Source organism: Arachis hypogaea, chromosome 18, assembly GCF_003086295.3.
Source record: "Arachis hypogaea cultivar Tifrunner chromosome 18, arahy.Tifrunner.gnm2.J5K5, whole genome shotgun sequence".
NCBI classification, from domain to species: Eukaryota; Viridiplantae; Streptophyta; class Magnoliopsida; order Fabales; family Fabaceae; genus Arachis; species Arachis hypogaea.
This window is the reverse complement of record NC_092053.1, coordinates 132,983,258-133,055,346: the sequence shown is the minus strand read 5'-3', so window position 1 is coordinate 133,055,346 and position 72,089 is coordinate 132,983,258. Positions and strand designations below refer to the sequence as shown.

Here is a 72,089-nt window from a genome sequence, read left to right as displayed (position 1 = left end):
CACTGTTATAGCCTGCATCCTCATCCCCAAATCCTCCCACAATTTTTTCCTTACCAACAGTTGTTGCAGCTGGCTGTGAAGATTGACCCTGGGACTGACTAGGTATAGACTCTTTTTGCCCCTCTTCCGTGATGTTCACATCAACTAATCCTTCAGCTCCCTCCCTATCATCATCACTGTCACCAAAGCCAAGGCTTTCATCTGATGCATTCCCAGCAGTTGACTCCGAGCTCCATGAACTTTCACTCCCCCTAGGTTCATAGTCATCATCATCAGTAGTCTCACTCCCGTCATCCTCTTCTTCAACAGCATCATTGGGCCCAACCTCATCCTTTTCAGTGGGCCCATCAGTAGCTGGTATTGACCCAAGCCCAACACCAGGGCCTTCATACACAACAATTGGGCCAGGCCCAGCCTGAACACTTCCTTCAGCAGGAGCAGGAGCAGTAATTTGCCCAGGTTGCACATCTTCTCCCACTTCACTTGTCTTGTGAACAACGTAAACCTCAACCATATCATCTCTCACCCTAATTCTTGCCATATCCATGGCATCTTTATCATTTTTTAGCATGGTCAATCCGTTCTCTAACCCAGCATTCACAGCTTTATACCACATCGCAGCGATATCCTTCTTCAAATATCCCTGTCTACTAACTATCTCATACACCTCAATCAAACTCCATTCATCGTCGTTACAGAAGTCTACAATGGATGTCTCCCCACCCAAATACCTAACAGCACCTCCTTCAAGCCGAAACCTCCCCTGGTGATAAATTTTTACACTAAAGTCACTCATATCTTCCGCTACGTTTCCTATTACAAGTTTCAAACATCATAAAACCAGGGTGATCAGTGTGAAGGCCAGAAAGTCTAAATCATAATATTGCCCTTACATCAAAAACCCCAAACCCTAACAGCAACAACATAACAATGACAGAACCCTATGCATACTCATCTTTACTTGCATGTCCTATTCCCATCAAACGAAAATCAAACATAGATTGAACGTACCTTTTCACTCTGTCTCGTTTCCGAGTTCCTGGTACCACCAACACGGGGCAATGCTGTTCTCTGTAGGGAATGTAGACCACACCAGCACGCTTCAATCGGTCTACTTCCTTAGTAATCAAGGGCGAAGAACATGAGATCACAAGTCGATAGGGTTTACAGAGTGTGGGTGGAATGCGAAGTGTTATGTTTTTTTTGCTCTCCTCTGTTTGCAAGCGTTTCGTATGCTAAAAGGAAACATTTCGCGCGAATGAAAGCACGTGTCAATACACACGAGTGGGGTTAACAACGTCTCTTAGCCACGTAAGCATCTCCGTTAGCGTTCCGTCAGTCAATTTAACGGGAGGGTAACATTGAATCAGTTTTCAAACGTTGGGGACGTAAATAGGACGAATGAAACGTTAGGGACAAATATAAGACTTACCCCAAACGTTGGGGACAAAAACAATACTTTACTCTAATTTTTATGAGTAATATCAATTGCAAAAAAAAAAGCTTAAAAAGTACATGCACATAAATTTATAATTTATTGTTATTTAAAATTTTGTAATCTAACAACTCATATTTATTTTATTATAACTATTTTTATATTTAAATTGAAATAAAATAAAAAAAATAAAATTTAAAAATAATTAAATAATATATATTACGAATACAAATTAATTTAACACTAATATTTAATTCTGTAACACTTCTATTGCTATTAAATAATATTTTACTTATATAAAAAAAATAATTTATCTTCAAACTTCTTGTAAGTTGTTTTTATTTTTTATTGTATTATTTTGTTATAAACATCTCACCGTCTGAAAAAGAAGATCAAGATGAAGTAAGTAATATAAATATTAACACTAAAACTTGTTCGTTTTTACCAAATAAATTCTAAAATATTTTTTTATGTAATAAACACACAAAAAAAAACTCTAATTGCAACTATTCAAATAGCTTGCAATTTGTTTTTGTTTTTCATTGTATTATCTCATTGTACACACCTCATCATCCAAAAAAGAGATTCAGATAAAGCAAATAATGTAAACATTAACACAAAATAACATTTATTTCTATCAAACAAATTTTGAATTTTTTTATGTAATAAACAACACCAAGCGAAAATAAAAAAAATTAAGCAAAAATAAATAAAAAATAGAAAAAAATTAAGCAAAAATAAAAAAATAGAAAAAGTTACGGAATCCAGAATTTTAAGCTCGAATTGTAATTTTTCGAACCGCTTACAATTCGTTTTTGTTTTTTATTATATTGTCTCGTTATACACACCTCACCTCCTGAAAAAGAAGATAAAAATAAAGTAAGTAATATAAACATTAACACCAATAATTTGTTCATTTAATTTCTACCAAACAAATTATAAAATATTTTCTCTTTTTTTATGTAATAAATAACACCAAGCAAAAAAAAATAAAAAAATTTTTTATGTAATAAATAGCACCAAACGAAAATAAGAAAAAATAAAAAAATATGGAATTCAAAATTTGGAACTTGAATTGTATCTCTTAAAAAAGAGGATAAAAATGAAGTAATATAAACACTAACATTAAAAATTGTTCATTTCTACAAAACAAATTATGAAGTATTTTCTTAGAATTGCTTGCAATTGAATTTTGTTTTTTATTGTATGATCTCGTTGTACACATATTATCGCCCGAAAAAAAGGATAAAAATGAAGTAATGTAAATACTAATACTAAAAATTGCTTGTTTCTACTAAACAAATTCTGAAGTATTTTCTTTTTTTTTTTTTATGTATTAAAGACCAAGTAAAAATAAAAAAAATAAAAAATAAAAAATCCAAAATTCGAAGTTCGAATTGTACCTCATCACCCGAAAAAAAGAAAATCGCACCACTTCCAATTTGCTTTTGTTTTTTTATTGTTTTTTCTATTGAACACACCTTACCATCCGAAAGGGAGAATTAAAAAGTTAGTAGAATTTAAACCTATACCCTCCTGAATATACAAAAGTGGCCTTTCAAGTTTCTACTAGGCCAACATGTTCTCTAATGATTTTATATATACCCTCAAATAAAAAATTATAAATATTTATATAATTTTAGATTTTTTTATACTAATTTTTTTTAAATTAATTATATTTTTAATTGTACATAATTATTAAAAAATAAAGATACTTTTATTAATTATAAAATATTTTTTATTTATAGTTATATGATATTTATTACTATTATTTTTTAATAAAAAATTATAAAATATGAATATATATTAATTAATAAATTATTCAAATTTTAAAATAATAATTAAATAAATATAAAAATATAAAATTTATTTATTATAAATAAAAAATAATAAAAAAAATTTATATTATTATTTAATTATCAGCGATCAAACGATATGATCAATCACCCAACAGTTAAATTAGTATCCCGTTAATTCAATATTTTTATTAGAATAATTAACGGTTCAGTTTTAATAACTATAATAGCAAGCATGAGGTTAAGATATAACAAAACAATACTGAAGATTGGCTGTGTTGTAATAGTCATGATTGTACAAATTACAAATGATAATTTTTATGAATAAGATCAGTTTGTAAAAAAATGTTAAAAGGTACATGTACATCTAAATTTATAATTTATTATTATTTAAAATTTGTAATATAACAACTCATATTTATTTTATAATAATTATATTCATATTTAAATTAAAATAACATGAGAAAAATAAAATTTAGAAAAAATTAAATAATATATATTATGAATATAAATTAATTTAACACTAATATTTAATTGTATAATACTTCTATTGTTATTAAATAATATTTTACTTAGATACGAAAGAATAATTTTTTGCTTTCAAGTTTTTTTAAATTATTATTTATTTACAAAATCTTGATGGGATAAATATTTGTTTACTGAGTGCATGTCCACATACGCAGTGACTATATACCAATGAAACAAGTATTAAAAAGCGATTTATTTATAAAAATTTAACACATCCATTATGTTCTACAGATTATTTCTAACCAATAGATAAACAGAATTTAATCATGACAAATTAAAATTTAGTTGGTAAAAGTTTGGATAAGACTTTTTTTTAATCAAAATATAATGATATATAATACTTTAATTACAAAGAGAAGATAAATATTTAAAAAAAATCTCATAATAAGTACATATGATGTAGTCTTTAAAAATTTTGTTAATGACAACCTTAAAGATAATTTTAGAAAATTTTGTGTTATTTTATTACATTTTGTGATTCTTGACTAAAATTTAAAGATAAATATTCTTATTTTTATTAATTATTTAGACTGATATTTAGACTATCTTTTATAAAGAATGCATAATTATCCAAAAATAAATTTGTATGAATTATCCAAAAATATATTTAGAATGATATTTGTGCTTTGTAAAACTTACTAAAATTATACACAAAACTTTAGATAATGTCACTAAGAATATATGAATGAAGTGGTTATATGTTTTGATCTTATTTGTATGAACTTGGTATTATATAAGGATAATAAATTCAATTTTTTGTTTTAAAAACAGTTTAATCTAACATGTCAAAAAGAAGAATACAAAGGAGTTTTTAACATGAGTAACAAACTTTTTTTCATCTCTTTCTTCAAAGTCAACAAAAATAAAATTGAATTTTTGTAGAGGGTCCTAAAAACTTGTAAAAAAGAGATTTATGTAAAAATTCTCCTCACTTTTATTTTCTATTATATTATCTCGTTATGCATATTTTATCGTTCGAAAAAGAAATCAAAATATAATAAGTAATGTAAATATTAATATAAAATTAATCTATTTCTACTAAATAAATTTTAAAATATTTTCTTTTCTTCTATGTAATAAACAACACCAAATAAAAAAAATATGGAATCCAACATTCGAAATTTTAATTGTAACGGTGGAATTCCTTCTCTGTTTTTTTTGGAGAAAAAGAATTTGTTCTCAAACAAACTGAATAATATATACTTGTATAGTTTGAGTCTTTTCCATAGAAGAAGCGAGAGAAGAGAAGGGTATTAATTGGTTTTAAAAATATTGATATTAAAATTAAAAATTAACAAATATAAAAAATCTTTGAAACTATATATTAAGAAAAGAAAAATTACTAAAATAATATATAGCACGGTGTTTTAGAGTTTTTGTAATAATAATTATAATTATTGTAATAATTTAATTTTATTGAATTGATGTTATAAAAACTTATCTTGCAGAAATAATTATGTAAAAGAATAAATATAATTAGGTGATTATTATATAAAATAGTTTACATGTTAAAATATTAAAATTAAACTTTTATAATTACTAGACAATTATTATAATTGTTAAGAATTTAATATGATTTATGATGCTATAAAAAATTTTATATATACAAATAATCAAATTTATGTAGATTTTTTTAGATTATTTTTTTAAATGAATAAATATGATGTGTTATTCATTGGTGTGAATAAATTTAGTATTTTTTTAATTGTGGAAATAAAAAATATGAGAGTCAGATTTCATAATAAAATTTTACAAATACATAAATTTGACCATCAAATTTGTGGTTTTAAAAAAATAAAAAATTAATTTAAAAAAATCATAAACATAAATCTGACTTTTAGATTTTTAGGTTTTTAGATTTCATCTTCCGATTTGTTTACTTTTCTTTTACAATTTTATGATCCAACAAAATACACTTTTTTTTTCTTCAATATTAAAAATAAAAAGTGATTTTTGGTGTATGATTAAGTTATTTATGTCGAATAGAATAATTAATTTTGTATTAGTTTGTAGGCACTTTAGCTAATATGGTCCATATATTTTTTTTATATTTAGGGCTTTATGATTCGAGCTTGAAAAGATATTAAAATAAGAATAGAATCGATTAAATTTTAATAGGTTTAAATTGATTTGAATTTGTATTTTTATGCGAGTGAATTTGGACCAACTTAAATCAATTAAATTGGATTGATTTGAATAACTGGGTATCGGATTGATATTGAAATTTAAAAAATAATAACAAAAATGTATGCAGATATGTAATTATAAAAACAAAAAATTAATACATCATCAAATTTACACTTAAACAAATATCATAATTCAGTGCATTTTACATTTTAAAGTTTAAAATTGTATATAGATTATTATATTTTACTTTTTAAAAAAAATTAATACGAACCTAATAGCATTGGTTCGGATTCTAAAATTCTAGAACCAATATCCAAACTAATAAAAACTATATTTAATTAGATACGAAAAAAATAATTTTTTATAATACTTCTATTGTCGTTAGAATGTATGAGTGAAGTGATTATATGTTTTGGTCTTATTTTCATGAACTTGGTATCATGTTAATTTTGTTCAAACAAAAAAAATGTAATAACATTATCCAATAAAAAAAATACTAAATTTCATAATTTGGTGTTGAATTATATCCATCATTGTAAATTGTAATACTTTGTTTATATATATAGTATAATTTAAAAATATAAGTAAGTACAACTACCAGTTTAAAAATGATTAGATTATTCGTTAAAATAATTAAAATAATGTTATTGATCTCTATATATAATAAAGAACAAAAAATTAGTTGTTCCATTTGATATATATATTTATAGTAAATTATTAATATAATATTTTGGGATAAGATCCTACCCCAACTCCACTCCAAGAATAATTGATTTAATCTATATATATGTATATAATGTATTGGTTTTGTTTGTTTCATTAGACAAAGTTGAATAATATATATATGAGTATGTCTCCTCTCTCTTTCCTTTAGGTAATGTGTGTGGATAATTGCTCCTAATTTGTACCATCTATTTTCCCCCAATCAAGACCAACTTTTATTAGCTCATCTACCAAACCACATGCCAATCATTTATTCTCAGCCTCTCATCTCACTTTACAATTTTATAATCTAATTTTTTATTGGTTTGGTTACCTATATATCATTTTATAATTATTATTATTATTATTGGGATAATAACTAAATGTGTAGCTGTAGGACACACATATGGTTAGTTTACAATTTTATATGGACTTTTTTTTTCAAATATTAAAAAAAAAACCAAATTTACTGTTCTATTTAAATAAGTGTTGGAAATTCAAATTTTGCCTTATGTTATGTCAACTTATTAATTAGTAATAGACGCTTAATAAAATATAGATTTGTAACGATTAATTTTTATTCTGTTAAATTGAAAAATAATAATGTAGACAAAAAATATAAAAAAAATTGCATGTCACAGTTAAATTAAACTGAACAGGTTAATTATTAATAGGGTAAAGTCTTTATTTTATGGCTGGAATATCAGTTATCATTGGACAAACTTTTACAGTTTTCACGTCATCATTCATCGATTCATCAACAGATGTTAAGTTTTCTTTTTTCGTTTTTGTTTTTTTCCTGGATCTTAGAAACGTGACCCATGCCTTTGCATTGTTTTCGCCATTAACAATTTAACACCCTCATTATCATCTTATCATTTTTTATTAGAGCAAACATTGCTAATTTCATCATAAACTAAGCACACTACTCGAGCTAATTCATTTATAACTGTAGTTCAATTTTGTGTTTATTGATATAAAAAAGAATTAACAAAAATATAATTTGAAAGATACAGAATACTTGACAAGGCGTTATACGTAAAATTAAGGGTAATTTATTAAAATAAATAATTTGACTTTTAATTTTATCAAAATATACATTTTACAAAAAGAATATTAAAATATATATTTTTTTATAAATTATATAAACCGGATAGGAGATCTATAAACTGTACATAATCTGCAATAGGGGTGTCGAAATTTGTGTGTGAATTACAAATTATTACCCTTTTCGTATCTACGTTTCTCCATTTTTTTGTTCTGAATCACTACGCATCACTATTATGTCCTTGGCATTAGTCCCACTGCATTACTTATTCTCCCATCATGCTCTTCAATTCTCAAATTATTATGCTTTCTCTTTTTTTATATGTATTATTTATTTATTTTTTTAGCGACTCTTTTGATTATTTTGTTTTAATTTTATCAAAAGATCAAATTTTTGTTTGCTCTGGAATGTTGTGTTTATTTATTTATTTATTTATTTTTCAAGCTATGCCTTCTCTAATTATGAACTCATTTCATTTGCTAAGTTTTTTGTCATTTGATCAAGAGAATCTTAATGATGCTCCTAATTCTTCCTTTTAAGTTTAAGAACAATTTATTTTTATATAATATCAAATATGAAATAAATTACAATCTTAAAATAATTAATTGCATTTATATAGATCAACTATTAAAAAATAAGACTAGTAAGTTAATCTATTATTCACCATAACTCTTTTAATTCAGGTAGTAGGTACTCAATACTAAATAAAAAAATTTAACAAATTAAAAGTTTTTTTTATTATAGACCAGTTAAATATATTTTTATTATTTTTAACATGTAGAAATACGGCATCCCCCTTCTCTCTTTCTACGATGAGATGTCAGACATGAGTGAAGTATTGAAACTGGTGAGGAAGCTATAAGTAATTGAAAAAAAAAATTGAATTGATTTGGACCTATTTTTTAATAAAACATTAACAGAATATTAATTAGAGAAATTCAAATAAAAAAAATTAGAAAAAATTGTGACAACAAAAATATGTGTAAATTGTATTTATAGAACAAATTCCAACTACTACTATTCTAATATTCTAATTCTTATTTTAATTTAATTATTTTTATTTTTCTAAATAACTTGGCACATGACAAATAGAAATTGATACCACAATTTTCTAAATAAGGATTCTATGTCTTAGATCTACAAGTAAAGACGTACTCTTTTTTTTTTCCTTCTAACCGTTGATCTTTTAATTTTTCTGATACAAATTGAATATGGATTTTGAAAAATGAGATATGATTGAAATAATTCTTAAAATATATATTAGTTAAATCTTTTATAATTAATTTTTAATTCTACATGAAAAAGGTAATCAATTGAAAATCTCTCCATTCCTTATCATTTTTTTTTAAATTAATTTTATCAACAACAAAACTTTGTATCTCCACTTTATTTTGCATTGTTTGCTCTATCACCAAATCCTACGTTATAGAATACATTATCCTTCTCAAAGGCAACAAATGGTCCTAGGAATAGAAATATTTGAATTAATATATTCTACCTGATTTCTCCATTTAAACCATACATAGAAGCATATAACGAATTTAAGAAGATTATTAGGCATTGGTCATACCAAAGTACTTTAATTTGGTTTATCATCAAAGAATGGTTGGTTACAGTCCCTCTTCTAATTTAATTTCAACTATGTAACTTCCTTAGTGCAATGTATAGATAGATATGATGATATTAATGAATCCATGTGACAATGGCGTAAGGAAGCTATACACGTCAAAACCTGATCCAAACAAGGCCGAAACTTGAGTTTTGGGTGTTTCTATTCTTGGGAAAGGATGAGATTGCTTATGTAACGATGCAATTTTTCATACAAAGACACGTACATGATGTATCAATAAAAGCGTTGATAATCATGTAGGATAAAAAAATATTAATTTTGATATATATTGATGGTATATAATGTACACATTCAAACAGATATACATTGGATCAATAAAAATTATAAAATAAAAAATATTATTTTGAATATATATTTACGGTGCATAGATTATACGCTGAGATACATGTATGATGTATCAATAAAAGCATTGATAACTTCAGAGCGAATAAAAGGCTCCATTTCACTATGACAAATCAAAATATGTACATGAAACCTCTTATGTAAGTATTTTGATAATTTCCGATGAAAAGTATCATAATATAATCAGGATAAGACTCAAATATATATTAAAAGAAAAAGTAAACTTTCATTTTGATTTTTATTAATAAAAAATTATGAAATAATTATTTAATTAGTCTCATAAAATTAAAATTTAAAATAAATTTTGAGTGATATAATTAATTTTATGTAAAATTAGTAGTTAAAAATTATTAAATAATTTAAATAATTTAATTAAATTTTCACCTAATAGTTCTGAATTATCAATTTCATAACTACATATGAATTTTTACCTAATTTTTATGCTTTAACGTAATAATTTAATTAGCCAGATTAATAAAAGAGCATGACCCAAAATTTATTTAAAAGAATAAAAAATATTTGTTAATACAAATTTTATTAAAATTACATAATGATTTTATTATATATTTAATGATTCATTTATATTCAACTTTTTATTATAAAAATAAATTATTTATTTTATTTAACTAATTTTATTTTTTAGGTATGTGATGCCATGTTGATATCATCTTTTCAACTTCACAGCTACTAGCATAGACCATGACACGCATGGCTGATGCTAATTTTGGGACCCAATTCCATTTTTAATTCTTATTAACAAAAGAAAATGATAAACTTTTAGTACTCAAAATTTATCCTGAAGAATAAAAAATATTTGTTAATACAAATTTTACTAAAATTATATAATAAGTTTATCAAATATTTAAAAAGTTATTTATATTTAATTTTTTACTATCAAAATATGTTATTTATTTTATTTAATAATTTTACTTTTTTTTTTAAATAATATGTATGCTGCCATTAGATCGTGACACATCTTTTAATTTTGAAATGGGAAAAAAATGATGTATCATTGTGTTATTGGAGAACAAATATTTTAAATAAACTCGACCATCCGAATTGAGATGAGAATAACCGACTAGTATAATTTAGGTAGCTGATCATTAATTTTTTTTATCAAAGATAAAAAAATTTGAATACGCAACCTCTTAAATGAGTATAAAAAAATTATGTCATTTGAATTATAAATTGTTAGTAAATTATACATTAAAATTATACCTTATAAATAAATATTTATGAATTTATATTTCTAAAATAAATTATAATTATACATTTCTAAAATTTAATCAAAAAGTTAGCCAAACATAGTGAGATAATTATCTCAAATTTAACTAAATAAATATGTAAATAAATGTTAATTAGTTATATTCAACATGTCATATAAGTAATTAATTGATCTACAATATAAAAAAAAACAAAATTTTAATCTATTAAACAAATATCGAAATTATATACCTACATTCATGTATTTAGAAAATTCTGATGCATGCATAACCTCCAATTCCAATGCATACATGAAAGATGACCTCTCAAACAAATGATGGTTTGCTCATGCATTTGCCACCTTCATGAAATCTGTTAGCATAGTGTCGTTAGTTTGATCTTTATCTTCATTTGGATCAATGACCTTATAATTGCTTTCAAACTCTTCATCGCTGTCACTATTATAATTTTTTCATTCGATATGTCGACCGGCTTCAGATTATTTGAACTCAATATACAGCTCCATGAACGACATCTAAGAGTAAGTTTCAATATACATTAAAAACATCTATTGCATACTCGCTTTATAGAATACATATTTGGTTTGAAACTGAATGAACCCACCAAATACATGACACTCTCCTTGATATTTGAAAATCTATCTTCTCACAAATCACACATTTTAGTTCTTCAAATAAGAGTATGAATGAAATAACAATATCGAATAGATTCTCACATACAAATTTCACTCATTTAAATGTTTATAACAAAATCTGACCATGATAATATACTTTTAACATAATTCTATCATCTATTTTATTTTTTTTGACTCACATTAAAAACACTCAACATCACTTGTAATTTTTCGAAACAAAAAAAGATAGTATGAGGATAGTTCTGAAGAGCTCAAGGATGAAGAAGAGGAGACTTCTGCCAAATGGTTTAGGCGTGGAGTATAATATATAATCAAACAAATCGGACGGTCTAATTTACTTTTAACCATTTTATTTTTTTAAAAAAATACAAAGCAAACGGTTCGATTTAGGCCGACTAGAATTACAACAAAATTGGACCTACCGATTTAAGTGCTTTAGAATTTTAAATTTTTCTACGCCAAATAAATTGGACCGTTCGATTTGTACCTATCTTCTCCAACAACGAAATCAAACTGTTCATCTCTTTTCTATAAAATAAAAAAAAAAATTATCACCACTTCATTGTATAACACATCCCACCTCCATATCATATAATAACACACATACAATCTTCATATCCAAAAAAATGAGCTGATAACACATAACTGATATTAATTTTAGGAGTCAATCTCATTTTTAATTGTTATAAATGACCTATTTAAATAACCTTAGCCCATAGTATTTATTTATCAAACTCTAAAAATATTAATATTTTTACTATTTAAATAATAGATTTTATAGTATCAACAAATATTTTTATAGTACTTATTAAAAATACTAAAATGAGAGGTCTTATAGAAAAAATTATGCATATAATATCTTTAAAAATTTCAAAATCTAATGCCTAAAGATAACAAGTAATTGTTTGTTCTTCAACTTTATAAGCAACTCTTCGAAGTTCATTGTATATTCTTCTACAGATAATGACTTTTGTCTCAAATTATGAAATTTGATAAAGGTATCTTGCTTGTAATGTTTAGGAAGGAACTTGTGGTTGAGCTCATGACGTATTTTATCCCATGTCTTGATCTTTCTTTTTTCTTCTTTTTCTCGCTGACGCTTGAGATTCTCCCACCATACTGACGCATGCTTCTTCAACTTGATTGCTACAAGCTTCACGCGTTTGTTATCTGAAATGTTTTTTAACTCGAACACTCTTTCCACTGTGCAAAGCCAGTCAATAAAATCATCAGGTTGGAGTCTCCCTTCAAACTCAAGAATATCAACTTTGATTCCTAAATCTTTAGCTTTGTGAGTTGTGTTGTGTCATGCTTTTTGTGTGGACAAATCTTTAGACGAAGAAGAATAATGAAATAGATTTGTATTATCCTCTTCACTAGAAGAATTGTCATCACTTTGCTAGTCATGATTATTTTAAGCAGCTTTATATTTTGCAAGTTGCTCTTGCAACTTCTTAACTTGACGGCATAACTTCTCCATTTCAATTTCTTGAGTACTTCTATGCTTTGGTGTCATCTTTTACTACTATGCAATGAGGTTGATGCTAGGGTGCCGATGTTATGATAATGATGATGCACGATGATGATGGGAATGCACCAATGATGATGTTGAGTTAAGAAATTAACTAAATTAATTAGTGATGACAAATATTATTTTTTGGCAAAATAAATAATTAGTGTTAATTAATTATAATTGCATATTGCTAATTATTTATTGTTGCAGGCCAAAATTTGAATCATAGCCCAATTGGAATGAAAATAAAATAACAAGGCTGATGGTCTAACAAATCAAGCGAAGCCCAAAAGGAATCTGGACAAGAAACCAACGTGCTGAACATGATCAAAACCCGATCCAAGCCCGATTGCCTATCTCATTCAAACTTCTCCATTTTGATCTCACCCAAAAGCAACGTTCATCTGTTCCATCATGGTCAGAAACTCAAAAAAGTGAAAAAGAAAAAGAGAGAGCTTTTTTCCTAAGGTAATTACCAAAGAAGCAAGAAAGAGAGAGATTATGTTTGAAAGGCAGATGTCAAATCAATGAGATCAAACCAAATCAAACTTAGGTTAAAGGTAACCCAATTCCTTTTACATGCAACACACTTTCTTCTCTTCATTTTTAACTCTTTGCCACTCCGTTTTAAGCTCTATGAAAAAGAGAATTTATGTTCTTCTCTGCTGTGTATCTACGGTCTCAAACGAATCTTGGGGACCAAGTTAATTTTCAAGGGCTGAGATCTAATTTACCATTGGAAGACTTATTGTGGTTGCTGTATTGAGGCTTTCGGTCAAAAAGATGGTCAGAAGCAAAGTCTCCAATTTGAGTAAAAATGGGAAAAAGTGAACGGTTGGGTTGGTGAAGCTCAAGACTCAAGAAGTTGACCTAAGAAGAGCAACCAAGCAACATGCAAGGAGATAAAAGAGGTTTGCTGTTCATTCAGAAACCAAGGAGAGAAAACCAGAGTTTGAAAGTTGTGTTCTGCAAAGAAGTTCCTCTACTTGGATAATGCTTTCTTTCAAAGAAGCATTCGACCAATACTGAAGAACTGTTTCTGAGGTTTGCAAATCTGGTTTTGCACATAGCAAAGAGGTTGCTGATGAAGTCAATCACCTTCATATTTTACAGATTGTGATGTACTTTTCTATGTTTATCTTTCTGTAATTTCTTGTGAGAAAAGACATAAGTGAGAAAGCTCAAGTAAAAGCCATGAGTGAAAAAAGGTTGAGTGATACACTTGAGAGAAAAGCTTAGAGTTATTTTCTGATTTTTTTAGGTATGTCTATGTCTTGTATCTTGTACCTATAAGGTATCCATTTCTTAGTTGGGTTAGCACTAAGAGTGAAGAGTTAGGTATTAGCATAGCCAATGTCACGTTAGGTTAGAACTTGAGTGTGAAAGGATTGGGTCAATCTTGTGAAATTGGTGTATGTAATACTTTTAACTATAGTGAAAATTCCTCCATTGTTGTGGAGGAGACTCGACGTAGATTGCATAGCACAAGGCAACCAAACCAGGATACATGCTGGTGTTAGCTTTTCTCTTCTCTGCTGTGTTCTGTTTTCTGATATTCATGAGACAGAAATAAATTGTCCCATAAATTTCTGCTGCTAAGAACAAACAGAAGCAGAATTAAAAGTTTGTTTAAAAGGGTTATAACAGCAACTTAAAAGGAGGGCATAGATTCAACCCCCTTCTCTAAGCCTACCACAACCTTTAGATGATAATGATGGGAATGCACTAAGATAATACCAATGGTAAAGGCACCAAAAGAAGATAAAAGAACGATATTACCCCAATCTCCATAGCAGATAATCCGCACTGATGACGACTCGTACCAACAGCGAGATCACCGCACTAAAGACCTGTACCCATGAACGAAATAAAATTTTTATTGGAACTAGGTGATGACCGACCTTGCTCTGATACCGAACTGACACCGAAACGTCGTTTGGGTCACCAATCTTGGCAAGGTTAACAACCCCACTATGGTGAAAATAGCCAGGAATTCACCTTGGTTGGCTAAGCCAAGGATGCACCGCTTACTCTCAAAGAGCCTAAAGAAAAATAAGCACACAGCTTATTTAATATATAACTCAATCAACTCAACCTCATAAGCAAAACGAGTACATATGGATATTTATACTAGTAGGAAAGAGAACCTTCATGGCTTGGGCAATCTGAGACTAATTCATAACATAATATAATAATATATGTTAAACTAGACTATTTTAATTAATAACACAAATGTAAAGATATATGCTCCTGCATCAACCACCTACACCCAACCCTTGGTATTCTCCGACATTTGGGGACTAGCCCCCATGGTTAGTAATTCAGGGTACAGATACTACATAGTTTTTATTGATGCAGCAACCTGATATACATGTATATACCTTTTGCACAACAAATCTAAAGCGTATAAAGCCTTCTTTCAATTTAAACTACATTTTTGAAAACAAAACTGGTTGTAAGATTAAGACACTACAAACTGACAATGAAAAAGTGCACACTTCTTAAACCTTTATTAAGACACTGATGCAACATGGCATTGCTCATAGAATGAGCTGTTCTTACGCTTATGAGCATAATGGAACTGCTGAGCATAAGCATAGGCATATCACAGAAATGGAACTTACCTTTCTCTCTCAAGCCTCAATGCCATTAAGGTTATGGGATGAAGCCTTCCTCATAATAACACACATAAGAAACCAGCTTCCTTCATCTGTCAATCACCAAAAATCACCCTCTGAACTAATGAATAAGCAAACCCCCAACTACAAAAGCTCTTAAGCGAAATGAGTTGACAACCCTACTCAATCGGATAGAATCAGGTTGAATACCCACACGTAGAATACATGTTGCCACCCTAGTTATTAGTGGCTATGCTGAGCTGACATCAATTAGCTATAACTAATTCAGTATATAAGTAGCTTATTACAGTTTAATTTTTATAACAATAAATAATCACTTCATACTCTTCTCTCAGTTACTCTCTCTAGCTCTCAATTCTCTCTAGCTCTCTTTCTCTCATTCTCAATTCTCACTGATCTCTAATATCTTTAAGTCCCATCATATTTTTTTTCTATTTGCATAATTGCATGCATATGTTTGATTATTGAACTTTTGAAATAAATCTACTACAAGATAAGACAAAATCTAACAAACACTCATTTTATTAATCAAACCCTTGTCATATCATGTTACAAGGTTGATTGCTTTATTTCTAATGTATGATTATTGTGCCTTTAAAATTTGATTATTCATTCATGTTCCATACTTTTTGGTTATGTATTTAAACTAGGTTGATTTTCTTATGTTGGAATATTATAGGGTCACTTCTATTTGTACATGACAACTATTTTTGTCGGTCATATTATTACGGACAAAGTTTTTAAAATAAATTATATTTTAATATTTGATTTTTATTATAAAATTTTAAAATTTAATAATATTTAATAATTTTTGTAGTAAATTTTAAAGATTTTATCAAATAAGAGAAAAAAAGTGATATGATATTTATGTTTTATTTTAGTGTCTTTTGATGAATAGACGTCTTTCAGTCAGAATACAAAAAAAAAAAAAAAAAGTGCCACATTGATAAATAAAATAATGATATCTGAATAAATAGTTTGAAAGGAATAACATTTTGATAATAAGTTTTAGAAATTTTGGTATATTGATTTAAAAGTCAAGAGAGATAGAGTGAGTGGATAAAAGACAAAAAAAATTTCTCAATTTTAGAGAAAATTTTTTTATTTTAATTACAATGAGATAAAGTATTATGTGATATTTTTATTGTCAAATTAATAATATATAATATGGTAAAATATATTTTTTATTTTTAAGATTTGTAATTTTTTTAAAAATATTCTTAACGTTTAATTTTATTCAATTTTGTTCTTAATTTTTTTTATTTATTTAATTTTATCCTTAACGTTTTTAATTTGTTTTAAAATTATCTCTAAATATTTTTAATTTTGTCTCTAATATTTCAGATGGAATTAATATCCAGGGATAATTTTAATATAAACCGAAAATATTAATAACAAAATTAAATACAATTAAATATTAGAAATATTTTTTTAAAAAAAGTTACAAACATTAGAAACAAAAAATATTTTTTATTCTATATAATTAATTTTAACATTAACTGTAATGAGAAAATATCATGTGATATATTTTAGATTTTAAATTAAAATTAATAATTAATAAAAAAAAGAGAAATAAAAAATCTTTTTAATTTTAGAAAAAAGATTTTAATTTAATGATAATAAAAAATTTTATGTACTATACTTTTATTATAAAATTAATAATATATAATAGATAATGAATATACATGAATATATTATTAATTGACATTATTTAAAAAAAAAAGAAGAAAAACCATAAATTAATTACTAATTAGCGATTTTAATGAGGTTGGCTAGCTCGATAATTGGTGACTTGCGGTTTCGGGCAGTGAAACAATTTATGAAGCGTTTGTGGATGGCATGAACTTTGAGAACTGTGACTTGTGAGGATGAACTGAAGGTTGAGGAATGATGAAAGAAAATTGGAAATTGGACCACTATTTTGGGGAAAAGAATTCTCTCAAGTTTATATCAATAAAAACTTTTTTTTTACATATTTTTTTTTTTGTTACACTTAAATTTTACATGTTATATTATGATATTCACTTTATAAATTCCATTGGGAAAAGAAATAGTGATTCTTTCTGTTAGTTGCTACCACCAATATTTGATAAGATAATCATCATAATAATTAATGTCGGTGTCTCTTTGACATCAAGAGATTAAAAGGTTATTAAAATAAAGTATGATTATTGATAATTTAACATTTTAAAAGTATTTATAAATATTTTTTTCAATATAATATAAAATAAGATAATAAATATTAATATATTAACATCTTTAAACATAATTGATTTAAGGGTGTTTCTTAAGATGATCTAATTAGAGACAAAGATTACTTCTTAAGGAATTTATTTTTAATCATGATTCATTTAAAGAGTTTATACATTAAGTCCTTAAGTTAATATCACAGCAAAATTTAATCTATATAATTTACAAATAATTTTTTAATCTCTTCTATAATTTAATCTATATTTACAAAAATTATCCTAATTTATCTTTTAGTGTTAGATTTTAAGTTTAATTTATACCGTTATTTAATCATATCCATTCGTTTAAATAGTCATTCACACATTAATTTGTTAAAAATAACTAATTTTGTTATATAATATTATATTTGCAAATATTTTTTACATTATTATTAGTATATTAAAATTAAATTTATTATTGTTTTCAACTACTTAATTATTTCATTAATTTAAAAAAATACTAAAACAGATTAATAGTAACAAAAGTGAAATTCAGGATGAGATAGAGATGGTGAAAAAATTGAAGCACATAAAGCCAAACTAGATTGGATGGCTCCTTGGAATCTAAGTATGTAACCTAACCTAACCTAAGTCTGAAGTTTGAAGTGGGTGAAGTGTGTAGTTATTATTATTATTGCTGAAAGTGAAAGAGTTGGACAGTTGAAAGCAAAAGGGTTTCGAGATACACATTACACAGTGCACTTTATTATTACTGTTGAAACCGGAATCACAAAGACTTCACTTTTTAGTGGATCATGAAACTTCTTCTCTCTCTCTCTCTCTCACTCTTTCATTAGTGGACCCCTACCTCATTGTTGAAATTGAATTCTTCAACCTTAACAAACCATTCATTTTTGTCATTTTATCCATACCATTAAATGTCTTTTTTTTTTTTTTTTTTTTTTTACAATTGTGTCTTGATAAAGTTTAATATGTCCTTACGATAATCTATTTTATTTAACTAGAATTTAGGTTTAAGGAAGCTTCGTAAATCGTAATTATATTTGGGTTTATTCAAAGTTTGTCATGAATTTTACTATTGATAGACAATCTAATTAATTAAAAATTGGTTTTATTATTATTGAATTTCTTGTTTATTTTTTATTTTTTAATCCATAAAAATTTAATTTGTTAAAGATAGAAAAAAAATTAAATATGGAAGCTAACACTTATTTGTGTCATTTGAATTTTTTCATAATAAATATAATTATTTTAACTGAATAATTGTTAAGAGTTTTTATATTACAACTCTATTTAATCCTTAAAATGATTCGATTTCAAAACTCATTAAGAGAATAATATAGTAGTTGGATTTTGTAAGAGTCGACATCCACTAACAGAATTAAGATCTTTTAAAATAAAAAAATTAATTATTCTTAAATTAAGATAATAAGACACATATTTTATAAAAAAGATAAAATTAACAATAATTAATCCTTCACTTTTTATTAATTTTTTCGCTCCAGATGATCTAAACTAACAAAGGAGACATGATTATAAATTGTCATATTAGCAAGGGTAAGATATTATTCTTATTTTTTCATAATCATTTTAATTCTGAATCTAGAGAATCTTATGATTAATAACAAATCACAAACAACTTGGCTAGAAGTGAAGTGAGGAATCTCTTGAACAGACATGCATGTGAGACACTGGCCAGAATGTTTAAAATCTGATCAAATTTTCAGTGATGACGATTGAGAAGTGAGAACTGGTAAACGTTTTCAAACTGAAACCAAAGCATTCATCATCAGCCTTTTTGAGCTTATACATCGGCTCTGCTGAGTACTGATCATATTATATTCTAAAAAATTGCATAATAATAATAATATTTTGAGTAATGCTCCAAATAAGTTCCTAACAAATTTTAGTTGGATATTTAGTTTTTAACAAATTTTAGTCACTAAATTACTTCTTAAGCTTTTATTTTATTAAACAAATTAATTCACACATCAAATTATTTGTCTATATAAAAAGATTGATATGAGAATTTAAAATTTTTTAAAAATTATTCTGTTTGTATTAATTAATAAGAATAGAAATTAATTTGTCTAATTTTTTTTATAAAAGTTTGACGAAAATAAAAGATTAAAAACTGATTTAGTAATTTAAATTTGTTAAAAACTAAATTGATAGACTACAAGTTTTTAAGAACAGATTTGGTATATTATTTTAAGATTACATTATTAGCCTTTTACATTTTACATTTTACATTTTCCTTCATCATTACTAAAAAATGAAATAAAACATATACTACTATAATTCAATGTCATTGTTGCTATTGGTGTCTATCCGTAGATAATATATTATTATAGGTTGAGTCTATAACTTTTTATTAAAAAAAATATATGGAATATGAATTATAAAACTTATATTATATAAAGTAAATTTTATATATTTATATAGAATTTAAAATAGATAGTTATTTAAGTTCTTCATAGATGTTAGGCTTAAACACTATATAACTACACTTTTATAAACAATTTGACCAACAAGCATCTAATACAAGTTTGTGTGACCTACTAAAAGTACATGAGCTTCACAAACTTATATTAGAGGATTATTAATGGTAGTGATTGTCAATTATAATTTTGTATAAAAAAAAATGAATCACAAATATAAAACCCATTTGGAACCACTTGAAGAGTTGGAGTTCATGCATCATCCATTCAAATAGGGATAACAATTTACAAAAGAAGAAAGTGCCAAAAGTGAACAGTGTTATATTTTTCTGTATGATATTCATCATCACACTGTTTTATTAGTGATGAAGCAGCCAGACATGCTTTTTCCATGTGTCTGTCTCACACTGCCCTTCTAAGGTTGAGTGTATCAGAATGAATGCAGTGTTCAAATTTCAAGATTCTTATTCAGACATTGAGCTGCGCGCAATGCCAAAAATAGGACCATGAAAATTTTTTTCCCACCATTTGTATATTCAATATTAAAGGTAATTTAGTATATAATATTAAAACGGTGAAAACGGTCGTTTTAGTGTATAATTCTTTCGGTTATAAAATTTATCTTTTTTCATAATTATTTGCACATTAATTATTTATTTGAATAATTAAATAATATTAAAGGTAATTTAATAAGGAATGATTCTACTATAATACAATTTAATAATTTTTATTATTTAACGTTTCTCAATTTTTTAATTTACAGAAACAGATTAAACAGTTATTTAATTCCTCAGATGCTTTGCAACTTTTTCATGTCTCCATTACCCTTTAATTGTGAATTATAGTTTCAAAACAATTATTTTACATAGTCATATTCAAAACTCAATGTAATTAGGGTAATGCTAGGTAGCCAAAAAATAATTACAATATAGAAATGTCATGTAAAAATTGCTATTCTCTTGATAAGCAAGTGATATACACCTCCTTATCGCTTATCCTCCTTATCACCTATCATTTTGTGATTGTATCCTGCACTTTTGGTGGCATGCTAAACATATATTTAGTGTTTTTAACCTTTTTTTTTTTCACAAAATACTAAAAATAAAAAACAGCAACTCAAACAAAAGAGTGTTCTAATTATTTGGTCTGCATGAGTCCAATAATGTGTGATTGTCTTTTTACAATTAAACACCATATTTTCACCAAGTTAGTGTTTAGTTTGGTCAAGTTCATGTGGACATGGTGTTTGTTGCACTTGTCCATACCATATATCAAATATATTGATATTGATTGAGAAATTTCATACATATATATTTGTCATAATGTGGTGACAGATTTGTTTGTGTGCTCTAAAGTTCAATGATGAGCCTTCTAGATTTCTCCTTTTAAGGCTTGTTGTGTGTACCAGAAAGGTTTTAATTTGACATGATTTGTTCAACTTGAATCCTCACTTAGAGGAGTAGGGTCCCTCCCTTTAAATGATTTGGCCACAACTGACAAGATATTTCAACTTGTGTGCGTGATGGACTGGGGGGTGGTACCTGCAAAGACATTCCGATGCCTAAGTTAGCAAGAGTGTGAGCAGGTTTAGAGAGTATTGGGCTTAGAGATACCTGAGTGGTGTCAGTGTATTTATAGGAGTGAACCCATAACCACCGTTGGCGTAGTTCCACCTTTTTAGGTGGATAACCGTTCCCATATCTTAGGGAGGTTAAGATATGGCTCTATGAAGTGGTTAGAGAGATTCTAGGGGCAGTTACTTATTTGAATAAGTGTTATCTGCCAGCTAACCCTCATATCCGACTTCTTCGGAGCAGGTCGTGTTGAGTACCGACTTCCAGGGATGAAGGCTGGTACTGGGTGAAGGCCAACCCTTTGGGTTGGGCTTCTTTTACTTGGACCCTGAGCCTTTATTATTGGGCCAGGGTATGAACAAATAATAATAATAATAATAATAATAATGGAATAAAATAGAAAAGATAAGACAAAAGAACATTTTAAGTAGGCCCATTTTAGTAATTACATGTTTAAAAATAATTTTGATTATTACTATTTAAACATTATTAATTTGTCAAACTATGTCAATATTAATTTTTCTCATAATAGATCTTATTATTCAGTATCTTATAAAAAAGAAAAATGGCCAAACCAAAAAAATAAATAAATAATCAAAACAAAATAAGAATGAAAAGTGATAAAAAAAAAATGATTAATATTTCAATAGAATGATTGTGCGGTAATAATAAAAATTAGTTAATGAAAAATACAACTAATAAGTAGTAATTAACATAAAATGTTAGATAAAGAGACTTGAGCTACAAATTTGCACTGAATGGTTTATATGTCTTAAGATCAAGCAAGACACCAACTATGGACCCAACAAGAGCAGCAAGTGTTACCATGAGACAAAACATACTTAAACTTTGCAAAAGAATCCAACTCCCACTCCATTTTGGGATCTTCTTCTGCTTGATATGCATTTCCACCGGAAAATAAACTGTTAAGGGCCAAAACCCTAATGCCCCAATCACTCCCAATATATCATTAAAGAACGGAATTAACATTGCTATAAGAGTGCTTACCACAACATACAATGATCTCCAAACTAGTCTAAATATGTTTAGATTGTATGAGGATAAAAATGGGATTTGAACTTTGTGTTCTTTTCCGAGTATTTCCCATTTTTTTGTTGCCCGTTCTTCAATAAATGCAAAGAGGGGTTGGGAATAAACTTGGTATGCTCCCGCAAGTTAAATGAGGAGTGTTAAATTTGCAATGTCAACGAGCCAAAATGGTTTATCAAATGCTGTGAGTAAGTTTCCTGGTGCTGAGTTTCCAAATGCACCATAACCTATACACCCACAAAGAACGTAGAATGTTGTGGTCGTTGCAATACTCAAATTTATAGCCCTCTTCATTGTTCTTACTTTCAATGGAGATTTTATAGTATCCTGTTCAGTCAATGTATTATTATCCAAAATGTTTGGTAAGCAAAAAAAAATCAACAAAAAAACAGACAATTAATGAATGCTAAATAAAGCAAGTTCTGGCTGTTTTTTTTGTCTCCCTATTATTATATGAAAAAGTCGACGGGGCCAGCAATTTTTGTGTTTTCTGGCCAGCACTTAACCATCAAAATAAAAGTGAGTGATCCTCCATCATTAGATGTAATCTCATACCATTAAAAACACTATTGATGGCCAATTGATGGTTACAAAACACCAAAATTGCTGCCTCCTAGCATTCCTCTTATTATATACTAATTAATTTACATGTAAAAAAAAAAGGTAGTCTTTTCTATTATTTTTTAAAATTAAATTTTTTGACCAAGTTAGTATATTGAATAACAATTATATTAGACATATAAAAAATAGTTATTCATATAAAATATATATTGAAATACAAAATATATTTTAAAATAAATTAAATAATACATGTATTTATACACAAATGGATTAAGTTTATCCAAAATGAAAAAAATAATAAAATAATAAAATAGGACTCGCATATAATGAGAGTTATAAATTAAATAGTAATTAACTCTTCATTTTATTATTTTACTAATTTTTTATTTTAGATGACACCAAAACTATTTTTTTTTGTATAAATAGCATTTTTTTGCATAACTAATATATTTAGAATACAGTTGTGTTTAAATACATACAGTTTTTTGGTTGGTTACTATATTGGTTCCTTATATTTTTTTCTTGTGTTTAAATACATTTTTTTCCAATGTATTAATGGAGTGGCATTTATTTTAAAACTAATGATTAATATATAGAAAAAAAGGGTATACCTGAATTTCAATGAGAATATCAGAAAAGGAATATGCAAAGGCTATGTTGCCAAGAGCTTGAAATATTGCCCACACTTTTTTGGCGTGTGTTTCTGCTTCAGCTCCTGCTATGGTACCCTTGAAACCACGGTTTTCTGTTTTAAGATCCAAACAAACAAAATATTAGGCAACAATTATCAAATGTTTTCAGATCATAAATTACTTTTTATCTTCTATTATTATCATAACCAGTGATGCATTCAAAAATTTTATACAAAAAGGAGGCAAAGTAAATATAAAATAAATTAAAATATAACATAATAAAAAATTAATAAAATATAATTTATAGTATATAAGTCAAAATTAATAATTATATTATATAGAAATTAACATTTAACTATATATTTTAGGATTTTAGTAATTTTAAATTTATTTTGTGATATTTTATATAACTAAAATTATCAATTTATCATCTAAAATAAAATTTAAAGTATTCTCTTTTTTAACATATATAATTATATAATCTGCTAAAAGTTCGTCTTTCATCTTATTTCAAAGTCTGTTTTAATAATTCTTATTGTTAAAAAACTCTGTTCAATTGTTACGGTTGTCATTAAAAAAATCAAAACAAAAATTTTTTTTATCGTTGTTGTTTTTCTACGTTAATCCAAACTTATTTTTTTCTAATAATTTTTCAATTATTTATATATTTATACGCTTTTATTTTTTTAATCTTATTTATTAACTGCTACTAATATATTATAATACACATTATTATTTATACATATTAAATTTTTAATATATAAATTTTTTTTAGTGTCTACTATACTATACTATAAAAATTATTTTTAAATTAAGAAAAGTATCCATATATGTATCATTGCTTAATTCATTTTAGAATTGGTTAAAATAAATTTAAAGATTATTAAAGAACTTGAATCTAAGCAAGTTGAAATATCTTGTCAGTTGTGGCCAAATCATTTAAAGGGAGGGACCCTACTCCTCTAAGTGAGGATTCAAGTTGAACAAATCATGTCAAATTAAAACCTTTCTGGTACACACAACAAGCCTTAAAAGGAGAAATCTAGAAGGCTCATCATTGAACTTTAGAGCACACAAACAAATCTGTCACCACATTATGACAAATATATATGTATGAAATTTCTCAATCAATATCAATATATTTGATATATGGTATGGACAAGTGCAACAAACACCATGTCCACATGAACTTGACCAAACTAAACACTAACTTGGTGAAAATATGGTGTTTAATTGTAAAAAGACAATCACACATTATTGGACTCATGCAGACCAAATAATTAGAACACTCTTTTGTTTGAGTTGCTGTTTTTTATTTTTAGTATTTTGTGAAAAAAAAAAAGGTTAAAAACACTAAATATATGTTTAGCATGCCACCAAAAGTGCAGGATACAATCACAAAATGATAGGTGATAAGGAGGATAAGCGATAAGGAGGTGTATATCACTTGCTTATCAAGAGAATAGCAATTTTTACATGACATTTCTATATTGTAATTATTTTTTGGCTACCTAGCATTACCCTAATTACATTGAGTTTTGAATATGACTATGTAAAATAATTGTTTTGAAACTATAATTCACAATTAAAGGGTAATGGAGACATGAAAAAGTTGCAAAGCATCTGAGGAATTAAATAACTGTTTAATCTGTTTCTGTAAATTAAAAAATTGAGAAACGTTAAATAATAAAAATTATTAAATTGTATTATAGTAGAATCATTCCTTATTAAATTACCTTTAATATTATTTAATTATTCAAATAAATAATTAATGTGCAAATAATTATGAAAAAAGATAAATTTTATAACCGAAAGAATTATACACTAAAACGACCGTTTTCACCGTTTTAATATTATATACTAAATTACCTTTAATATTGAATATACAAATGGTGGGAAAAAAATTTTCATGGTCCTATTTTTGGCATTGCGCGCAGCTCAATGTCTGAATAAGAATCTTGAAATTTGAACACTGCATTCATTCTGATACACTCAACCTTAGAAGGGCAGTGTGAGACAGACACATGGAAAAAGCATGTCTGGCTGCTTCATCACTAATAAAACAGTGTGATGATGAATATCATACAGAAAAATATAACACTGTTCACTTTTGGCACTTTCTTCTTTTGTAAATTGTTATCCCTATTTGAATGGATGATGCATGAACTCCAACTCTTCAAGTGGTTCCAAATGGGTTTTATATTTGTGATTCATTTTTTTTTATACAAAATTATAATTGACAATCACTACCATTAATAATCCTCTAATATAAGTTTGTGAAGCTCATGTACTTTTAGTAGGTCACACAAACTTGTATTAGATGCTTGTTGGTCAAATTGTTTATAAAAGTGTAGTTATATAGTGTTTAAGCCTAACATCTATGAAGAACTTAAATAACTATCTATTTTAAATTCTATATAAATATATAAAATTTACTTTATATAATATAAGTTTTATAATTCATATTCCATATATTTTTTTTAATAAAAAGTTATAGACTCAACCTATAATAATATATTATCTACGGATAGACACCAATAGCAACAATGACATTGAATTATAGTAGTATATGTTTTATTTCATTTTTTAGTAATGATGAAGGAAAATGTAAAATGTAAAATGTAAAAGGCTAATAATGTAATCTTAAAATAATATACCAAATCTGTTCTTAAAAACTTGTAGTCTATCAATTTAGTTTTTAACAAATTTAAATTACTAAATCAGTTTTTAATCTTTTATTTTCGTCAAACTTTTATAAAAAAAATTAGACAAATTAATTTCTATTCTTATTAATTAATACAAACAGAATAATTTTTAAAAAATTTTAAATTCTCATATCAATCTTTTTATATAGACAAATAATTCAAAACTCTAATCCTAACCCATCATTCACAACAAACACCCAATCTCACCTCTTTCCCTATACCATCAGCACCATCAGCCACACCAATCCCAATCCCTATCTCAGACCTTGAAATTGTTCTCCCTCTAGCAGAGGAACCCCTGCCTGCACCACAAAATATTCATCCCATGGTCACAAGAAGTAAGAATGGAGTGTTTAAGCCTAGGGTCTTCAGTGCTCAACTTGAACCGAGATCAGTAAGAGATGCCTTAATAAATCCAGCCTGGAAGGCTGCCATGGATGCAGAATACAATGCTCTACTCCAAAACCATACTTGGAAGCTAGTTCCCTTACCAAAAGGAAGAGAAGCAGTAGGCAGCAGGTGGGTATTTCGTGTTAAGTATAACTCCGATTGCAGCCTCCAAAAATACAAAGCCAAGTTGGTGGCACAGGACTTTTCACAAAGGCCAGGCTTCGATTTCACTGAGACATACAGCCCTGTTGTCAAACCCACCTCGATTCGAATTGTGCTTACCTTGGCCTTAAGTAGAAGTTGGACAATCATACAGCTGGACTTGAACAATGCATTCCTCCATGGTGATTTAACTGAAGATGTATACATGAGGCAACCAAGAGGCTATGAACAAGGAGATGGTCAGTTAGTATGCAAACTCATGAAGGCACTCTATGGCCTGAAGCAGGCACCAAGGGCCTGGTACCACAAGTTCTCTACTACCCTGCAACACCTTGGATTTAGAGCTATAAAATTTGATGTATCTGCAACACATGGTTATAGATGGAACATTGATTTTTCCATTAGAAGTTTAGAACCAAGGAATGCTTTCAAGTTTTTTAGGTGCTTATAAATGTATTTACCAATCACTTGCTTAAATGTTCGTATATTGGTAAGGAAAATTGAACTCAAATTATATTATAGAATTTGTTTTCAGACTTTTTCAATACTTATAAAAATTAAATTTATTATTGTTTTCAACTACTTAATTATTTCATTAATTTAAAAAAATACTAAAACAGATTAATAGTAACAAAAGTGAAATTCAGGATGAGATAGAGATGGTGAAAAAATTGAAGCACATAAAGCCAAACTAGATTGGATGGCTCCTTGGAATCTAAGTATCTAACCTAACCTAACCTAAGTCTGAAGTTTGAAGTGGGTGAAGTGTGTAGTTATTATTATTATTGCTGAAAGTAAAAGAGTTGGACAGTTGAAAGCAGAAGGGTTTCGAGATACACATTACACAGTGCACTTTATTATTACTGTTGAAACCGGAATCACAAAGACTTCACTTTTTAGTGGATCATGAAACTTCTTCTCTCTCTCTCTCTCACTCTTTCATTAGTGGACCCCTACCTCATTGTTGCACTTGTCCATACCATATATCAAATAGGAAAGTTTTCAGAGGTACCAAACTACTTTATTGGAAATCTGCTATTCCATTATTTGTAAGCGTCCAAATTTATATTAAAATATTGTAATGGACATGATTGATTGCCAGAAATTTGCAATATACTCCATAAAAAGGGAGTGCAAGAAAAACCTTCAACCTGTGATACCCTTATCCAAAAGCACCATGTTGTTAATTACGGAATTACCCTTGTGTTTTCCTAAACGCATCAAGCCATTGTGGATAGTGGGAAGTCGGTTGCCTAATTGCTGGGGAGCCAATTGAAAAATATTGGGTTAAGGAATTTTTTTTTAATGGTTTGATGGACCTTGGATATGCAAACAAAATACTGTGTAGATTATTGTAATTTGTAACAGTGATGAGTGTATTGCAATAAAATATTAATATTTTGTTAGATTTATTTTAAATATTCAAATTTTAGTCTAACTTAATATAAAAACAACAAGTGTTTTGTGGTGACAATTTAAAAACAACAATTTATATTAGGTCAATTCAATATATATAATTTTGTGAATTTTATATAATAAATTTATAAAATCTTATTTGTAAAGATTATATTTAATAATTATATAATATTTATATACAAATTATTTTAAATTAAAAATAACATTATATATTATAAAAAGATCAATTACAATATAAAAATATAATATTTTTTATTAATTTCACTTTAAAATGAGTACTTTATTTATAAATTATGTCTTTATGCCAAGTTAAATCTATACTAAGCATGACTCAAATCCAATTCAAAAAGTATATTGGACAATGAATTTATAAATAAATAATTATATAAACATTTAAGATATCAAAGCATTTGTACAAGAAATAATAAATATAAACACAAAAAAAAAAAAAATCTCGAGTCTCAACTAAAATATAACATTTTTATTATTTAAGCTTTTAAGTTATTAATTTGTATTATTTTTAATTATACACTATTCATAAATAGATAAAAATGATTATACTAATCCGTCATTATAGTATATTAACAAAAAATTTCATAAGTAAACAATACATACTAACACACACTTACATATTAACATATAATTAAATTAATATTACTAACTTTTTAAACTTTTGGGAGTCTATTGGCCACCTAAGGTCCCCAGTTTCCGGATTTTTTAGTACGGAAGCCTATTAAAACGAGTGTGCAGTGCTTTTTATTTTGTCACATCTAAATTAAAATATTTTTTTTTATTTTATTAGAGGTTGAATAAAAGATGAACTAAAACGTAATAAATTTAATTAATGTTTTGATATAAAATTTTATAGTCATCGATCTTTTTACGTATAATTTAAAATAAGAAATAAATTATAATTGATAGATAAATAATATATATAAGTTATAATTTATTTATATATAAAATTATTGATTATGTTTATATTATTATTTAAATCAATTTGTGAGTTTAAGCTCAAATCGTGAATTTTTGATGACCTGAATTTGAATTTTGAGTCAGTTTAGCTTAATTTACTCTTATCTCTAACCTCAAATAAAATGTATAAAAATTTTATAAATGATTATAAGTGATTGATTCGATAAGAATCATTGTATATATTTATTTTTCTACATAAATATACTAAATAATGAGAATCTACTACTATAGTTTAGTAGCTATGTCATTCCTTATTAAATCTTGGTGAGTGGTTAGATCTTAAAATTTCTATTTTCTTATTAAATGGTGATGATTGGCTTAGCGTAATTTGTGTTATTAAATTTTGGTACTATTTTAGATTTTTATGATAAATTTAGTACCCAACCACTTATTAATAAATGTGTATTGAATTTTGAAAATTGTTAGACTGATAGAAGGTAATTGAGAAAGTCTAGGAAGTTAGTATTTTTATTTAAATTTAGTCCTTACTTAACTAATAAAAGAAAAGTGAGTAATCCTCCACTATTAGATGTAATCTTATACCATTAAAAATACTAATGATGACTAATTAATAACTACAAATCACAAAATCTACTGACTTCCTAGCACTCCTCATTAAAATTTATTATTTTTTGTCATTATTTTTAGCCATCGACTCAGTTATTTTAGTTTAATAATCCAATAACATTTTATTCTACTAATTAATAATAAAAAATAATAAATTTTAATGATTTTTTGGTTTTTTTTTTTAATTTTATTTGGAGGATAGTTGTATTGTAGAAAAATTATGATTGGACACAAGTGAGAAAAATGGTGAAATTATGGCCAAATAATTTGCAATAAATTTTTTAGAATTTGCCCAGCACTACAAGTCCGAAATGCTATCCAATAACTTCAAGCCATTGGAACAATAATTTGGCTCAATTCGCCGCAGACTCAATTTAACGTATCATAAAAGCCGCTTATTAGATTAGGCTTTTTTGTCATTTTAGGTATCATTTTAGGGATTTTTTGGTAATTTCCGTATACAGTAAAAAACAAATGATTAACTTGAAAACGGACCGTACATGGAATAGCAGATTTCCACTAAAGTGGTGTGGTATATGTGAAAGCTTTCCTATCAAATATATTGATATTGATTGAGAAATTTCATACATATATATTTGTCATAATGTGGTGACAGATTTGTTTGTGTGCTCTAAAGTTCAATGATGAGCCTTCTAGATTTCTCCTTTTAAGGCTTGTTGTGTGTACCAGAAAGGTTTTAATTTGACATGATTTGTTCAACTTGAATCCTCACTTAGAGGAGTAGGGTCCCTCCCTTTAAATGATTTGGCCACAACTGACAAGATATTTCAACTTGCTTAGATTCAAGTTCTTTAATAATCTTTAAATTTATTTTAACCAATTCTAAAATGAATTAAGCAATGATACATATATGGATACTTTTCTTAATTTAAAAATAATTTTTATTTTTTGTTTTAAAAATTATTCATTTAGAAGAAGAAATTAACATATCATTGCTTAATTTGAGAATTACTAATTGGAATAGATATATAAATAAGTTGAGATAAATTTATTAGTAGTCCATATGTCAAATAAATACATTATTATTATTATTGGAAAACCTTTCATGTTTGGTATAAGCTAATAAAGGTACTCAGCTATTTATTATAATAATAATAATAATAAAGAAATGAAAGAAATGATATATATTTAGTTACGCACCCTTTGAAAAGCAGTAGTGAGTATAGACATTAAATAAACCTTTGTAATGTATGTTTGGTCATTTTCTTTGTTGTGTCACAGATTGAAAAGCAGAAAAGGATAGCACAGGCTCTTTCTCCCGTACTTCAGACAAAAGCTAAATTCAAGTGCTAGTGCCATTTTTTTTTTAAATTTTCATTTTGATTAATCACGAGGTAGTTAGTTAACTCTTTCTTCTCATCTTCTTTCTTCTTTCCTTTAATTTCTTAAAAAAATTAATTACAAATTTGATTTTTTTTTTTGCATTTTTTATTTTTATATTGGATTGACGATGGTGATATTTTTTTAAATTATAAACTGTTATGATGTTTATTTTAAATATGATAATAATAAACTACTGTAACATAATTATTGATTACAATAATGCCTAATAAAAACTGATATGATTTTATAATTAATATAATTAATAAGTAGATTTGATAAGAACGGTAATAAGTAGAATGATAAGAGAGTGAGATAAAAAATAAAACTGATATTAAATGATATAAATGAAGTGAATTATGAAAAATTTTGGCTAATTATGGCTGAAATATTTTGGTTACTAAACTTTTTCCTAACTAAATTGCCATTTTTTTTTCACACACGTTTTATTTAATTCTACAAAAAGTGTTTGTGGATGCATCACCAGTGCGCATCGTCCCCAACTCCTTCATCAGTTGTAATTTGTTTCCCGTGGGTCGCGTCCCTACCTCCTGGCGTCAAAGCCCTTCCAGCGTCTTCTCCCCCAACCCAGTCCAATAAGGCCTCCTCTATATGCGTTTGATTTTTTCCTGTTAAACTCATCAATCATCATAACTGCATGATATTGTGCATTCCGAATCTTCCTCGTGAGTAACAACCCATCCCACAAAATTCTCACTCCCCTTTATTACCGCAACATTACAAGCGCCATAGCTAGAAAATACTTCTGTAGTGGGGAGACAATCGACACAAAAAGATAACGTATAACACACAAACCCTTGATTACCACCAAACCCTGCACTATATCTCTTTTCTATTTAATTCCCTTTTACACTTATTAGTTCTAAGGTAGAATAGTTATATTTAAAGTCTCCTGAACATGCATAACACACTGTTAGCCACCATCAAGATGACTCACTCTATGATGACGACGGCCGCCCAAAACGAACAGGTAATAATAATACAAATCAAATTAAACTAATCCATGTATGTTATTATTATCATCTCTTCCTTTTCTTTTTTTTTTTTTATTTATAAGAAAATCATAGAAGAATAATCGAAGCTCTTATTGATTATACATGAAGAGATTTAATTTCAATGGTGTTTTATTATAAAAAGCTGTAAATAACGTTATTAACTTACATATTAATTATTCAAATGGATATAATTTTTTATGATATTTGATGTATATTATATTTGGTGCAGGAACCATGTGGATGACAAGCTCATATATAATAACAGCAGTAATTGGATCTGGAACTTTATCCTTAGCATGGTCCATAGCACAACTAGGATGGAGTGGTGGCCTTGTTGTTATGATTTTCGGTCTCGTCACCTTGTACACTTCACATTTTCTTGCCAATAGTTATCGTGCCGGAGACCCCATCACTGGCAAAAGGAACTACACGTACATGGATGCGGTTGAAAACATTCTAGGTAAGTATAAACAAAATTAAATTATATATGGATTTTACATTTACAAGCAGATCTTTTTCAATCTGATGATGCATTTTGAGGAGATATAAATGAATTTATGTGTTTTTTGTTAATTACAATTACATATTCACGTAATATTAAAAATGACACATGCAACTTGAAAATGTATATTTAATTTGGTATTTTCTTATGATAAATTTAATTGTATAAGTATAATTAAGGTGTTTATTTTAGTTGTACATTAATTAAAACAATGTCTATCTTGCTGTGACTACGTAGTTTATTTAATGATTAAAAAGCATAGTGGTCATATATATTTCATTATAAAGTGTTTTGAAAAATAGGAAACTATAAAGTGTTTTCAAAAATAGAAAACTAACTTATGATAGCAAATATAATACATTAAAAATTAAATATTTCCATAAATAATATTGGATATGTCATAATTATTTTACAGGAGGAAAAAATTCCATTTTTTGTGGGATAATACAGTATGCAAATCTTTACGGAGTTTCAATAGGATATACAATTGCGGCCGCCATTAGTATGATGTGAGTTCAGTTAACCCTTATGTTTATTTTTGAAATCTTTAAAACTTTGAAATTGATTTCATTTGGTCAATTTGTATGTATATATATACTAATATACTTTGAATGATAATTATTTTAAAAAAAGTCCATTTTAATGATTTAAAACGATGAGCCGTAAGTTGAAGTAATTTGGCACTTTTTCTTCTAATTAATTTTAAATTTTTATGGATAAAAATTGAAAGGTTGAGCTTTATTTTTTTCATAAAAAAAAACTAATTTCTCATAGTAGATTAATTTGCTAAGCTCAAATCAACTAGTCATATTTCACTAGATTTTAGATAATTAATTTAACAATCTCTACTAATTTTTAGCCAACAACAAGTCAATAAGAATTTGTAAATTGTACTCTATACTAATTAATTATCATTAATTAGTGATTATTTAAATTTTATTTTTTTAAAAAATACAAAATTAATGATTATTAATTGCAATTGTTTAAAATTAGCTAATTAAAAGATATTTTACCTATACTTTTTTTTTAACCTAATTTGTATTTGTTGTTGGTAAATAATGATATATATCTAATCCAGTATTCTCATTTAGTCACCAAAAAAAAATCCAGTATTCTCATTTATACTAATAGTAAATTAAACTCTTAGATAATACTAGTAAAATAAATAAATATAATCTAGTTAAAAGAAAATTCATGTATTGTCTTTTATTAAAATTATTTGAATCTTAGCATAATTATTCAGAAGTTATAAAAAAGACAGTTATGTTTGAAATTGATTACAATTTATTGGCTTTGATTGGCAGGACAATCACAAAGACAAATTGCATACATTCCTCTCATGCAAAAAAAACATGCCATGTTTCTGGTAACCGATATATAATATGGTTTGGGGTAATTCAACTTGGATTTTCTCAAATTCCGAATTTTCATAAAATGAGATGGCTCTCAATACTTTCGTCAATGATGTCCTTCACTTATTCCTTAATTGGTCTGGCTCTTGGAATTGCTCAAGTTTCAGGTTATATTTAACTTGTTTTTCTATTTGAATTTGCTTAATACAACTAACACTCTCTATTGTTGAATACAAATCATTATATGCATTAATGAATAAAGGTTTAATTTGGTGGTATTTTATATTCTAGTCACTAAAATTTCAAAAATTATTAATTTTATTTTTATTTTTGTAATATTCTATAAATTGTTTTAGTATCTGACTAGTTAACTATTATTGTTTTATTAACATGTTGAGTGATATATTTACATGTTATTTTATGCTATACATTAATAAAATAATATAAAATTGATCATAAAAACTAAAATTAGTACTTTAAAAATTTTGGGACTAAAAATAAAGCACAAGTGCAAACTCAAAAATCAAATTGAACATCTACATGATCAGCGGCTGATTTAAGAGGGGGGAGGGGCAGGGGGAGGGGGAGGGGGTTGTTAAGGTGGCTATAGTCCCTCTAAATTTATTTAAAAAAATTAGTACTATTAGTTTTTTATTATATATATATATATATATATATATATATATATATATATATATATATATATGTTATAGATTAAATATATTATAGTATAGTAGACACTAAAAAAAATTTATATATTAAAAATTTAATATGTATAAATAATAATGTGTATTATAATATATTAGTAGCAGTTAATAAATAAGATTAAAAAAATAAAAGCGTATAAATATATAAATAATTGAAAAATTATTAGAAAAAAATAAGTTTGGATTAACGTAGAAAAACAACAACGATAAAAAAAATTTTTGTTTTGATTTTTTTAATGACAACCGTAACAATTGAACAGAGTTTTTTAACAATAAGAATTATTAAAACAGACTTTGAAATAAGATGAAAGACGAATTTTTAGCAGATTATATAATTATATATGTTAAAAAAGAGAATACTTTAAATTTTATTTTAGATGATAAATTGATAATTTTAGTTATATAAAATATCACAAAATAAATTTAAAATTACTAAAATCCTAAAATATATAGTTAAATGTTAATTTCTATATAATATAATTATTAATTTTGACTTATATACTATAAATTATATTTTATTAATTTTTTATTATGTTATATTTTAATTTATTTTATATTTACTTTGCCTCCTTTTTGTATAAAATTTTTGAATGCATCACTGGTTATGATAATAATAGAAGATAAAAAGTAATTTATGATCTGAAAACATTTGATAATTGTTGCCTAATATTTTGTTTGTTTGGATCTTAAAACAGAAAACCGTGGTTTCAAGGGTACCATAGCAGGAGCTGAAGCAGAAACACACGCCAAAAAAGTGTGGGCAATATTTCAAGCTCTTGGCAACATAGCCTTTGCATATTCCTTTTCTGATATTCTCATTGAAATTCAGGTATACCCTTTTTTTCTATATACTAATCATTAGTTTTAAAATAAATGCGGCTCCATTAATACATTGGAAAAAAAATGTATTTAAACACAAGAAAAAATATAAGGAAGCAATATAGAAATCAACTAAATAAATGTATGTATTTAAATACAACTGTATTCTAAATATATTAGTTATACAAAAAAATTAGTTTTGGTGTAGAATTTAGATCATTTAAAATAAAGAGATTAGTAAAATACTAAAATAATAAAGTGAAGAGTTAATTACTATTTAATTTATAACTCTCATTATATGTGAGTCTTACTTTATTATTTTATCGTTTTTTTTATTTTGGATAAATTTAATCCGTTTCTATATAAATACATGTATTGTTTAATTTATTTTTAAAATATATTTTATATTTCAATATATATTTTATATGAATAACTAGTTTTTTTTATACATCTAATATGATTGTTATTCAATATACTAACTTGGTTAAAAGATTTAATTTTAAAAAATAATAAAAAAACTTTTTTTTCTCACATGTAAATTAATGAGTATATAATAATACACTGACTAAACAGGATACCATAAAATCTCCATTGGAAGTAAGAACCATGAAGAGGGCTACAAATTTAAGTATTGCAACCACCACAACATTCTATGTTCTTTGTGGGTGCATAGGATATGGTGCATTTGGAAATTCAACACCAGGAAACTTACTCACAGCGTTTGATAAACCATTCTGGCTTGTTGATATTGCAAATTTAGCATTAATTATTCAACTGGTGGGAGCATACCAAGTTTATTCTCAACCCCTCTTTGCATTTGTTGAAGAACGGACAACTAAAAAATGGGAAATAATTGGAAAAGAATACAAAGTTCAAATCCCATTTTTACCCTCATACAACCTAAATATATTTAGAATAATTTGGAGATCATTGTATGTTGTGGTAAGCACTCTTATAGCTATGTTGATTCCGTTCTTTAATGACATATTAGGAGTGATTGGGGCATTAGGGTTTTGGCCCTTATCAGTTTATTTTCCAGTGGAAATGTATATCAAACAGAAAAAGATCCCAAAATGGAGTGGGAGTTGGATTCTTTTGCAAAGTTTGAGTATGTTCTGTCTCCTGGTAACATTTGCTGCACTTGTTGGGTCTATAGTTGGTGTCTTATTGGACCTTAAGACATATAAACCATTCAGTGCAAGCTTGTAGCCCAAATCTGTTGTCCAACATTCTATATTAATTACTTTTTATACAACTAAAAAGTAATTAATATAGAATGTTGGACAACAGATTTGGGCTACAAGCTTGCACTGAATGGTTTATATGTCTTAAGGTCCAATAAGACACCAACTATAGACCCAACAAGTGCAGCAAATGTTACCAGGAGACAGAACATACTCAAACTTTGCAAAAGAATCCAACTCCCACTCCATTTTGGGATCTTTTTCTGTTTGATATACATTTCCACTGGAAAATAAACTGATAAGGGCCAAAACCCTAATGCCCCAATCACTCCTAATATGTCATTAAAGAACGGAATCAACATAGCTATAAGAGTGCTTACCACAACATACAATGATCTCCAAATTATTCTAAATATATTTAGGTTGTATGAGGGTAAAAATGGGATTTGAACTTTGTATTCTTTTCCAATTATTTCCCATTTTTTAGTTGTCCGTTCTTCAACAAATGCAAAGAGGGGTTGAGAATAAACTTGGTATGCTCCCACCAGTTGAATAATTAATGCTAAATTTGCAATATCAACAAGCCAGAATGGTTTATCAAACGCTGTGAGTAAGTTTCCTGGTGTTGAATTTCCAAATGCACCATATCCTATGCACCCACAAAGAACATAGAATGTTGTGGTGGTTGCAATACTTAAATTTGTAGCCCTCTTCATGGTTCTTACTTCCAATGGAGATTTTATGGTATCCTGTTTAGTCAGTGTATTATTATATACTCATTAATTTACATGTGAGAAAAAAAAGTTTTTTTATTATTTTTTAAAATTAAATCTTTTAACCAAGTTAGTATATTGAATAACAATCATATTAGATGTATAAAAAAAACTAGTTATTCATATAAAATATATATTGAAATATAAAATAAATTAAACAATACATGTATTTATATAGAAACGGATTAAATTTATCCAAAATAAAAAAAACGATAAAATAATAAAGTAAGACTCACATATAATGAGAGTTATAAATTAAATAGTAATTAACTCTTCACTTTATTATTTTAGTATTTTACTAATCTCTTTATTTTAAATGATCTAAATTCTACACCAAAACTAATTTTTTTGTATAACTAATATATTTAGAATACAGTTGTATTTAAATACATACATTTATTTAGTTGATTTCTATATTGCTTCCTTATATTTTTTCTTGTGTTTAAATACATTTTTTTTCCAATGTATTAATGGAGCCGCATTTATTTTAAAACTAATGATTAGTATATAGAAAAAAAGGGTATACCTGAATTTCAATGAGAATATCAGAAAAGGAATATGCAAAGGCTATGTTGCCAAGAGCTTGAAATATTGCCCACACTTTTTTGGCGTGTGTTTCTGCTTCAGCTCCTGCTATGGTACCCTTGAAACCACGGTTTTCTGTTTTAAGATCCAAACAAACAAAATATTAGGCAACAATTATCAAATGTTTTCAGATCATAAATTACTTTTTATCTTCTATTATTATCATAACCAGTGATGCATTCAAAAATTTTATACAAAAAGGAGGCAAAGTAAATATAAAATAAATTAAAATATAACATAATAAAAAATTAATAAAATATAATTTATAGTATATAAGTCAAAATTAATAATTATATTATATAGAAATTAACATTTAACTATATATTTTAGGATTTTAGTAATTTTAAATTTATTTTGTGATATTTTATATAACTAAAATTATCAATTTATCATCTAAAATAAAATTTAAAGTATTCTCTTTTTTAACATATATAATTATATAATCTGCTAAAAATTCGTCTTTCATCTTATTTCAAAGTCTGTTTTAATAATTCTTATTGTTAAAAAACTCTGTTCAATTGAAGGTATACATTTGAAGGTAAACATTTGAAACATATATAAAATGGTATACAAAACATTCTTCTAAAATAATTATTGGTTTTTCAGTTTTTAGTCTTTATAAAAATTAAATTAGGTTTTTTACTAATAAGAGATCCAATGATATAATTAAGAATACTACAAATAAAAATTTGAAAAAAAGATATAAAAATAAATCAAAGGTAAAAGTATATCATTCACATGTTACGAAAATAATTTTAAATGCTTCTATTTTCATAAAATTATTTTTAAAAATTAAAAAATATAACAAAAATAATAAAAAAATTTACTTTTTTAGACATAAATAGCAAACAAATAATGATAAAAAATGTTACGCATATAATTAAAGTGTTAAAAAATACATAAAAAATAATCCAGGCTATTACCATACCTCATCAAAGCACCTTCTACCATAGATACTATATTAAGGTCGAAATCAATTGCCATAAAAGCACCTTCTACCATAGGTACTGTATTAAGGTCGAAATCAATTACCATACAAATTATAATGATAACAATAATTTCATGTAAAATTTCTTAGTTGATACACTATTGTGCTTGCAATGGTGTTGTTCTTGTGATTTTTGAATGAATATGATTGAATTAACATAGGATAAGTTTCATGTTTCATATCTCCAATAATTGATGATAAATACCATAACGGACAAAGAATCAATTGTAATTATTTAATGTAATTGATATTATAATTATCGTTTTTAAATATAATTATTAATCTTTATTGTATTTTTATATATATAAATCAAATTATAAAAAGGAATATTAATTATTGATTACAATAATGCCTAATAAAAACTGATATGATTTTATAATTAATATAATTAATAAGTAGATTTGATAAGAACGGTGATAAGTAGAATGATAAGAGAGTGGGATAAAAAATAAAACTGATATTAAATGATATAAATGAAGTGAATTATGAAAAGTTTTGGCTAATTATGGCTGAAATATTTTGGTTACCAAACTTTTTCCGTACAATATTTATGATGCCAACTAAGCTAAAACTAATTTCAACTAACTTCTCATTAACTTAATTTGTCTTCTACCTATCCTTCACCTTCATTACTCCTAATCACAATTTTATAAAAATTTACTTTTTTATTAAAAAAAAAAGAAAAAAACGAAATCACTGATGATTAGTTGTGAAACCTGTCCTTTATATATATGTGTGTCATGTTGTTAATTGAATCTGTCCATCTGCTTCTACTTCCAAACTACACAGTAATAAAGAAGGCTAACATTCATCTATTTATTTAACTATCTTTTTTTTTTGGGACACAAAAGAAATTAAATTGAAGAAAATCATCTTCTTTTAAGAAAGAAAAGTAAAAATGACAGGTCTAGAAGTAGATGCAAATGGAAATGGCTCTTTAAAAAAGTTGAAGCCAAGTGAGACCATAGGAAAGAACATCCAATGCAGAGGTATTAAGAATGTGCCACTAATTTCTCTTAGCATATAATAATTATACATACCCTAAATTAAAATTGGTTGCATTAATTTAAAACAGCTGCCATGACTTTATGGTCCTGCAGAACTCTTTGTGGTGGAACTGGAACAAGTTGTTATTTATCCTCTTCAGAAAATGGAGGTTTGGATCAAAATACTGTCATACCGATCTAACATGTTAAAAAGTTGAGGTTCATATAAATATATGTGTGTTATAATATCTTGTTATTAATTAATGAATTAATAAAAGTTATATGGTCTACATATAATTTTCTCATATTGATTTTATTTCCGGTTTTATTTTTTATTTCCCCTTTTTTCTCTGTTCTGAACCAAATTAAAGAATGAAGCTCAGCGCGCTTTTCCTCGGATTTTTGGCCATGGAGCTTTCGGGTAAGAAGGCTTCTCTTATTACTTATGACGGTAAAATAAATAGTATTTTTTTATTTAGTATTATTTTAAACTGTAAAATTTTATTATTTATAATTTTATTATTATGTATAATTAATTATTTATTTTTTTAATAAAATTAATAATTAATATTATAATAAATTATAATAAAAAATCAAAAGATGAAAAAACAAAAAGTACTAAAAATGATAAACCAGGTCCGGCCACAAGATGACTCACAAGATGTCTCTTCATTCCTGAATCAATGACTGCTATTAATCAATTATATGTCTCTCATCAATGTAAACAACAAGAATTCGAAAAACAAAAAGATGGCCTCCAATTAGGGGTGAAAAAAGATTAGGCGACTTGTTAAGAACTTGTAATCTGACCTGTGTTTAATTTGGCTTGATCTGGTTTATTGTAAAATAAAAACAGAGTCAGATTTTTTTTAAAGTCTAAATATATTAATAGATTAAGCTCAAATTTATTAATTAGTCTTATTAGTTTGTCAGGCCTACATGGGCCTGTTAACACATAATTAAATATATAAATAATTTTTTATTATTAATAAAATTATGAGATATTTTAAATTTATTATATTTTATTATAAATATTAAATATGACATATTACATATAAATATTTTTATAAAAAAATTGTCAGACTTTTTAACAGACTTTAAACTAGATCAAACTAAAAACAAGTTAGGCTTAATACTTTAAATAAAGTCTTAATAAACTACAAGTCAAACTCAGACCAATTAATTATATAACATGCCAGACCTATTAAAAACAAAACTTGATCTATTTTTATCTTTACCTCCAATAATAGTAATAGTGAAAAGAAGAAAAAGACAATTAGTCTTTTTTTATTGCTCAATCAAAGACCGCTATTAATCAATTGGCTTCATCAATTCTGAGTGTATATTTCGATTGGCATAAAAAATTGCATAATTAATTATGTGCATCTTTGATGATATTTAATTTTTTAATAAGTCAAAATTTCGTAACTTACTATGAGTTCAAAATCAATTATACAATAAATAAAAAGTATTTATAAGATTATTAATTTATCTGTTCTTTGCAATTTAAAAGTCATGAAGATAATTTTACAATTGACAACAATAATTTTTTTATGTTAAATACAAGTTTGATTAAAAAAGAAGAAAAAAACAACCAATAAAAGCCATCAATCTCCTTCATTATTGCAATAAAAAAATTAGCAATCCCAAAATTGTTTTTATAAAAATAATAAAGTATGAAAACAAAACATATAAGTATACAACCATATTATGAAACATCAAATTAACAAAAAAATTCTTAATCAAGGCTCCTATACATTCCTAATATATCATATTTTTTTTTTACCAATTTTCACGCTATTAGAATCGTTGCTGTCAATAATAAACAACAACACGTGGTAGGCAAATTAGAGTAAATAGTAAGTGATTAATGTGGTGTTAACGTAGCTGTTGCATGTGGGATCTTGATTAAAAATCTTTTGTTAATTAGATATTTTATGATATGCTTGTATGTTTTGTTTTTATAAAAACAATTTTGGAGTTGCCAAATTATTAATGACAATGTTGAAAGAAATTGGTAGCATTTATGGGTTGTGTCTTTTTATCTCTCTTCGATTGAATTTGTATTTAACCATACAAAAAAAAGATCATTGCTATCAACGGTGAATTATCTTTACTTTTTTCATTATAGAAATTTTGATGTCATCTCATAAAACTGCGTGTTCCAAAAAACTAATAAACCGATGTGTAGAAGATTATATTTGTAACAGAATGATTTGGTTACCCAAAGTAAATTTATTATGCAAGCAAAAAGCAGCCAGTACGTTCTCTAAGTTATTGATCTCAAAATAAACTCTTTTTCACTTTGCGTATTTTCAAACAGGATACTTTAATTTCTAGCTTCTACATATATTCATACATGTGATTGCAAATTTAAAGAAGAAATTCATACAATAGACTTTTTTTTTAATCATGGGGACACAGTTGTCGTGGTATTTGTGGACAGCATTATTGGTTCTACTCATCAACACATGTTAAGTTTGAGCCAAAGTTTTTAATATAGAGTAATGGTGTTACGAAATTATTATTTAATCACTTTTTAGAATCTTAAATATTGAATAAGATTGGTTTGTAATAAAAATATAAGAAGTTTAATTTTATCTGATCGGTGTTTGCCATCTCTCACTAATTAATTTGGTTGCATTATTGGATTAATCATATTAATTTTATTTTTTTATTTTTATTTACAAAAATTTTCAAATGAGTTGAGAAGAGAAGATTGAATTAAAAAACAGTTTTTAAATTTGAATAAATAAACTACTATACAAAAATCTGGTTTAGAAAATAATTTCTCATTTTATTTTGTAAGTGCAGAATAAAATTAAAACAGGAAAAAAAAAGAGAATAGGAGAATAATGACGCTTTGATATATTTTAGTTCGGCTATGATGACTTATTTCTAATCTCAACCACAATAACGGTAACATTTTTACTATAATCAAATTGAATTATAATTACTAATGCTAAGAGACTCACACTTTTATAAACCACTTAAACTATTTCAAACTTAATAAATCACTTAGGTATTAACCCAACCTAATTAATGATAACTAAGTATATTCTAACTGACACACTTTTAAATACAAACACTCAAATAATGATTGAATTTCGATTTTTGTATCAACTCCTCTTTTTGCCTTTTTTTTTTTATCTTTTAAATTGATCTTTAACTCTAGACACAAAAGAATAAAAACACACTTAATATGATAAAGGAATAAACTTGTATATCAAATCATATTTTATTTCAATTATTGCCTTTTTTCTTGTCTTTGTTCTTCTTATATAGAGATTGATATATTCTTCTTTAAGATTGATATAATTTTGTTTTTCACAAAACTAGTCATTGCACCAATTATACTTATGTCTTTGGCATCAAGGAAAAGATCTTTTCTTTTTTGTTCTTCAAGTTCGAATAGAGTAACTCCTTATGAATATGATATGATTTTGGAGTGTATTTTTGTTGTCTTAATTGTGCATATTTTTTTCTAATTTGACTTGATCGTTGATATCATCTTTGATTAATTCTTATAATGTGTATCACAATGATTAGTTATAATAGGAAATAGTTAATTATATTTGTCATCATAAAGTACAAAATTAATTATTGACTCAACAATTTAAAAGATATTAAAATTTAGGTAAATTCAACGTCAATTATTTTAGTTGAATTAAATCGTACTTTTAGATTTTTTGAATGTTTATACAAAAAATACTTAAATATCTTCCACCAAAATTGTTTATATAGACAATCAATTTAGAATTAATTGTGTCAATCATTTAAGATAAGGAGTGTTTATTGTTGAAAAGATCATAAAATTTTATCTCAATTAATTTAGATATATGAGGTGAAAATCAGTAGAATATCTAACTAAGACAGCAGATAAGATAAAAGATAAATATGTGGTGAAAAATAAAAAAAATGACCCAAAAATATTATATATAAAATAATAAAAAATCTATCTTTAAAAATTAATACTATAAATATAATATATCATAAAATTTAATAGATTTGTTTTATCTATATAGTTAATTTTGTTTGTGGTATAAAAGCTTTGTTGATGTTATTTATAACCATCCAAAACTAAATCTACTTAATAAATCAAAACTTCTTTTATAGATTTAATAATAATAATAAAAAGCAACATATACTTTTTGTTTTTAATATTTATGATATTTTTTAAAAATATTCATAACATTTAATTTTATTTAATTTTATTCCTAATGTTTTTAATTTATTCAATTTTATCTTTTAACATTTTCGATTTATATCAAAAGAAATTGGAATGGTGATTTAGTGAAATTGTGTTAAGAAGTTAAGAGATATGAGTGAAGCAAACCTTAAAGGCTGTATTTGGTTGTTCAACATAAATAAGACATATCCATAGGTACATAAGAATACATAAACATAAAAAGTTTGTGTTTGTTAAGTTAGACAGGACAAAAAATTGTAAAAAAAAATTAGTGTCTCAAATTAGAAATTTGTGTCTCAATATTTTAGAGAAATATAAAATATATTCTTATGTATCTTTGTATTTTTTGAGATAATAATAATAATTGTCATTGACGCTGATCATATTGAAAAAGTCATGCTTGTTGTTTGTGTATTTTTATGTACTCTTATATACTGTTTAGATAAAAATGCATCTAATATTTTTTTTATTATTAGTTAAATTTTTTCGTTACTTATATATTTGAACATTAACGTTTTTAAAATTATTAAAATGTATTCATAAAAATTATTATTTTTTAATTATAATACATTTAAAATTATTAAGTTATATATAAAATATTTTAGAAACACATAAAAAATTATAAATCTAAAATTTAAATTTAAACGTTAAAAATAAAATTATTTTTTAATATTTTATTCGATAAAAATGCATCTAATATTTCTTATTTTTTATTATCAGTTGAATTTTTTATTACTTATTTGAACATTAATATTTTTAAAATGATTAAAATGTATGTTCATAAAAATTGTATCTTTTTTCAGTTATAACACATCTAAAATTATTAAGTTATATACAAAATATTTTTGAAATACATTAAAATCATAAATATAAAATTTAAATTTAAATTTAAATTTAAACGTTAAAAATAAAATTAATTTTTTATATCTTATTTGATAAAAACATATCTAATATTTTTTATTTTCTTAATTATTAATTAAATTTTTTATTATTTATTTGAACATTAACGTTTTTTAAATTATTAAAATGAATAATTAAGTTAAGTTTTTTAGATCTTATTCAATAAAAATATATCTAACATAGCTTGTTATAGTATTAATTAAAATTTTTATTATTTATTTGAGCATTAATATTTTTTATTTTAAAGTCTTTATTAATTTTAAAATTAAAATTTCAAATTTTATTTAATTTAATTTTTAGATGTGTATTTAAATTATAATTTATTAGTAATTAAAAAATATTAAAATTAAAATAAAAATTTTAAATTTTAAATTTTAAATTTTATTTAGTATGTATTTTAAATGTGTATTGATTTATTTAAAAATATTTAAAAAAATTTAACTACGTAACATTCTAATAAAATTGTATTTTTATAAAAATAATTATTTAAAAAAAATAATTTAATATATTTAATTAAACTATTTAATATAACATATATTCACATTTTAAATAAAATCATTCTAGTAGTGATTATTACGATATTTTAAAAAATATTATTAAAATATAAAAAATATAACTTTAATTTTAATAATATTTATAATTTTTTCATATTCACATAAAAATTATAAGTGTCAGCACTAATTTAAAGAAGAAAAAAATGTTTATAAACTACTGTAACATAATCAAGACAAAATTTAAAGAGAATTATTTGCTATTTAGAGATGATATCTCTTGGGATGTGGGTTAACTAGATGTTATTTGTGAGACGGATTGTGTGAAAGCATTTAATCTTGTTACACAAGATGGTTTTGGATTTAGTGATTCATTGGTTCTCAAAATAAAAGATATCATGCATTGGTATTGGCGTGTTGACTTTCGTTTGATTATAAGAGATGCAAACAGGGTAGCAGATACTATGGCAAAGATGGCGATGAAGTTGTAACTTTCGTATGTGGAGCTTCTTTCACCTTGGGAAGAATTTAAGAATAGTTTTAAATGGGACTGTCTCCCTATTTAAGCAGTTCCTTATTTTGTTTGTTTTGTTTTTCTCTGTTTAATTTATTTTAGTTAAAAAAAAAAAAGACAAAATTCACAGCTTAAATACTATGTTCACGGTAGTGTATGCGCACAGTGCAGAAAGTACCTTAACTTCCCCTACCACTCTCCTCTTCCCTTCTCCTTCTCCTCTTACCCTAACCCACTCCTCCCCTTCTACCACCATCACCACCATCACCACCTTTATTATCATCTAAGAAACTCAACCCTTCCTATCCCTCTTTCTCTTCTCTTTATCTATTTCGAGTCGTATCTCATTCTCATTATCGGATTTTCTCATTGACCGGTCGTAATATTCGTCACTTTTTTCGTTGAATAGTGATGGCGGCGATGCTGAAGAGCTATAGTAGCAGTGCGTGCTTCACTGCTTCTGGTTTTGCTGTTTTTCGCTCCAACAATGCCACCAACGCCAGTAACAAGAGGTTATAATAAAAAATATCGATCTTTTATTTGCTTAATATGTCATTTCTTTTATAAAAATATCATTTTTTTTTGTATCTTGTGTTTGTCACTCATACATGTGTTGCTTATTCTAGTTCTCATTTCAATGTTCACTTGATCTTTACTTCTTTAGTTATTTGGCGGTTTTATATGTATGACGTAAGGGACTAAGTTGATAGGGAAAAAAAGATAAATTTAAATATCTCATATTGGAGCAATTTGAGTATCTGTCTTTTACTTAATGCTCATGTCGATTGATTAATAGATACTGTTACTATAGTGGGGTTTGTCATGGTCGATGGATTATCTTATATATTGAGTATTTATATTTATTTAATGTATCTATAGGACTGTAGTTGTAAGTGCTTGTTTGATTTTTTTTTAATGAAAAAAGATTTTTTTTTTATTTTTTAACGTGTTTGGCAAATTTCTAGTAGTAAAAGCAAAAGTACTAGAAAAATCAGAAAAAGATATTTTTTTTGAAAAGCTGTAATTTACATATTTTTTTAAAAGATATTTTTTCCTTAAAAAAAAAGATATTTTTCATGTAATAAATAAACAAAAAAATGCTTTTATATTGTTATACCAAAACATAATTGATAAATAAAAAGATCTTTTTTTGCATGAGATATTCAAACATAAAATTAATTTTACTTTTTTATAAGATCTTTTACAAAAAGATAACTCAAAAAAATATTTTCTTAGAAGTTCACCCAAACAAGCATTAAGTCATACATGATTAGTAATTTGCATTTTTCGTTTTTCAAATCAAACGAACTCCTTGGTGAATTTGTGTATTGAACATTTTATCTCCTTCAACTTATTCACTTTTAGAAACACCATATTTTGTTTTTGGATACTTGTTTCTTTTCAGAATTTAGCTAAAGCCAATCCTAACATTGTAGCCAAATGAAAAATTAAACAGTGTATGGAGCTAAATGAGTTTAGAAGATTTATGATTATCTTATGTTCCGAGTCTTTTTGTCTTTGTCTTATTGTTTGGATTTAGCATTTTGTCATTACTTGGTTGCCATTTCCCAGTTTTATGATCAAGAATGCCTTTTACTTGCTATAAAACAAGTAAAAATTATTTATTTGGTGAATCATGTGCATTCATCCAGCTACCTCTGTTTTCTTAGGTGAAACTCCTTAATTTGTTGTTAAGATGAAGGCATGTTTATGTAAAATGATGTCTTTGTTTCTTGTTTGCAATATTGTTCTGTCAGTGTCCTTTATGCAATTATTTATTTGCAAAAGGTGATTGGCAACCAGCAAAAAAATGGGGTGTGTAGATAGAGTTTTAAAAGGGCTAAAGTCAAATAGAACTAAGGATTTTGTGAACCTTGGTCAGCACCCCTGTATGTATGTTTTCCATTTCAGAATTATTAGACTGGTGGTTGGTGCCAATTGCAACGAGACAGTACCAAGTTTTCTTGCCATGATGTCATTGATCCAAATGTCGATTCATTGATTATTTTAAATTTTAATGTTTATTTGTATGAACCAGGAGCTCAAACTGGAAGCCTCCACAGGCAGCTATCATACCCAATTTGCATCTCCCAATGCGCAGCTTTGAGGTGAAAAATAGGTGTGTTTGACTAATGAATTGTCAATGTGCTGTTCCAAATAGAATCATTCTCTTGTTAAATTCTATACTTTAACATTGGGTTTTCATTTGCAGGTTATTTTATTTATGTATTATGCTGGACTTGATATTTTTAATCTAACTAACATAAGTATCTTTAAACAATATTCTGTGTCTGATCTTCACAATAAGTATTTTACATGTACTGTATGTACAGGACATCAACTGAGGACATAAAGTGTCTGAGATTGATAACTGCGCTCAAAACTCCGTACCTACCTGATGGCCGATTTGATCTAGAAGCCTATGATGATTTGGTGAACAAGCAAATTGAAAACGGTGTAGAAGGTATTATTGTTGGTGGCACAACTGGTGAAGGCCAACTAATGAGCTGGGATGAACACTTCATGCTTATCGGGCACACGGTCAATTGTTTTGGCAGTAAAATCAAGGTTGTTGGTAACACCGGAAGTAACTCCACGAGGGAAGCAATCCGTACCAGTGAGCAGGGTTTTGCAGTTGGAATGCATGCTGCCCTTCATATAAACCCTTACTACGGCAAAACCTCCTTGGACGGTATGATTTCTCACTTCGAAAGCGTGATTTCCATGAGCCCTACGATCATATATAATGTTCCTTCGAGGACTGGTCAAGATATTCCTCCTCATGTGATTCAAACCTTGGCTCAAAGTGCTAGCTTGGCCGGTGTCAAGGAGTGTGTTGGAAACGATCGGATCAAACAGTACACGGCTGATGGGATTGTTGTGTGGAGTGGCAACGACGATCAATGCCATGATGCTAGATGGGGCTATGGTGCCACCGGAGTGATATCCGTCACCAGCAACCTTGTTCCTGGTTTGATGCGAGACATCGTGTTTGCAGGGAAGAATCCAACATTGAATTCAAAGCTCCTTCCTCTGATGGACTGGCTTTTCCAGGAGCCAAACCCGATCGGTTTGAACACAGCTCTTGCCCAACTCGGGGTTGTCAGACCGGTTTTCAGGCTGCCGTACGTGCCTCTCCCTGCGGAGAAAAGGATTGAGTTTGTGAACTTGGTGAAGCAAATTGGCCGAGAGCATTTTGTTGGAGACAAAGATGTTCAGGTTCTTGATGATGATGATTTTATCTTAGTTGGTCGATATTAGTTTATTCTGTTACCTTACTTTGTTGTAGTTTGCATTTTCAGTTGCTCTTAGTTGAGTTTTGTATCCTTTTCCAGATTATGCCAAAGTTTTAAACCAATTAATGTACAATAGAGTCAGTTAAAATAAACCAATAATAATACAAGTTGGTGTTTCTTTCAGTAGCTATTTGTTGCTGTTGAGTGTTAACTGGTTCATGCTACTTACATGATAAAATGGACCTTGATTTCCTTTTTTTTTTGGGGGTCATGATTCATGAACCTTGCTTTATATATTGCCAAACACTTATAGCAGACAAAACCAAAATGACATAATTGCATATTCAGAGCATCAAACAAAGATAGGAGTAGTTGGGCCATCAAAGTAATGAAGCATTGAAATGAATAGCAGAAACAGATTAACAGAGTGAATCTTGGGCCAACACTGAGGGATTATTCTCAATGCTAGAATTCAGAGAGAGGGATCATGCTTTCCACTTTTAACAAGTGACATACACAGAATCGACATATAAATAAAATATATTAAATTAAAATAAATTAAAAACCTTTTATTAGTTAGTACTTGAAGAAACTAACACTAAGTATTATTTGTTTATTTTTTATTTTATTAGAAAAGTTATAATATTACAATCTCCTGTATGTATAAACGAATTGTCCCATATTGCTCTTTTGTGGTAGTAGACGAGGGGTGTTGTCCTCGTTTTGAGCTCCGAATGCAAAATTGCCAAATGAATAAAAAACAGTTGGTTGCCTTGTAACAAAAAACGGTTGTAAATTGGTACTTTTTAAATTACTAATTGAGCGCAGACCCACGAAAAAGTGTTTGTACAAAAAAAATCTACGATGAAATGCAAGGTTCTGAAAACCAGACCGATCATCAAATTGCTCTAGTCACTAGTTCATTGGTTTACTAGTCCAACCGGTTTAACTGGTGATTCAACCGAAAAAATCGTTTTAGAATAAAATAATAAATAAATTATAAATAAACATCCTAAAATATCTTCCAAATTTAAAACACTACACAAAAAATCATCAACTAAATTCACATGATATTATCAAAATACAAATTCAAAAGTTAAATAGTAAAAAAAAAAATCTAAATATTAAATTTTGACTTTGAGGGTTAACAGGATAACTTAACACCTCAGATTCCAATTTAGAAATGTCAGGAGACAAAGGATTATCAATTTCAAAAAAATGTTAAGCTAGTTCAATTAGAAAATGTTGATCATTCGGTGGTATTATGCTAACTGAACATGAACCTGAACCTTGCAAGATGACCTTTTCGGTTTAATCTTAGGCAGCGTTGCGTTCATCTGTTGTAAGAGAGCTCTGTTAGCAACAGATTCTTCTTGCTGAGCAAGCCATAAACGGGATCTGGTGTTGTTTCCAAGTTGAGGTATCAACATAACAAATAGTCATTGAATAAGAAAGCATAACATATCACCAACTACCTATACACTTTGACTCTCCTTCCACTACCATCATCATCATTCATCAGTTTATTTATATATGGCATTGGCAGGTAGCTACCCTACTCATTCAGCAACAACCAGCATTTGATTTGATTTTCATTTTTAGCATTCAGCAACAACCATTACAAAACAGCAGCATAACAACAACAGCAGCAAAACAAGGGGGAAAAAACAATGAAAGTCACAAAAGAAATTAGCAATCCTAATCCTGTTTCATGCATTTAATTAGGGGTGTAATCGGTTCGGTTTGGTTCGGTTTTGGACCGAAAACCAACCGAACCGACCTGATCGGTTGAACGTTAATATCAACCATTCGGTTGGCTGCTTTCTGGACAACCGAACCGAACCGAACCGAACCAACAGCGGTTTGGTTCGGTCGGTTTTTTCGGTTTTTTTATACCTAATAAACAGAATTTAAAATATCATAAAATAAAGTTTAAAACCTTCAATAAACCAGAATTACAAGAGTATATCACATCCAAATCCCGTACAATTTCAACTTAATTAAATATAAAACAAAGGCAATTAAAAATGTCTAGCAACAATTTCACCCCCAACTTCAGGCGTCCGCTCACTGGGCACCTCATTGCTTGTTGGCTGCATATATATATATAAACAGAACAATGAAAAATTAAGGTTTTTAATTCATAAACAGCACCAAAAGTATTGTTTCCAGCAACAAAACAAGCATCATTAACAGCTCTAACAGTCCACCAAAACAAGCGTAATTAACAGCTCAAACAGTCCACCAAACTACACATTTAAGATGCATTATACTCAACATAACACAGGAAGAATTTCACATAGAAGTATAACCATCATTTATTATTTATTTTTCTATTTATTTCATAAGAAATATAATGAATTAATAGTATTCTAATAATGATTCGAAAACACAACATGCATTTAAAGAAATATATAAAGATTTAAGCTAGCATGAAGTTTTTAAGTGGCAATAATATAAGCAAATTGATATTTCATATTTAAGTGAAGAGTCCTTAATTAGCTTGTTAGGTGCTAGTTGCTATTACTAAACACAAAGTTGCCTAGAGCATGCATGTTTCCCTTGTTCTTTGGTCCAACTAAGTAGAACAGTGTGGTTGTATTTTCATGATTACACGTTCTGCATCAGTTTTTAAGAATAGCTCTCCTAGTAGGCTGCATCAGCATCATCGTAATTATTATTCAAACGCGTCCTAGGTGGAAGCACATACATAAAGTAGTTTAGTTAGCTGTATGAGGAGGCAATTTGTCAAGTCATTATTTAATGTTACACTTACACTTAAACATAAGTGGGATGATGACAAAGCAAGGGGTTTATGTATGTCATGCCATTAATTTTAAGCAAATGGATCATTTTAATTTAGCTAAACTACAGCTTGTGGTCTCAAATGGAACATAATAATGGAAACGTTCAAAATTAATTGGGGCATGTGCTATGTAGACAAGCCAGGAAATTCTAGATTAGTACTGCTTCAGGACACTACTGCATTCCTCAGATACCAAAAGTCCAAGATTAAGGTTAATCATAACATGTACTAGATTCTCTTGATTAATTAAGGTTAATCATTACAATTTTTTTCTATCAATTGGAAGTGTAATAAATAAATCTTTTTTTTCCTTATAGTTTATGAAATATATATTTAGAATCAGTTATAGGCTTCAATAATAAAATTAAAGAAACATGTACCTTGACATCAAATACATCATCACATTTGGAGTCAAACATGATCTTAGTTAACGGCATTGAATGGCACAGGGGAATTAAAGAATCAATTTCCTTTTTCTTGAAGTAACCTTGCTTCAGGTTATTATTGACACTAATTAGAATAAGGTCTCCTATGCACCCAAAAACCAAAAAGAAATACTATCATGTGCCAAAGAACATAAGATTCTATGCAGTTTGTCCCAAACCAGATATATAATAAACCTTCTATCAAAATTGGGAATGAGTGAACCTAGTCCAATGCCTATCTCAATGATTTCATCCCTAAAATTACTATCAAGTATCAACTGCCACTTTTAGCCAGTTCATGCACTCACCACTAAAGCTGAATTCTAAAGCTTGACAGCTGGTGAAGCAGCGATCACATCTGTTTAGAATCTACTTCAAAAATTAAACATCAAACTTCATATTACCTCACAAGCAATGTATTCAATGAATGTCTCTATTTTTCATCCAGAAAAAAATTAAAATAAAAAAATAAAGCGATGCATTATCCTGTGAGTTCTTGATGCAGCCAATACAAACAGAATTTCTAGCTACAGAATTTCTAAAAAACATAACCACAAAAGCACAAACAGAATTTCTAAAAATCATAACCACAAACAGAATTTGTAAAAACAATTGTTCAGGTTAAATCAAGCACAGTATCACTAAACAGAATCTCTAAAAATAATTGTTCAGAATTTCTAACCTCCGAAGAAGACATTGTGGAGTTGCTTTCTGCAGGAGATGGCTTGGTGACAGGAGTGCTGCTCGGCGGTCGAGTTGGACTGCGACGGCCACTGGAGTCTTGCTTGGCGACTGGACTGCTGCTCGGCGCTCGAGTTGGACTGCGACGGCCACTGGAGTCTTGCTTGGCGACTGGACTGCTGCTCGGTGACAGGACTGCTTCTCGGTGAATGGATTGCTCCTCGGCGACGGCGACCCAGCGAGGCAGCGACGGCGACCCAGCGACGGCGATGACTGAAGAGAAGAAGAGAAGAAGAGAAGCTAGGGTTCTCCTTCAGGATCTCCTTCTCTCGAGCATGGTGGAATCGAAGGTGGAAGTGTGGAACCGTGGTCGTGGAAGAGAAGAACAGAGGAAGAAAGCTAGGGCTCCAGATTCGCCGTTCGCGTAAAAGAGAGGAAGAAGGCTAGGGCTGTGTGTGAAGTTGCCCTTTTATACCTAGGTTAAAGGGCAACTTAGTAAAAACACACCATTGAACCCTCATTATTCGGTTCGGTCCGGTTCGGTTCGGTTTCTGCCGAATCAACCGAAATCCGAACCGAACCGATCGGTTTATTTCGAAAAAACCAAAAAAAACCGATTTTTTCGGTTTTCTAATCGGTTGTTGTAAAATTCGGTTCGGTTCTGCGATAATTTTCGGTCCGGTTCGGTAATTTACACCCCTACATTTAATTACTCATAAACAAAACTCAACTCCACCTGAATTGTTAATTTAACCTTGGTCTTATGGAATCTTAAATAGGAATACATTACATTGCTCTTTCTTCTAAAATTCAAGCAAAAACAAAAAGGAATGGTTTTAGTAGTTTAGTACCTGTTTCAGCATTCGAACAGTGTACATTGATCCAAAACTCATGTTATTCTGTTGCTTTATTCTCTAAGGAATCCAGTGAACTTTAGGGCTCCCAACCCCACAACCCCTACACCCACTTTTCGCATCACTTTGCCATTTAAAACCGTAAAACAAATATTTCTGGTTGATACAAATGATCATATAACAGAGTAAGTATTTTAATATACATGATTTAAGTATTTAACAGAGTAAGTGAGTAACAGAGCAACCAACAAATACAAGACAGTACCAAACTTCAAAGTTCAAACCAAGACTGAAGATCGAATAAAAAGAATTGAAGAAAAAGAATTGAAGAACCAAACTTCAAACCAAGACCAAAGAAGAATTGAAGAACAATGGAACAAAAATTGAAGAACAAGACCGAAGACGAGAAGCCACTAACTTGGGTTCCGTGCCGAGAAGCCAGCCAAGATGAAGAGGACCTGCCGAGTTACTGGGTTCCGGACACGGGAAAGAGGAAGAAGCGGCGGTGCTGAAGAGCTGGGGACGGCGGCAGCGCTGAGGAGTTGGGAACGGCGGCGGCGCTGAGGAGCTGGGAACGGCGGCGACGATAGACTGATGGAGGGCTAGGATTCCTTTGCTTCAGAGTTCTCCAATGACAAATGAAATGAATGAACGATTGGGGGAAGAGGGGGTTGATCACGAGTAGAGTGGATGGATCTGTTTCTTTTATTTTTTTTTAAAATAAAAAACAACGTCGTTTTATCCGAACCGGACAGTTACTAGTCCGATTCAACTGATCGATTTTCGATCGGTTCAACGATTTTTTAACAATTTTTTTTCGGACAGTTGTAGATAAAGGATCGGACTCCTTATATTGTCGATTTTCGATTGAACCGATTTAACCGATTGATCCCATTTTTAGAACCATGTGAAATGTACTTTGACAAAAAAAATTGTAATTGTGTAGACCTTAAAAGGTCCTTGTCCCTACTTGGACATGACACAATTATTGATGAAGGCTATATACCATATCTTTTGTCCTTATTTTCTATTTTCGCATTTTATTTATTTATTTTTACAAAATTTTAAAATTAAAAAAAAAAAACTAAAAATAAAAATACAAACCAAAAGTGTATCCTAATTTTCTATGCTTGACCCAGAAAATTGATTCCACTACCAGTCACTGCTAATTTGCTATAAGTAACATTATCTTCTACTTGATGATGGGACAAATATTTGTTTGGAAATATAAGTGTTTGTCCCCCTTTTCAAATTGGAAGTAATAATTTCTTTATTTTCTTTTTTTTTTCAAGATATTTATCGAGTAAATGGTTGAATTCATTTTTGAAAAATTACTCTAAATTTATCTGCGAAAGTTTTTTTTTATTAAGTGACAGCACAGTATATACATGACCGTCTTAATTAGTTGCTAATATTATAAGTTTATGAAATTAGATTAAATTTTTATCCCAAATATACCTTAAAGTCCCCTCAATTTAGAGTAGATTTAATCTAATTACATAAATTTATCATGTTAACAATTAATTAGGATGGTCAAGTGTATGTTGTAGTTTGTGTAATGTCTCTTAATGTATTACATTAACAAATTTTGATATTGTTAGCAATGAAAGTGATAGAATGACTAATATGATTAATATAAAATATTTAAATAATAAATTTGATTAAAAAAAAATTTTTGCAAATTAATTTAAAAAATAAGTAATCTTTTTAGTGACGAATTTGATATTTACTAAATATTCATCATTGCAATGATTAAATAAGTAGATTTATATTCATGTGATTTTCGAGATTTTAGTTGTACAAATTTTTCATAAAATAACTGAGCAAATAATATTTTATAAAGTCTATTTTAGTTATATTATTTGTAAATTGTATCAATCTATAATTATTTAAATTAAAAATTATACAATATACGTTAGTAGTTTAACGAATTTTATTTTAATATAATTGTATCTAATTAAATATTTTTAAAAAGTTATCATGTATCATTATACGTAGCTAAATTTCTTATAAAATTCATAAAAAAAAATAAAATATACTAAATTCTACACTAAACAATCATCAAAACTTTAGAATCTGATATGACTTTAAATAAAAACAAGCATAAATGTATGTTAATAATAATGATCACTTGTAAAAAAAGTATTCACATTTTTGTAAAAATAGATAGATAGATTACACAACGAGCTAGAAAACACTCTCCATTAGCAACATTGAGGAATCAACCCACACCACTTGGTAAACCGTAAACGAACTAATCTCTTCGTTGTTAAGGTACCATTTGTTTTGAGGTATTGAAATAGAGATTGGGAGATTGAAACTCAGTATTATGTTTATTGGTTCAGAGACTGATATTAAAATTTTTGTCTCTATTTTTAAAATTTTAATATTTTAGTACTTCCAAAAAGTAAGGACACAGGAGACTAAAATTTTTAGAAATAGAGACAGAAATTTTAATAATATTTTATTCCTAAAATATACTCATTTTAATTAATTAATTCCAATTTTATTCTTTGTGCAAATTAAATTAAAATTTTTTTCTTGTTTTAATTTCTGTCTCCCACTTTGTACCAAACAAAATACTGAGATTTATTTCAATCTCTATCTCTTAATCTCTGTCTTTCAGTTTCTATCTCTCCACAAAAAAAGAGTTACACAATTAACTACGCAATTTAGGAACCCAATGAAATAACTACTAGACCGCATTCTAACATTATGTTTAATTAAGTGGTTTGTTTGGTAAACCTTTTTGAAAATGATAGCTTCTGCTTCTGTCTTTATATTGCGGGGAAAATCCATAAATAGGACTTCAATTATTTTTTGCTTTTATCATCTACTAGAATGGGCCATAAGGCAAAGTTCTATCTTTTTGTGCCTTTTATTATTATTATTTTGCTATTTTGTTATTTTGTAGCATACATGGAATATAATAATTAATAACGACCTAGAAAAAGTTGAGAATTTCTTGAATAAAAGTATAAAACAGTTAAACACAATAATGAAAAAGCTGTTTTTGAGGTGCTCAACTCCAATTCAAATTCCTTTTCTTTAATAAAAAAAAAATTCCTCCTTCTCTTTACAAACTTGATTGATTTCAAAAGAGAACAAAGTATGATTGGTGACATGGATTAGCTATGGTAGAGGCTTTGGTTGAGTTGGAGTTGCATATTGATATGACCAGTAAACATCGGTTACGAGTTATAGCTCGAAAATGCAAAATCTTCAATTATAACCGACCTTTTTGAAGGACAGCATTAATCTCTAATTGATAACGTCGGATATGTAATCAATCCTCTCCTCAGGCGTTACAACCTCGTCCACACGGTATAAAGGGACGAGGAAACAACCAAAGGTAAGATCATCTTTTTATGAAAGAAGAATATTCATACACCTATATCACTCTGCTAACTTAAGCATCAGAGTGCATTTGCAGGTACTCAACCTCCCCGCTCCAGTCAACCGACGTATACCACACTTTTCAGGGAAGGATCACCGACCTTCGTCAAGAGCCGAGTTATACCTCCATTCGCTCAGGCAAGAACAGATTGGCGCTAGAAGGAGGGCCTCGTGTGAAATTTCTTTTCGCGAGCTCTTGAAACCCTAACATTTGACGATGGCCGATGCCCCTCCCCCCACCCCGTCCGAGCTTCTCCGGATGGTAACTGAGCTCCAGCAGGCGAATCAACGTATGGCTGAAGCAAACCAGCGCATGACAGAAGAAAACCAAAGAATGCAACAACAGATTCAACAATTGGCTAACGCTCGACTGGAACATAACAATAATCGTCGTGAGCGGCAGGAAAATGATGACCAATGGTCCGAACCGACTCATGTCTCGGAGACACCTCAAGACGATGACGCTGATCATCGGAACGAGGAGGCAATACCCGAGGACGAGAATGACCAGCCCGACAACTCGGCAAGACCTTTTACGACTGACATTATGAATTTTCAACTGCCCAGACAATTCACGCTGCCGACAACGCTAACTCCCTACGACGGGCTAGGGGATCCTAAGCAGCACATTAAAAAATTCCGATCTATTATGATCGTCAATGGGGCATCCGACCCCATTTTATGTCGTTGTTTTCCTTCCTTTTTAGATGGACTCGCACTTGACTGGTTTTGCTCTTTGCCTGCAGATTCTATTTTTCGCTTCCAGGAGCTAGCAAAGCAGTTTGAAGATCATTTTGCAGCGTCAGCAATTTACCTGCACGATTCCATTTATGAATCTTGTAAAGTTACAATAACATTAGGTATAATATGAATTTAATTAATTTTATTGCAGAGAAAATTAAATAAAAGAGTGGAAAGAGAAAGAAAACATGAAAAAGTAGAAATAAAAAAAAATGAAGATGTGAAAATATAATGCCGAATTTACTTTTGGTGTAAATACCAAAAGAAAATTTACATATATTTATTTTCAGTAATAATCTACTTTTGAATGGGGAAGATTTTCTTTTATCCATTGAATCATGGGAACGAACTTGCTTAGTAACAATTAAATTAGTTTAAATAATATTCTTTTCATTCTAAATTAATTGTTCATTTTATTTCTTTGCTATGTTAAAAAAATGTATTTATACATAATTAAATAGTAGGAACAACACAGATAAAGAGAAAGAGATGAAATCCGTTCAATTTGGTAGTTAAAATTGCAACTTCAATTTACACATTTACCCTCTTAGTAAATATTAGTCATTTAGGCAATTGTGCATAAGGATAAAAGTTGAAAAAGAAAAAGAAAAATAAGAATTGAACACCAAAAATAGCAATCTCCTTTATATTAGTGTATAGTTCTATATAAATAATATCGATGACATCGTATATATTTAAACATCTACATGGGGGTGGCAACAGGGCGGGTAGGGGCGGATTTTTGCTCTATCTGATCCCGCCCCACCATACAAAAACCCGCATCGAACCCGCCCCGCTTTTACCTGCGAATAGTAAAATGTTAAACTCTAACCCGTCCCTGCGGGTACCCGCCCCGCCCCTACCCGTCCCTATAATTATTGGTTTAATTACTCTGCAGGTCCCTATAGTTTTACCGAATTTTCAATTAGGTCCCTATACTTTTTTTATTTTCAATTGGATCCCTATACGTTAAATTTTTTTCAATTAAGTTCCTACCGTGAGAATAACGTTTAAGATAACAGAATATTTTTGGTAAAAAAACGAATATTCTCTTTTTTGAGACAAGGAACCTCATTCAGGACACTTCTATATTTCAAAAATTCTAAAAAGACCTTTTTCATTTCACCCCACCCATGCATCTCTAGCCCTAACCTCTTCACCGAGCTCTCTTCGGATCTGCCGCACGGTCCTGTCTCGCCGCGCCTCCACCTCTCGGCGTCCCTCTCGTGCCTCGTCCCTTGTATTCTGCTCATTCTTTCGTGCCTAGTATGCTCCACTGCTCGTATTCTGCCCGCCGCACCTCTGTCCCTCGCCGCGTCGCGCCTACGTGCCTCCATGCTTCCATGCCTCCCTCACCGCGCCGCGCCTCCGTCCCTCGCGGCTGGTTTCTCTACCTGAAGTGCTGCTCGTCGTCCACGGTTCTGCCTCTACAACAGGTGATAATTTAATTTAGATTATTTCCAATTTTTTTCTCACGATAGATTCTTTGATGTTGTTTATGTGAATTTTATTGTTGATTGGTTTATTTTAACGTTGTTTAAATGTTGAATTTGGTTTCTGAATATGAATATGAATTGTTTTTGTTCTTTCTTTCAATTTTCATTCATCTACTTATGATGTTAGTGTTCAAAACACTTTAAGATATGCATGTGTTCCAGTTTATGGTATCTCAAGATTGAATCTTCTGAGCTATACTAGTTCATTCCAAATTTATATGGCTCATTTGGCTGCAATATCAGAGAAGTTATAGAGCCAAGCTCATGTTTGTCTACATAAGTAAGTGTATAACTTTCAATGTACATAGTATGCATTTTTCCTCAATGCATTCTTTCTTGTTGGTGCATTCTTGGAATAGTTGTGGTTGTTGAAATTGCTATGCTTTTTACATTTATCCTTGTCCCACTGATCATGTATTCTATGATGCATCTGTCATATGGGATTTGCTCTTTAGCTTTATGTCCAACTGCTCAAGATGTCATAACTTAAGGGTGTTCTTTTTACTAAGTTTGTAAATCACACAATTGTCCTAAACAGCTGTTATGTATGTAAAAGTAGCAATAACACCAATCATCCATTCACTTTCACAGGTGTGCATATAATCATTTGGTTAGTTGAGTTTTTCCCCCTTAAATTGAGTTCTCTGCACTATATATAAAAGTGTTTATTCAAAATTTTGGAAACAAGTTGGTTCAACTTTCAAATCATAATTTGTCATTGTCACTTCTCATTCTAACCATAATTGCATTAACTATTTAAAGTAAGGAAGTGCATTAATTTCATTTCTGACATTTTTCTTGAGGACTTTCAGGTTCACATTATTTCTATGAGCTATCTGTATAAACCATATATTATTCTAATTAACTAATTAATTAGCATATCATAATTATTGACTGAAATGAAGTTTGACCATATATATGTGCCAGATTCTTCTTTGAGTACTATTCTCGAAGAGCAGGGTCAACCATTTCCACCACTTTTTTAGTCCAGACATTGGTTTGATACCAGGTGTATGGTGGTGATCGAAGAACTCCCAAAGAGATAAATGGACCTCACAAAGATGAATGGTTCAGAGGATGAGAGGCTGCAATATAAGAACTGATTTTTAGATTATCTGTATTACACTGAAACTATGTTTTCTACGATTTTCGTTATTAGATTTCAATTTTCAATAACACAAATTACATAACCTTGTGATTTTTTATGGTGTACCATGATATGATAAAAACATAAACCACATTCTATGAATCCACACAAATGTAAAATATTACGTGATCATAATGAATTTGAATGATGGAAACTAAATTTTATATATACTTATTATTCCTATTTCTGTTTCATTTTATCCATTTCTTTTTTATTTTTGTATGTTCTTAAGATAAGGTATTTGAAAAGTTAAAAAAAAAAAGAGAAGGTATTTTTGGTACAATTTGTATATAAATAAGAAAAAGAATTATAGTGACAAAATAAAAGGGATTATAGGAATATCTTTCATATTGTAGAATCATTGAATATGGATTATAGGAATATCTTTCATTTAATATTTATAGTTTTATTGAATTTTCAATTAGGTCCTTATACTTTTTTTCTTTTCAATTGGGTCCCTAAGGGTATACAAGTAATTTCACAATTCACTAACATTTTTTTTTACGTTTAACGTTAACAGGGATTAAATTGAAAAAAAAATAAAGTATAGGGACCCAATTGAAAAAAAAAGTATAGGAATCTAATTGAAAATTTAGTGAAACTATAGGAACCTGCAGAGTAATTAAACCATAATTATTAAATCCAACAAATAAAATTAAATTTTAAAAATTATATAACCATCATTTACATACATAACATAAATTAAAGTAAAAATTTAAATATGATACCATATTATTAATCATTTTACTAATTATTTTATATATATATATATATATATATATATATATATATATATATATATATATATATACCGAAGAGGGTAGGGACGGGTTTAACCTAAACCCGACCCCGCCCAAAAATCCGCCCCGTTAAAACTCGTCCTAGTGCAGGGGTGAATAATTACTCGCCCCGAACGAGTAGAGACGGAGTGGGTACCCGCGGGGTTCGAATAGTGTTGCCACCCCTACATCTACATAAAATTTACTCGTTCAGCAAATAAATACAAATGAACAATATTATATAATCAATAAAATTTATCTATTTTTGTTAATATTTAGTTGGTAAATTTTTTTATTATAAATTTTAAATTTTATATCCTAAATCTTAGATTTTAATAATATAAAATAAAATATTAATTTAAAATATTAACTAATATTAATAAAAAATATTTTTTTTTGGTATTTTTCCTGCTCCTGTATTAGATACTCTCTCTTTTCATTCTTTTGCCATCACCTTGTCACACAGTGATAAATGCACCCACAGGCCACAACACCAGGAAATTCTTGTGAAAGCGAATAAGAAAGAATAAGTGATAAAGTGTAACTGTTCAGATGTTAACTTATCGCTCTTATTATTTCGCTTTAACCTTTTTCCTTTTCCACTTAAACCCCGGATAGATCATAGATTAATTAATCAAATTTAAAATATTAATCAACATATTATTCTATCAAATAATTAGCTCTGCCACCAGCTAAGTTTGGCAAAAAGTTGCATTAATCCATCAAATAAGAAGACACACTTTTATCGAAAACTTAGATAATAACGTGGGTTAAGAATATATTACAATAGAATTAAACTGAATTAATTTTATTCCGATATCTTAAAAAAGTAAATCAAATAATTTTTTTTTTAACTTACATTCAATTTTTTTTTTGAAAAAGACTTTTTTTAATTAAAAAATAAAGTTTATTTTTAAAAAATATTAAAAAAATTAAAATAATTTTTTTTGAAATATTAAAAAAATCATCTATTAAATCATTTATAGAATAAAAAATATTTTTTTATTAAGAACTCAATAGAATGCCTCAAATTCATCAACAAAAAGAATAAATCCCTAAAAAATTCTTCTTACACGTTTATTCTGCAAATTCAATTCATTTCAATTCATATCCCTAAGAAATTCTTCTTACACATTTATTCTGCAAACTCAATTCATTTCAATTCATTTGATTACTAAGTAAATTTTACTTTAGCCTCTAAAATTTTAATTAATTTTAATTTTTAAATTTTATAAATGAGTTAAGTTAATTCTTGAAATAATTTTAAAAATATAAATATTAATAGAATATTGTTATTTTTTTGTTATTTAAATACCAAAATTAAAATTGTATTTATCACGAGTGTTAACATGACATCTAATTGTTGGTATCAGTAGTTTATTAATATTTTTGTATTAAAAATTATTCTAAAAACCAATGTAAAATATATTTACAAAATTTAAACATTAAAAGGAGGCAATTGAAACCCAAAAATTAAAGGTTTAATTACTCTGTTAGTCCCTATAATTTCGCAAAATTTTCAATTAGGTCCCTATACTTTTTTTCCTTTTAATTGGGTCCCTATACGTTAATTTTTTTTCAATTTAGTCCTTACCGTCATAAAACCGTTTGAAATAATAGAATATTTCATTAAAAAATCGAATATTCTCATAATTTAGTCAAAAAATTTAATTAAAAACACCTCTATTTTTATAAAATACAAAAAATGCCCTTTATATTTTTGTCCCCCAAAACCAGAGAACTCTAACTATCCCTAGGTTATTCTCCTAAGTTCCCAATTAGATTTCTCCTCCGTCGCACTCTGCTGCCGTCTTCCATGGCGTCGTCGTCGTCCCTCTGCGTCGCCCACAGGTGCTCTGTTCTGCTCCGCTCGTCCGCCTTGCCTCACCGCGCCTCGCGGTGCCTTGCCTCAAATCGCCGCTCCTCAAATCTTCCTCCTACTACACTAAGAACCGGAGAAATGTTATTCTTAAAATAACTAGTAGTCAAACGGCATCTCCCAATTCTAATGCTTCGATGTGTTGTTGGTGAGAGATTTGCAGGCACAATTGGCCTCTATTCCCACTAGCAATCAAGAAACTGAACTCACCATTGACGATGACTTTGATATCTCGGGATTGAAGCCCCTCAAAGTCCCTACCCAGATCTTCTTCAAACACTCTTCCATGGATCCCCACAAAAAGGTCCCAGATCTCAAACCTTTCTTCTCGAGATTATAATTGTAATTATAATTGTAATTGTAATTGTCATTCCCGATCACAGCATTGGCATTGGCATTGCCAGTGTGTACTGTTGTCCCCTTCCATGGACCCTAGACCCTAATGGATTTTCTGTTTATCAAACAGGGTTCTGCAGAAGCTGAGTTTTTCACTGAGTATGGAGAGGCAAGCTGATACCAAATCCACGAAGTCATCGGGAAAGGAAGTTATGGCATCGTGGGCTCTGCCCTTGACACTCATACTGGGGAAAAAGTTGCAATAAAAAAAATCAATGATGTTTTTGAACATGTATCGGATGCTACAAGAATTCTAAGAGAAATTAAGCTCCTGCACTTGCTTCGCCATCCTGATATAGTAGAAATTAAACATATTATGCTTCCTCCTTCCCGTCGAGAGTTCAAGGATATCTACGTTGTCTTTGAGTTGATGGAATCTGACCTTCATCAAGTAATCAAGGCAAACGATGATCTTACACCTGAGCATCACCAATTTTTCTTGTACCAACTTCTTCGAGGCCTCAAATATATACATACAGGTATTATTAGGATTCTTAATTTCTTATAATTAGTTCATACTGCCATCGCATTTATACTCATATATATATATATATATATATATATACATACTGTTTATCTCTCAGCAAATGTTTTTTATCGTGACTTAAAGTCCAAAAATATTCTTGTCAATACTGATTGTAAACTAAAGATATGTGATTTTGGACTTGCTTGAGTTTCTTTTAATGATGTTCCATCAGCTATATTCTGGACTGTAAGTGTACTATTGTGCATGCCATGTCAATCTGTTACTTGTTTACCAACCTCTTGCTGACTTAATTTACTTACTCTCACTAAGGACTATGTTGCAACTCGGTGGTACCGGGCACCTGAATTATGTGGTTCTTTAGAGAGCTTCTCTCTACTTTGACAATACCTCTGGTTGCTTCTGCAAGATACAACAAGATGAGTTTGCTTAAAAGTAATGGAATGGAATATCTATGTAAATGTAAATGTAAATTCTTAATCCTTGTGTTGTGCAGTATACCCCTGTAATTGATATCTGGAGCATTGGATGCATATTTGCAGAAATGCTCAATGGAAAGCCATTGTTTTCGGGTAAAAATGTGGTGCACCAATTGGATCTCATGACCGATTTGCTTGGCAGTCCTCCATCTGAGTCCATTGCAAGGGTTAGTTTTTCAAAGTCTAGTTTGATATCCAACCATATGACATGTCGCAATCATATTTGTATCTAACCAATTGCAACTTCATTTCTATACGCACTCCTTTGGTAATATACCTTATGTAATGTAACTGTAATTGTAATTACAGGTAGCAGCTAATTATGTAGCAATGGTTCCTTCCGGACAAGTATTTGATAGGTAAATCCATTGATGATAAAACTATATCAATCTCAACTCATCTTCATGAATTCCAATATTTAGAATGATGTTTCTTCCCGTGTATTGTCTGAACCTTATCCAGGTAAAGAAGCGAAAGATTAATGCAGAAAAGAAGAGGAAAGAGCTCGAGAAGGAGAGAGCGAAGGATGAACTTCTGACGAGAAAGCGCCAGAATGCTTTGGTGTTGCTTTGTGATTGTAGGTGGTCCAAAAGCAGCATGTGCTGGTTGTGCTGGCTTTGCGGCATTCTCAGTCGTTATAGAGAAATTCTTAGACAGGCATGAGTAGTTACCTATTGAATTGAAGTCACCCAATTTTGTATTCATTAGGCATAGCATAGATTTTCATAGTGATAATGTTTTGTCCATTTGCTAAAGGGCGCATACAAAATTGTAGTATTTTATTTTACATCAATTATTGTTTATTTGTATACAATATCAATTGGTGGATGCATTCCTCCAATTCCAAATTAGATGAAAGTATGCTCTTAAGTATTAATGTAAAGTTTATTATATAAACTGGATACATTATCATAATGAATACTTGAAGGATGAAAATTGAATTTTATATATGTTTATTACTACTATTTCTATTTCATTTTATCCATTCTTTTTTTTAGGTTCTTAAGATAAGGTATTTTGAAAGTCGAACAAAAAAAAATATTTTTGGTTCAATTTGTATATAAATAAGCAAAAGAATGATAGTGACAAAATAAAAGAAATTATAGAAATATTTTTCATGTCTTAGAATCATTGAACAGGGATTATAGGAATATCTTTCATTGAATATTTATAATTTTACCGAATTTTTAATTAAGTCCTTATATTTTTTTTTTAAAATTAGGTCCCTAAGAGTATAAAAGTAATTTTACAATTCATTAACCTTTTTTTGACCTTTAACGTTAATAGGGACTAAATTGAAAAAAAATTAATGTATAGGGACTCAATTAAAAGGAAAAAAAAAGTATAAAGACCTAATTGAAAATTTCGTGAAACTATAGGGACCAATAGAGTAATTAAACCAAAATTAAATTAAGACCAAGCATACAAATAACTCAAAAAACTTGTTCCATCCACAACTGCCCCCATCCACCACAAAATTAGACCAAAATATCTCCGAAGAAATAATAATAAACACGAAAGAGACGAACAAACCAATATTTTCAATAAAACAAAATAATAAATTAGTTAATATTAACTCAAAAATTAAAAAAAAAATATTAAAATCAAGAAGAAAATAAACCAACCTGGTTGCGGAAAGAGACGAAGAAAGAGGAAAAGAGATCGAAGATGGCGGCGTGCACCATAACAGCCTCCTCCTCCTCCCCTTTCCGATGCATACTGAACAGCGATTCTCCTCCGATGCTCTCTAACGCCACCAACCTTCTCCAGCTAGATTCCGTCCCCTCCGCCATCTGAACCCCCGATAAAGCCACGTACACCACTCCTCCGTCGCTGCCGCCACTTTCTGCCACGAAACTCCGTGCCGCCGTGGCGTTGGCCACGCTGCACAGCCTCCATGACTCCGATATTATCGGACTCGTTGCGAGACACGTGGCCAGATCCTCGTTGGTTTCAAACCTGACATGGCAAGAAATTATTCAATTCATGAAATTAAATTAAAGCATAAGATGATTGATTGATAATTAACTAAAAGTTTTAGGTAATGACTAGTTATATTAACAATTTTAATAATTGTGATGATAATGTGAAGAAGAGTGAGTAATTACGATGAAGCTTCGTCGAGAACCATGGTATTTACATATATGGTGTGTAAAAGGAAGAAATGTTTTCAAGCTTGGTTTTCAATTTCTAAAGGGTTGAAGGAATTGAACAATTTATTATGTGAATGCGAATGGGAATGCGAATGCATAAGTGGCTCATATATGCACCCAATTCATTGACTTGGAGGGTCAACTGTTAACTGTTTATCATTTATTTAATTAGATCAATCTATGATTGATACCCTTGAACTACTACTTACATTGTAAGGGATATACAAAGGATTTTTCCAATACTTCGTTCGTGTATACTATAGTGTTTACAAAACAACAAATACATCTAATATAATTGAATATACAAAAACTAACTTGTGTTAGTCGAATGGTCAGTTCACTCGTCCGCTTAAGCAAGTGTCGGATTCGAATCTCGCTTTTTATATGCAACAACCCATTTAAGTAAATTTTTATTTATATCTATGAATATTTAGAATATTGATAAAATTATATATAAAAACTAACATTGTATTTCAAAAAATGAATTAATTTTGATGAAATAGGTTAATTTGTTCAAATGAAAGAGTGATGTCATTGCTGTTTTTGTTTTCCTTGTTACGCATATTCATAAGACAAAAATGCTTGGGCCTAAGATGTACGCAGTAAGAAGTGGGCTAGTATAGACGGTATGATGTAATTGATTAATTTTTCAGGTGTTGTATATACAAAGAACCTATGCTTGGAAAAAAAAAAAAAAACACTTGCCGACGTATAATCAATTAATCATACGTTTATGCCTAATCCAGCCTGGACTTTTAAATTTTGAAGTGTAATAAAATAAGACACAAATATATTCAAGAACATGAATATAAATTTATCAAAAAACTTGCCATGTCAATACCTTACTAAATTAATTAATTTCAGAGAGCACTTGCCACCTTAATACCCCACATTTATATTTTTTCTGATTATCTTGACTCAAAAAATATTTTTATTTTGCATTAAATTTTATAAGATTAGCATTGTTTACTATTCTGGTTTATTTGAACTCTAAATCATCAAACTTTTTTGACAAATATAATTTCTCTCAAGTAATCAAATAGACCTTATTATTAATTTTATTGCTGTCCCACACAAAATTCATGCAGACTTATTCAATCTCATCACACATATTCAGTGTCAGTCTTATAGTTTACATGAAATAAAAATGAATAGTTGCTAAAATTTGATTGGGCCAAAGTGATCCTGCTCGCAAGAGAGAAGTTTTGCGTTTTTTAAGTACTAGACTGAAATATCATTTTATCAAGAATAAATTAAAAATCTTCTTTTCTAGTACGATTATGTAGCGAAAGGACTCCAAAGTATTTATCCAAATTGGACGCCAGCCTTATCCTCAAAATTCTACTCGATTCTAGCGTCTTTGCCAAACATAAATTGTCAGAAAAAAAGATACTTGATTTCTTATAACTTGCTTTGTGAATAGGAAAGCTTGCTGTAACCTTGCAACACAAGTTACTAAAACAAAATAAAAATAGCCACCTAGAAAAAAAATACTTTATTTATTGGTGGTGCAGGAGGAAACGTTTTCGGAAGACGTAACAAGTTATACCTTCACCAAGACCATATAAAAAGTATTAGTTCCTCCAAAAGTGAAACTGCTTGTTTGGTTTATCTTAGTAGGCAGGCTAAATACAAAAGAAGAATTGTGTTGGTTTGGGATGGCTAATAATGAGGATAATATGTGTGTACTATGTAATAAGGATGTAGAATATATCCATCATTTATTTCTTGCATGTGAATTTACTTGGCAGATGTGGTGCGTTTGGTTATCTCTTCTTGACAGGTGTTGGTCTGTCCTGGGTACTTTAAAGGACCATTTTTAAAGCTGGACAGGTGCGACTTGTAGAAAGGAGGAGCGCAACAAATGGTATATATCTTTCTTTGTGATAGTCTGGAATGCCTGGATCAAAAGAAATCGAAGGATATATTTCAGAATAAAGGCAAAGAGGTAGAAGAAACTGTTAACTTGTCTCGTATTAGTTATGAGGAGGGAAGACCTCTTTTGTTATTGATGGCAGTGCCGAGCAAAGATGACAAGGGAATTTGTTTTGCTCAACAAGTTCTTAGGTGGCTATTTTTATTTTGGTTTCTTTGTTTCTTTGTTCCTTGCTCCGCTTGTGTGTTGAGCTCCTTTAATTCAAAAAAAAAGAGTTAATTGGAGGTTTTACATTGCATTTAGAATTGTCCAAAAGCTCAACTAGTTTGGCAAGCTTTGAAAATTTTCTGTCAGCCTCTGAATTTGATGAATTGGTTCTTGTTTCATAGCAAAGAGTGCTCATTTAGATTCTTTTCTAGTCTCTGATGGATTTGGCGATCAAGGAATAATGCGATCTTTAATCCCCTCGAGCCTTGGCCTCCGAATAAAGTGACTTATATGGCTTTAGCCTTAGAAAAGGAACTTTGGAATGTTTTTGAGTTGCAACGAGTGTCTATTTCTACTATCATTAGTGGCTCTTAGATCCCCCATTTGATGGGTACCTTTAAGATTAATTGTGATGCTAATTATCTTGGCACTGATAATTATGTTTATTTTGCTTGTGTTAGCAGAGATTGGAATAGAAGTTGACAAAGAGATTGTTTAAAAACAATTGAGAGTAATAATATTCTGCAAGAGGATAGTTGTTTGCTATTTGGAGAGGATTTCTTCTAGTTTGAGATTTGGGGTAAAGAGATATTATTTGTGAGAACAGAATGTCTGAAGACCTTTACTCTTGTTAATAATTCTCAGGTTAGTTCTGGATTTGTTGATCCTTTAGTGCCGAAAATTTGAGACATCATGACTTGAAAATGGTGTGTAAATTTTCAGTTAATCTTAATAGATGCAAATACAGTAGTGAATATCATGACAAAGACGATGATAAAGACTCATACTCATCAAGTAAAACTTTTATTACCTTAAAAAAATTTTGAGAATAATATTTAACGAGATTATCTTACTAATTGAATTGTTACTTATGTTTTTTTTGTTAGTTATTTGCAGTTACTAAAAAAAATCTAACTTTACATTTACTAAAGAAATTTACTAACTTGTCCTCTTTTTCCAAAAAAAAAAAATTAAAAGCAAAAACGTAATCGAGTATATAATGTCGATTTTTTAAAATATAAATTCAAAATTCATATTATAATTGATTTTTTTATTGTTTATTCAAATTTAACCTCTTTTGAAATGGTGCTTTCTTATGCATTAATTGAGTAGTAATACTATGTTAAATCATGCAAAGCTATCTAATTCATTGTTCTCTTATAATAATTATTCGAGTACCAGGATAATAAACATCTGATATCTTATTGAATCGAATATTTTTAAACTCTATTGTATACATTGTACATATATTTCATTGGTTCTCTATACTTCCTCATTTAAATTAGTCTAACCTAATCTGACCTGAAGCCCATTAACGACGCTGTTAGCAAATAAAAAATCTAAAATGAACTGAAAATTTAAATGGGCAAAAGAACTAATTAATAAGGTACAAATAATTTTTTCATATATTTATTAAAAAAATTAGGTAAACAAGTGATAAGTAATAAGGTGAGCTTTGTCTCTTACAATAAAAAGTTTCTTGACATGTTCAAGTTTCTTGACAGGCTGTCTTAGCCTAATTCCATTCCCTAGGAAATACATATTTAGTATTCATGAAAAAAAAATGGACAGTGTTGTAAAAGAAGTTTAATTATTCTACTATTATAAGTTTGATTATTATTCTAATGGCTGATTATTTTATTGAAAATATGTATAGAATAACATGTATGAATATAAACAAATCAGTTATAGGAGCATTTTATTTACAACTATGTTTTGTATAATACTGTAGCAATTTATGTAAATTTTAATGTATAAAATCTTCTGTTAATTCATGTAACTCTAGTTTCATCTTTCAGTAAACCATATCTTGAATTTCACAAGGCAAGGGAGTGTAGCAATGCAAAGGGCTTATACCTTATTCTACAATTTACAAGTTTAGACATTTCGAGTATAAGGGAAAAAACTGTTAGATCTAATTTAAAAAGGATTAGAGAAATTAAATTAAAAGTCTACTCCCACAATTTTTCTATGAAATTGTGATTATACAATCCATCAATACTTAGCATGAATAATGTCTTGTTAAGAAAGAAAACATAGGCAGGTTAAGAAAGAAAATTAAAGGCAAACGGCGTCACTATAAGAAAAATATTGAGTACCATTAAATTTATTGTTAGAAAAACAAAAGAATTCCATAGTAATTAAATTATCTTCGAAAAAAATCAGACGATATAAACTTTGCCAGTAAATAATTATCGTCGGATTTTTTTCGTCTAACAATAATTACCATTGGATTTTACGACGAATTACTAGCTCGAAGAACCAATTAGTTACCGTCAGATTTTTCTGACAGTATTATTGGCGCTAAAGTATATAAGTCATTATATGTTATAATAACATCAACACAAAAATTCATATCATTGAACACTTAGTATGAAAAAGCACAAACAACACAAAATAGCATTCACAATCAATCTTTCAACATCAAGT

At 28.4% G+C, this 72,089-nt stretch overlaps 5 protein-coding genes, 2 long non-coding RNA genes and 1 pseudogene across 12 annotated transcripts; 4 read left to right on the top strand and 4 right to left on the bottom strand.

Moving 5' to 3' along the window:
• Positions 1-22,543: 22,543 nt before the first annotated feature.
• On the bottom strand, positions 22,544-23,166 carry LOC112770601 (amino acid permease 4-like; annotated as a pseudogene).
• Positions 23,167-27,095: 3,929 nt separating this feature from the next.
• Positions 27,096-37,223, top strand: LOC112770599 (amino acid permease 4). The gene is made up of 7 exons (XM_072225137.1): positions 27,096-27,763; positions 32,557-32,609; positions 32,864-33,094; positions 33,552-33,645; positions 34,441-34,655; positions 35,891-36,024; positions 36,588-37,223. Exons 1-7 carry the CDS (start codon positions 27,096-27,098, stop codon positions 37,221-37,223), a joined length of 2,031 nt encoding a protein of 676 aa, XP_072081238.1.
• An 88-nt stretch (positions 37,224-37,311) lies between these two features.
• On the bottom strand, positions 37,312-39,558 carry LOC112770598 (amino acid permease 5-like). The gene is made up of 3 exons (XM_025814930.3): positions 39,480-39,558; positions 38,498-38,631; positions 37,312-37,947 (listed from the first exon to the last, which is right to left on the bottom strand). The coding sequence occupies exons 1-3, from the start codon at positions 39,556-39,558 to the stop codon at positions 37,312-37,314; spliced, it is 849 nt and encodes a 282-aa protein (XP_025670715.2).
• Positions 39,559-40,623: 1,065 nt separating this feature from the next.
• On the top strand, positions 40,624-50,050 carry LOC112770723 (4-hydroxy-tetrahydrodipicolinate synthase, chloroplastic). The gene is made up of 5 exons (XM_025815104.3): positions 40,624-40,700; positions 40,902-40,951; positions 47,034-47,136; positions 48,663-48,743; positions 48,958-50,050. Exons 1-5 carry the CDS (start codon positions 40,633-40,635, stop codon positions 49,883-49,885), a joined length of 1,230 nt encoding a protein of 409 aa, XP_025670889.2. The 5' UTR covers positions 40,624-40,632; the 3' UTR covers positions 49,886-50,050.
• A 1,726-nt stretch (positions 50,051-51,776) lies between these two features.
• Positions 51,777-54,721, bottom strand: LOC112770725 (uncharacterized). The gene is made up of 2 exons (XR_003186667.2): positions 53,774-54,721; positions 51,777-51,953 (listed from the first exon to the last, which is right to left on the bottom strand). It is a non-coding gene; the product is annotated as an uncharacterized lncRNA (long non-coding RNA).
• A 4,949-nt stretch (positions 54,722-59,670) lies between these two features.
• LOC114925834 (uncharacterized) lies at positions 59,671-61,587 on the top strand. Its single transcript, XR_003815605.2, has 2 exons — positions 59,671-60,199; positions 61,187-61,587. It is a non-coding gene; the product is annotated as an uncharacterized lncRNA (long non-coding RNA).
• LOC112771429 (uncharacterized) lies at positions 61,015-67,801 on the bottom strand. Of its 6 annotated transcripts, XR_011876110.1 has the most exons (5): positions 67,532-67,801; positions 67,049-67,382; positions 65,701-66,094; positions 65,446-65,573; positions 63,793-65,346 (listed from the first exon to the last, which is right to left on the bottom strand). XR_011876110.1 is itself a non-coding variant. In XM_025816182.3 (3 exons), the coding sequence occupies exons 1-3, from the start codon at positions 67,552-67,554 to the stop codon at positions 61,330-61,332; spliced, it is 372 nt and encodes a 123-aa protein (XP_025671967.1). In that variant the 5' UTR covers positions 67,555-67,801; the 3' UTR covers positions 61,015-61,329. The 6 variants fall into 6 exon arrangements, 3 of the variants coding, with proteins under 3 accessions (XP_025671967.1, XP_025671965.1, XP_025671966.1); XR_011876109.1 differs by having other exon boundaries at positions 63,793-65,573; XR_003187061.3 differs by lacking the exon at positions 65,701-66,094.
• LOC112771430 (mitogen-activated protein kinase mpkC) lies at positions 65,257-66,320 on the top strand. Its single transcript, XM_025816184.3, has 4 exons — positions 65,257-65,379; positions 65,487-65,590; positions 65,733-65,782; positions 65,886-66,320. Exons 1-4 carry the CDS (start codon positions 65,295-65,297, stop codon positions 65,887-65,889), a joined length of 243 nt encoding a protein of 80 aa, XP_025671969.1. The 5' UTR covers positions 65,257-65,294; the 3' UTR covers positions 65,890-66,320.
• Positions 67,802-72,089: the final 4,288 nt, after the last annotated feature.

Excerpts from the sequence above, each read along its gene's own strand:
- LOC112771430 (XM_025816184.3), top strand. The coding sequence starts at position 65,295 with ATGTGGTTCTTTAGAGAGCTTCTCTCTACTTTGACAATACCTCTGGTT. Across the intron at positions 65,380-65,486 it reads CAAGATGAGTTTGCTTAAAA|AAATGCTCAATGGAAAGCCA; the intron begins GTAATGGAATGG and ends GCATATTTGCAG. Across the intron at positions 65,591-65,732 it reads CATCTGAGTCCATTGCAAGG|GTAGCAGCTAATTATGTAGC; the intron begins GTTAGTTTTTCA and ends TTGTAATTACAG.
- LOC112770723 (XM_025815104.3), top strand. The coding sequence starts at position 40,633 with ATGGTCCTGCAGAACTCTTTGTGGTGGAACTGGAACAAGTTGTTATTT. Across the intron at positions 40,701-40,901 it reads ATCCTCTTCAGAAAATGGAG|AATGAAGCTCAGCGCGCTTT; the intron begins GTTTGGATCAAA and ends ACCAAATTAAAG. Across the intron at positions 40,952-47,033 it reads TTTGGCCATGGAGCTTTCGG|TGATGGCGGCGATGCTGAAG; the intron begins GTAAGAAGGCTT and ends TTCGTTGAATAG.
- LOC112771429 (XM_025816180.3), bottom strand. The coding sequence starts at position 67,554 with ATGGTTCTCGACGAAGCTTCATC. Across the intron at positions 67,383-67,531 it reads GTTCTCGACGAAGCTTCATC|GTTTGAAACCAACGAGGATC; the intron begins GTAATTACTCAC and ends TTGCCATGTCAG. Across the intron at positions 65,574-67,048 it reads TCGTCTCTTTCCGCAACCAG|ATGGAGGACTGCCAAGCAAA; the intron begins GTTGGTTTATTT and ends CAATGGACTCAG.
- LOC112770598 (XM_025814930.3), bottom strand. The coding sequence starts at position 39,558 with ATGGTAGAAGGTGCTTTTATGGCAATTGATTTCGACCTTAATATAGTA. Across the intron at positions 38,632-39,479 it reads AGGTGCTTTGATGAGGTATG|AAAACCGTGGTTTCAAGGGT; the intron begins GTAATAGCCTGG and ends ATCTTAAAACAG. Across the intron at positions 37,948-38,497 it reads ATATTCTCATTGAAATTCAG|GATACCATAAAATCTCCATT; the intron begins GTATACCCTTTT and ends CTGACTAAACAG.
- LOC112770599 (XM_072225137.1), top strand. The coding sequence starts at position 27,096 with ATGGTCACAAGAAGTAAGAATGGAGTGTTTAAGCCTAGGGTCTTCAGT. Across the intron at positions 27,764-32,556 it reads AATGCTTTCAAGTTTTTTAG|CCACCATCAAGATGACTCAC; the intron begins GTGCTTATAAAT and ends ACACACTGTTAG. Across the intron at positions 33,095-33,551 it reads TGCGGTTGAAAACATTCTAG|GAGGAAAAAATTCCATTTTT; the intron begins GTAAGTATAAAC and ends ATTATTTTACAG.